This window comes from Mastigoproctus giganteus, chromosome 5 (assembly GCF_048544385.1).
Source record: "Mastigoproctus giganteus isolate SK-2022 chromosome 5, ASM4854438v1, whole genome shotgun sequence".
In the NCBI taxonomy this organism is placed as follows: domain Eukaryota; kingdom Metazoa; phylum Arthropoda; class Arachnida; order Uropygi; family Thelyphonidae; genus Mastigoproctus; species Mastigoproctus giganteus.
Genome location: NC_143579.1, coordinates 16,449,536 through 16,510,483, shown reverse-complemented (window position 1 = coordinate 16,510,483; position 60,948 = coordinate 16,449,536). Strand labels below are relative to the sequence as shown.

Below are 60,948 nucleotides of genomic sequence, written 5' to 3'. Positions count from 1 at the left end.
CTTCCGCACATCTATTCTACAACCGTCTTTCAATTTGAAAAGAATCCCATCCACATTGAGCATACTCAAGCCATTCAAGGCTTTATACACCTCAATCAGATCACCTCGCAGGTGCCTAGTCTCCAGACACAGTAATTTGCAAAACTTAAGCCTTTCATCTGTAAGTACATCTTGAAACAATTTTCATCTTCTAAGTCCTGCAGTAAATGACGGAATTCACCCTTTTCTGTTCTCTTCCAGTTTATGTCATGTATCCATTGCTTACTCTTTTGTTTTCTTGGCTATAGGAAAAGCACATGCATTTTCAAAATCTGAAGAGGATGAACTGTGGCAATTCATTTCGCTTCTGCTTTCCTCAAAGAGAATGTTACAGGCTTCCAGACGTACCCCTTTTGGAATTATAATAAAATTTCCAAGATACTCGTTAACATTTGAAATGTATTTGAAAAAAGCAGAAATCATTAAAACAACCTGTTGAGATGATTATTTAGGAAGAAAGAATTAACTGATGATAAAGTTGTTGAAATGCACCCTTAATTAAAGACTCGAAAAACGACATTCTATCCTATTTAGAGGGTTACAGAATATTTATATTATGCTTACTTTGTAACCTTTTACATTCTACTTGACTTTTTTTATTTCTTTGTAATGGTTTAAGGCTCAGGCAACAAACTCTTTTTTTATTTAAAATTTCGAATATCAATAACGATTTGCTGTACGAAGAATGTTCTGTTGAAATCATTCCATGAAAATATTGCAACAAAAGACCTCAAAAAACCAGATATTTGGATAAAAATTTTAAATGCGTACAAAGTACGTAATACAGAAAAATATATTTTGTTTTTGCTTTGATTCACTCAAATACAGTGAGTGAGGGAGTATTTTGCTCAATGTTTAATGCGTGGAAAAAAGGATAGAAATAAGAATGTTGGAGAACTGTTGCCGAAAACGAATCATATCTTGCAAGGAATTTTACGCAAATGCACTAAAAAAAAATTAAAAACTGTTAAAGAAAATTCGCTCAAAAGAAATGTATTGCAAGGTAAATATTTTCTTTTCAATAAAATAAATCAGGTGTATTGAATATGTATTATAAACAATTATGTAAAACATTTGAGGTTAATATTTATAAAACGTTTCCTTTAGTGTTTATAACTCTTGCAATAAAATTTTCCGAATTAGAGCACAGGCTATGTATGCATCGGTTAGTTTTATTAAAATCTGACTAATTTTGCATTCCATGAACTTGTAAAAATCAACAAAATATAGAAATAAAATTGTTTGGTTTTCTTTTAAGATATAATGCGAGTACCCCTAAATGAGGAATGAATACCCCAAACGTAAGCATGAGTACCCGGAGATCAAATTTTTAATCTGGTCACCCCAAGTTACAGTGACGACGCTTCTCTGATCGACTTCGCAGTTTACACTAAGCAGTGTTGTTGTTATTTGGTTTTTAGGAGCATTAGCAACTAAGGCCATATTGCTCCAGGGATGTGCAGTGGCTATTCCCTGACCTTTCTGCATCCTCTGTATTTGGTGGTCACGGGCTCGAACCCCGGTCTAATCAAGAAGTGTGCTGCACACTGCTGCCCCTGCCCACCTGGCTACGGAGGCGCCCTAAGCAGTGACATGATGAGAGTCCCGTGACGTGATTAGTGTGTTTCCGCCTTAAGTGCCAGCGGTACTTGTAAGTCTATCAAGAAAAGGAAAGCAATCGATTTGGATCAGAAAATTAAAATAATGATGTATGAAAATGGCCAAACATTAACAAGTTTCGTGCCGACTCGGATTTGTCAGTGGCAACAGTGAACACAATAAAGGAGAAAGGCAGAATATGAGAAGCGGTCGGCACCAATGAAGGTCAATTATAATAATAACCAAGGCTACGAAATACATACATTTTTACAGTACTGTAAAATAACATGCGCTTTTACTTCCTTTTGTGTTTTCTTTTCTTATGTGCCACACAGGCTATTTCACCGCTGTCCCCAGATAAAATTTTTAATTGAACTTACTTAACTATTTTTCTTCATCCTTCTGAGGATATTATGGTTTTGTAATTTTGGCATATCAGGGATATAGCAGCAATATTTTATTAGTCATTCCCGAGTTATGCAAATCTCAACTTACGTAAGAAGTCCTGGACCGTATCTCTTATGTACATCGGGGACTTACTGTATTTTTGGATTAACCAGGAAATCAATTATCTGGGAATATTTTTTACCATCTATTCCAGAAAATCAAGAGTCTACTGTACTTCTTAATTACATAATGGGATAATAATAACCAATAAATGTAAACTAACTCAGCAAAATTTTCAAAAATACACTAACTTGAAAGCTTCATATATAGTCATTTGTTTCAAATTTTTATTCACTCTACAGAATATTAATGATTACTTTATCCTTACAGCAAATATATTGCAGAGGGAGGGGAGAGAAAGAGAGGTTCTACATAGCACAACTTCTGCATTCAAAATAACTTTCATCGGTGTGATAAAAGAAAATCAATTTTACAATTGTATCAATTTTAATGTATATGTTCTCAGGCTTTTATTAACATGGGTGCAATAAGACCTTGAGCTTTATCTTTTCCTAATAGATACTCTACGATGGATAAGGCAAACTCAAAAGCTGTTCCTGGTCCTCGGCTTGTAATTAACTTACCATCACCAATTACACGATCTTCACAGTATGTATAATGACCTAATTATGAATATACAAGTCATTATTAATAAAATATTAATCATATTATTCATAAGTAATTAGTACGGTTGTCCCCTGCTATAACACGGTTAACTCAGTGCGCTGCTATAGTGCTCTGTATATTTTGAAATTTTTTTAATGTTCTTTGATTCATTTTTTCAATCAATATTTTGATTAAAAAATGTTTAACGTTCTTCGATTTAAATTGACTTAACTGATAGTGTAATTAATAATGAACATACAGCTGAATACTGGCCAATCAATTACTTCACCTACGGCATTCCCCTTCCTGAATAACTCCTCTTGTGTTAAAGTAAGCTTTCTTGCAAAATTACAGAGGGAGGGGAGAGAAAGAGAGGTTCTACATAGCACAACTTCTGCTATGTCAGATTTGTTTGTCAAAATTAAAGACAGGATAGGGTTGAAATTTTTTTTTTTTTTTTTTTTACTTATATGAGAGAAATGGTGCCTTAAAATAACCAGAAATGCTGGTCATGCCAATTGATTAAAATTATTTGCATTAGTCTACGGATAAATCTCTCCACTTAATGCAGATTCACTTAGTGTTTTGTTTTCATGGCCCCAATTAAGAGAGCTAAGCAGGGAACACCTGTACTAGCAAAATGATATATAGAAGTGCTAACCATAGAAAAATGCAAAATGTAATATCAAATTATTTTCATTCATGTATCAAAACCCTCTTTAAATTTAGAGAAGCTTTACAGTTTTATAAGCCTGGATGAGAGTTTATTTTATTAGCTTTTCTCACTTTCTCAGCTAAAGGACAAGTTTCCTGATATCTGAAATTGTCCTTTCTTAATTTAAATTATATTCAAAAAAAGTGCAGAATAATGGCATAAGATTTTAAACCACTATTGCGTATTCACAAGCTGTGTCTCAGAGTGGATAAGCGTTTTTTTTTTTTTTTTCCCCGGCAACTTTCAATATAAAACTAAAGTTGAATTAACTCCATAAGACCGTAATAGAATATGATTATGAAATGAATTAAAAATGATATCCCAAAAAAGCCAAAGTACATCTCAACAGTCAGATTTGTTTGTCAAAATTAAAGACAGGATAGGGTTGAATTTTTTTTTTTTTTTTTTACTTAAATGATTGTTACAAGATTCACTTTCAATACATCATCCAAGGACACCATAACTTGGACCTAAATGCATGCAGGCATTTCCAGTGAGCATTGTGAGTTCATCACTGGTATAGCCTGTGGCATGTATTCTAAGGCCAGTCTGGTACATAAACCAAATTCAACTAAGAATTCTTTAATTTGCACCCAATGTAAGGAGTGTGCCAACCTCAAATTAAATTTGGTGCATCACGAGAAGAATCTGAATCACTGAAGAAACAGATGGATGCTTGCCCTAGAAACAAATGTAACTGGGAGCTCATCAACGACTCAAGCATGACCTGCCAAGTGAGGCACCTCCGATTTAGGTCCCTGAACAGAATAGTCAAGGGCATACTGCTCTGGTTGAAGGAGATTCAGTTTTATTGAGAGACTATTGCCATGAAAATGGGTAACATTTTTTGTAATAAAAATAAGTGGACCAAACTAGGGTATGTTTGCTGGGAGCAACAACTGATGTTGTTACATACTGATTGTCAGATTTCAAAGGGTGGTAAAAAGAGCATTATTACTCATGAGGGGACTAACGATATTAAATGAACATGATCCGACAATCTGCTGGTAAGATTAAGATCATGCTGAAAAAAATGCCACTAGTTAAGTCAGAATGTGTACATATATGGCATTCTTCCTGCATTAACTCAAGACTTGAGAATCTGCAAGACCATTTGGGAATTTTTTTTTTATATCAGCTTTCTACCTACACTTATAGGTAGAAAGAATCTACTTTGTAGAGATGGTATTCATTTTAGCAAGGCATCTGACTCAGTCTCCCATGACAGGTTACTGTATAAGCTGGACTGCAGGGCAGAAGGTTATGATTAATGAATATTATTCAGATTGATGTAACATCAGAAGTGAGATCTCTCAAGGAGCAGTTCTTGGCCCACTGTTGTTTCTGATTTTCATAAACAATATCGACAAAGGGATAAAGGGCATGATGTCAAAATTAGCAGAAAACAAAGATTGGAACATCATTAATGATTTTTTTTTTTTTTTTTTTTTTTTGTAGTTGTTGGCGCATCGGCTTTTGTGGCCATAGTGCACCTCCCAAGGTTTTGGAAGTACTTTGATCATTAATGATCGGTGGCAAGCAGCGGTCCTTCAGGATGACTTGAACAGGCTTCAAGAATGGTCAGAAAAGTGGCAGCTATGTTTCAATGCAGCAAAATGCAGTGTCTTACATTTGGGGAATAGTACCCCAAAATAACTTATATGCTTGGTAGGGATGAATTAAAAACAGTTGAAAACAAAAGGGACGTGGGACTTATAATAAGGACAAATATGAAGTTTCTAAATGGCATATATGGATGGCCAGAAAAACCCATGGTTTCCTATCGAAGATTTATTGAACAATATCCTGTAGAAAAAAACAGTATGTGTACCCTGTATGCAAGAAAGATGTTTTATTTTATGTGAAAACATCTGTGGCAGCACTAGAGTAAAGCTGTTTAAATTTTTGAACGGTTTGATTGAAACTTATTTACTTACATTACTTAGAAGGTTGATATTGATCAAAATCTTGAGAAGCAGATTTTATTAAAGTTTGCATTTTTTCCCCGTTCTCTATGTTTTCGAATTCATTCCTTTTTGACACGAGGCTTCTTCGGTGGCTTTGAAGCTTTTATTCTTGTATAATATTACTATCTGCTGTTTACTCTACCGAATCAACGTTAGTGACTGAGTTGGCATCATTTAGGAAGTGACATCATTTCAATATCTTAGTATCCACTTACTTTACTGAATTAACTTAATTACTCTACCGAATCAATGTTAGTGACTGAGTTAGCATTGTTAGCATCATTTAGGAAGTGACATCATTTGCATCATTTAAAATCTAACAGCTACCTAATAGGAAGTGATGCCAATTGGGTCATTTCTATAAAAAATTTCGTTACTAATCATTGCATCATTTCATTAAAAAATTTCATTAACAATCAATCGCGTCATTTTCATAAGAAAATTATTACCAAATCAGTTTTACTCCAGTGCCACCATAGATGTTTTCACGTCAAAAAGGAGGTCATATTCTCACTATATAAGGCAATTGTAAGACCACATTTGGAATATTGTGTACAAGTATGGAAACTTTATCAAAAGAGCCACTGAGATTCACAAAAGGGTCCAAAAACAGATAAGCTACTGCAACAAGATCTAGAAAAATTAGGCAGACGGGCTGAGAAATGGCAGTTAAAGTTTAACATTGACAATGCAAGGTACTGCATATGGGCAGCAGTAATCCCAGATTAGCATCAACTGTGTGGTACTACACTCGGCATAGTTCAAAATGAAAAAGACCTGGAGGTAATTGTGCATTTAGATATGAAGTCTCTCAGCAGTGCAGACAGACTAACAGGCCAGCTCATGGGGTTTTGTTCAATTGTACAAGGCCATGGTTAGGATGCATCTTTACTGTATAGTGGTGTGCAGGACTGATTTTAGGAAGGATTTAGACCTGCTGGAATGGGTGCAGAGAAGAGCAACAAGATTGATGAAGAAAACAAAATGGTGCTTTTACAAAGAAAGGCCTCAGTTCTGAAAATTGCAGCATCTGGAGACAAGGCATCTGTCATCAACTGAATGGAAATGAGTAAGCTCAATTCATTCAATTGATGACATTTTTTCCCTCTTGTTGAGAATAGCACGAGCTTCCTTGGACTCAGGGGAGATACCCATGGACTGGAGATGTGCAAATGTGACCCCAATACACAAAGGAGGATCAAAGGGTGACACAAGTAATTACAGACCTGTTAGTTTAACTGATGTTGAGGGAAATTAATGGAAGCACTGGTGAAAGCACTTCAGGATCATCTAGACAACACTTCGGTTCTAGTTCGGACACAGCATGGGTTTGTTAAGGGGAAGTCGTGTTTGACCAATTTGATTGGATACTGTGTGGTCACAAAGGAACTGGATGCAAAAAATAATTTTGATATCACATACTTGGATCTTAGGAAAGCTTTTGATACTGTTGCACATGGAAGACTACTGTACAAATTGGAGCAGTATGACATTAAGGGCAAAATACTGCTATGGATAAAGAGATGGTTGAGTTGAAGAAAACAGAGAGTGGTAATCAATGGACACTGCTTAGTGGACAAATGTTATTAGTGGAGTCCCCAGGGTTCAGTGTCGGGTCCATTGTTGTTTTCTGTATTTATTAATGATATTGATGAAGGCACTATATCAGGCATAATGTCTAAGTTTGCAGATGATACGAAGTTGGCAGGGTTGTTAATGACACTAATGACAGTACGCTAATGCAACAGGTTCTAGAAACGTTGAGCAGAAGGGCTGAGAGGTGACAACTGAAGTTTAACATTGACAAATGTAAGGTACTACATATGGGTAGCAGCAGTGCTTTTTTGGGACAGTACACAATGGTACGGCATACTGGCACCTTTATTAACAGTGACATGTGACATTTGGGTATGTGCACTTTGAAATTTGTAATATTCCATAAATTTTTTTTCACATGTTTATCTACTATTCCAATAAGTTTAAAATGATTTAACTAAATTTACACTTTTTACTGTCTATTGTTAAGATATTTTCTATATAAAACTGTTTCTATATTTTGTTTACTATTATAACTGTTTTTTGTTATAACTGTTTCTATAAACTTTTTCTATATAAAAGGGTATGAGGTTTTTACCTATAATTTAAGATTAAAATATAAAACCGTATAACCATTTTTATAATTCTAAATTACTCAGTCAGACCTCTGTTTAATTATTTTGAATTCCCCTTGGAAGTTACATTTAAAGTAGTTTCGGTTGAGAGAAGAAAATTTTCATGAATAACGAACAGATTAGGAAAGAATTAACTCGGTATGCACTGTTCAACATGAACAACTATGTCACAGAAATGGAAATAATGATTGAAGGAGCAGTAATTGAAAATGTGGAGTTATATACTTATCTGGGACAAGTTATTAGCTGTAATAATGATAAATGGCTGGACGCCAAGAGAAGAATAAATTTTGGATGGATAGTATTCTGGAAATATAGTCACATACTGAAGAGTAATATCCCAGTTTGTCTGAAACGTAAAATAATGAACCAAAGTAATGAACGTAAAGTAATGTATACTTCTCACCATGACTTATTGAAGTGAAACTTGGGCACTCACCAAAAGAATGGAAGAGAAGCTGAGAACTACACAGCGAAGAATGGAACAATTTATATTGGGAATCAGACTGTTAGATAAGAAGAGAAACACATGGATTAGGCAGCAAACTCAAGTAAAGGACATTCTTATCAAAACTAAAGAACTAAAATGGTCTTGGGCAGGACACATAGCTCGAAGACATGATGACAGATGGACTAAGAAAATAACAGAATGGTACCCAAGAGGAGCTAGAAAAAAACCTGGAAGACAGGCGGAGATGGATAGATGAAATTCATGAGTTTGTGGGTAGTAAATGGATGGCCAGTGCTCAAAACAGAAGGAACTGGAAAGTTGCTGGAGAGGCCTTCATCCTGCAGTGGATTGAAAATGGCTGATGATGATGATTATGATGATGCACTGTTCGCATTTCTGGCCTTCGGACAATTAGTGGTGCTGTGCGAATTAAGAGAGCTAAAGGGATTACCATTCTACAACTCAGTGATACCTGGTAAAACCTATCCAACCACCTGTCCCACATACGGAGAAGTCGCGCTGGTCAAGAGTGAGCAGATCAAGGTGTATTCCCAATGGGCTCTGACCCACCTTCTACTGCAGTGGTGTCCAACCTTTTCCTGTACAGGGGCCATATTCAAAACAATTCAAAGTTAGATTTCTTTAGTGTGTTACATTTTACATATCTTGTTGCATGTAAAAGTTAAATTGAAAATATTCGAAAATTTTATAAAGTACAATACACAATTACATTTACTGAGAAAATTAACAAAATTTAAAATGGCGATTTAGTTCACTTTCCTCGCGGGCCGTAGGTTGGACACCTCTGTGAATCAACTGTAAGCACCCCGTTCGAGAAGTAGAAAAGTGATTTTCTTTTACTCCAACAAATAAACATCTGTTGTTTCGGAGAAGTGGGTTATCCACATTTCTCCGTAAATTTTCCCTATCTCTGTTTACGTGGTCACAGTACCTGAATATCCGAATGACACCGATATTTTGGACAGTTTCAAAAAAAAAAAAAGAAAAGAAAAAAATTCAAATTTAAGAACTAGTGACAATACCGATGACGAGAGAAGAACAACAAAGGTATTAATTCTTCTAAACATTAATTGTTGGAATTTGGTGAAAATGAAGTTAGAAAATTGTCAATTAGGTTACAGTTAAATGCAATTCGCAGATACCTAATTGATAAAAAGGTTTCGGAAGAATTGAAGAATTTGATGGATGCTCTGAGTAGGATACCAATTTCATCAAGTGAATGTGAACGAGGATTTTCACAAATGAATCTGATCGCCAGCCCAACCAGCACTTCGTTGATGACAAAAACAGTTTCTTCACTACTGTTTCTTAAAACTGTAGGCCCACCGCTGATCCGCTTCCATCTAGCAAAATATGTCGATTCATGGCTGCTTCGGAAATGTAATTCAGCAACAGTCACACAAAGAGGAGGAAAAGAAGTCGACATAGGGTGTTGGATGAGAACTTAATAAAAATTTGGAATATTCTACAAAAACTTTATTATGAAATAATTTTTACTTTTTTCTTATTTTTTTATATACTTAAATAATAAATTTATGCTTAATAAACAATGTTAATATACTTAATTTGTTGTTCTTATTCTAAAAACATTAGTACTAAAGTAACAATATCGGGGGAAAAAAAATTTAAGAGTACTTTTCATATCCTTTTAATTTTCAATTTTTCCTGACAGCAAAGAATGAGTACCGGAACCTATTTTTTTTACAAAAAAAGCACTGGGTAGAAGTAACCAAGAGTAACATATCAACTATGTGTTACGACACTCAAGGGAAAAGGACAGGGGTAATTGTGCAGTCAGATATGAAGTTTTCTGAGCAGTGTAGACAGTCTGCAAGAGTAACTCATGGTGTCTTGTCAGTGATATACAGAAATTTTTCTAGAAGGAATAAGGAGGTGATTATCCCCTTGTATACGGCAATGGTCAGGCCACACCTTGAGTACTGTATACAGCTCTGGAGGCCTCATTTTGGGAAGAATGTAGAGCTGCCGGAACAGAGAAGGGCAACAAGGTTAGTGAATGGAACAAAGGGATGCTCTTACGAAGAAAGGCTTAAGATTTGCAAATTACAGTGTCTGGTGACTAGACATCTGCAAGGAGATCTGATTGAAGGGTATAAGGCTTTGAATGGTTTGAGCAAGCTAATGCTGATGGGATTCTGCCTCTTGCCCAGATTAATCACGAGGGGACAAATTCAAATTGAGGAAAGATGGTTGTAGAATAGATGTGTGGAAGTTTGCCTTTAGCCAACATGTGGTTGATTGCTGGAACAAACTTCCATCTGTTGTAGAAGTTGACAGCTTAAATAAATTCAAGGCAGAACTAGAGAAACATTTGGAGCGAATGGATGGGTGAAATGGGAAGTTTTGTTTTTGGCTAATGCTGTATAAGCTTGTTTTCTTGCATCATATGCCTCTACTAATGCTAATAAGGGGGCATATATTCAAGTTGAGGAAAGATGGTTGCAGGATAGATGTGTGGATGTTTTCCCCCTAGTCAGCAGTTGATTGATTGTTAGAACAAACTTTCATCTTTTGTTGTGGAAGTGAGTAGTTTGAATAAATTCAAGGAAGAACTAGGCAAATCCTTGGATTGAATACACAGTGAGGGTTTTTCTTTTGCCAATGCTCTATAAGCTTGCTTTGGTTAGCAGTAATCTCAGATGTTCCACATCATTTGCCATTACTTAAACTAACTCACATAAAACAGCAAAAGGGCGGCCATATGAGGAGTCTTCGAATATGTGGGTTACAGAGCTTTGCAGCCAAGCACCTTATGCGGGTACGTAATTGAGGTTTATAAGGCTTTCAGTGGTTAGTAAAATGAATGAAAACAGAATTTTCACTGTTATAAAGAATTACAGAACTAACTAGGGGCCATAAATTCTAATTACAGGAGAAGGGGTTTAGACTAGATTGTATGAAGTTTCTTTTAGTCAGTGAATCATCGATTAGTGGAATAAGCTCTCTGCAATTAGCTGAAGCTAACAGTTTGAAGAAACTGAAAGGTCATCTGGATAGTTGCCCAAGTGAGGAGGGAAAGGGAAGCACATAATTTGTTTTGTATTTTCTTATCTACTTTCTCTTTGTTTTTTTTTTTTGGCCGATGCAGAAAAAGCCTGTAGCTTCCTTGTACTATGACTAATACTAACTTTCTTGTTTATTTTATTGTTTGTTTGAACAACGTCAAATTTTTACCTTTGTCACAATAGAGAGAAATATCAAAAACGAAATGGCTGTAGGTTTACAAACCTCATTTTAGAAAGGATATAGATCTACCTGGATGAGTGCGGAGAAGAGCAATGAGTTTGGTGAAGGGAACAAAATGGTGCTCTTACCAAGAGCTTCAGTCCTGCAAATTGCTGTATCAGACTAGGCACCTACAAGGAGATCTGACTGAGGTGTTTAAGGCACTGAATGGATTGAGTATGGTATTCTTCCTCTTGCTCAGACTGTACATATGAGGGGGGCATTAGTTCAAACCGAAGGATGGTTGCAGAACAGCTATGTGCAATTTTTGCCTTCAATCAGTGGGCGGTTGATTAGCATTAGTAGAGGCATACGATGCAAGAAAGCAAGCTTATGCAGCATCTGCCAAAAAAAAAAAAAAAAAACCCTCCCATTTCATCCCTCCATTCGTTCCAAATGCCTGTCCAGTTCAGCCTTAAATTTATTTAGGCTATTAGCTTCCACAACAAAAGATGAAAGCCTGTTCCACCAATCAACTACCCGCTGGCTAAAGGCAAATTTCTACACATCTATTTTACAACTATCTTTCCTCAATTTGAAACTGTGGCCCCTCAGGTTCTTAGTCTGAGCAAGGCAAAGAAGCTCATCAGCATTCAGCTTGCTCAAACCATTCAAGGCTTTATACACCTCAATCAGATCACCTCGCAGGTGCTTACTCTCCAGGCACTGCAATTTGCAGAACTTAAGCCTTTCTTGGTAAGAGCACCCCTTTGTTCCCCTTCTTTGTACTCATTCTAGCAACTCTACATCCTTCCTAAAAGGAGGCTTCCAGACCTGTACACAGTACTCTAGGTGTGGCCTGACCATTGCCTTGTATAACAGGATTATCACCTCCCTGTCCCTGCTAGCAAAATTCCTACATATCATTGACAAGACTCCATGATCTGCCCTGGCAGCCGTCTGCACTGCTCAGCGAATTTCATATTTGGCTGCACAATTATCCCCAGGTCTTTTTCACTTTCCACATCCCTGAGTGTAGTGTCACCCAGTTGGTATGTTTCTCTTTGGTTATTACTACCCATATGCAGTACTTTGCAATTGTCAATGTTAAACTTCAGTAGCCATTTCTCAGCCCAATTTCCCAACTTATCTAGATCCAGTTGGAGTAGCATACTGTCATTACTGTCGTTAACAACCCTGCCAACCTTTGTATCATCTGAAAACTTGGACATTAAACCTGATATATCTTCATCAATATCATTGATAAATATACAAAACAACAATGGGTGCAACACCGAACCCTGGAAAACTCCAATAATAAAATTTGTCTACAAAGAGCAGTGTCCATTGATTACCACTCTGTTGTCTCCCACTCAACCATCCCTTGTAGCAGCTTACCCTTGATGCCATACCTTTCCAATTTGTACAACAGTCTTCCATGTGCAACAGTATCAAAAGCTTTCCTGAAATCCAAGTGCAGTCAGTCCTCGTATATAACACGTGTTTACACTAAACGAATTCGATCATACACGATTTATAAATAGGGGAATGATATCGTATATAACACGAACCGAATTCGCTTATGCACGATTCGCCTTTGTGTTTACAAGAAATGGCAGCTGAATGCAGAATCACTCCAACTGAATGCAACACGATAGGAATGAAGTGAAGATTCTGAAAATGTGTTTATGTTTTTTATATCAGTGAAGGGGAAATGCTTTTCGCCATAATAATGTAAAAACCCACACAATTCCAGCTATCGGTATTATCGCAAATGCAATTAGATCGAGTTTACTACCAGTTTATAACAGATTCCACTAGCAGAAACGCAGCTGGAAATTGTTTTTATTGTTTTATGGTAGTAACCCCCAGAAATGTGCTTTAGTAAAATGTGAGCTAGTGAGGCATTAATAGCGAGTCTCTGCCTTTATGGTGTTGTTTATTCAGTTGCTACATGTGCGCAGCTTTGTTTATGTGTATCAAGCGTGCCTCCTCATTTTGTAATTGTGCTTTATTTTCCCTAAAAATGAGTAAAATACTTAAAAGGGGTGAAAGGAAGCGTCCTGGTGAAGACACTACAGATTCAAAGAGAAAAATAAAAGCAATATCGATAAACAGAGGCGGACTGGATCAAAAATTTTTACACGGGAAAATTTGTAGTGGCCTCATACTATGGTTTATGGTGAAAATCACACCGGCCTCCTGCCCACCGGGGTTTCCCCGGTAAGGCTTATGGCTAGTCCACCTCTGTTGATAGAGAAAAAATATGAAATTGTGAAACGCTTTGAGCGAAATGAAAGACCATGTGATATTGCACATGCTACTGGCCTAAACGAGGCAACACCGAGAATTAGAAAAAATGCAGAGAAAATAAAAACAACTTTCATAGCAGGAACAACTCAGTGTAATTAAAATCCATTAGATCAAGACACAAAGAATTGGAAGAGATGGACGGCTGTCATCTGTTTGGATAGAAAATCAAACAAAAAAACAAGTTTGCTTATGATAGAAGCAAAAGCATTAGCAATATTTTATTACGTAATAGTCGTAATAATACTTAAGTATTTTATTATGATAATTTATTGTGTTTGGTAATATTTTGGTTACAAATGTGAGTTCAATCTTGTGTGGTCGGCACCTAACCCTATTTTTCCCATAGGGCCTGTTATTTATATTGCACGAGAATTTCTAGGAACACAACTATCGTGCTATACGAGGACTGAGTGTGTATGATATCAAAATTATTTTTGGTATTCAGTTCCTTTGAGCCACATCATAGTAAGCAATCAAATTGGTCAGAAAAGCTTTGACAAACCCACGCTGTCTTCACTATTACTGCAGTCTTGTCTAGATGATCCTGCAATGCTTCTTTAACCAGTGATTCCATTATTTTCCCCGGAACACCAAGTTAAACTAACAGGTCTGTAGTTACTTGTGTCACCTTTTGAACCTCCTTTGTGAATTGGTGATACATTTGCACACCTCCAGTCCATGGGGACCTCCCCTGGGTCCAAGGAAGCTCTCATAATTATGGCTAAGGGTTTGCTTATTTCCTTTGCTGCCTCCTTCAATACAAAGGGTACTAGGAAAGTTTTGCAATATGACGCAACAATGAATCACAGGAAGCTGCTTGTTGCTGCATGTTGAGACATGTTCATACGTGCATAGTAGCCGCCGCGCCAAGTCGATGGGCTCAGTTATTCATTAGTAGTGAGAGTGTAAAGTGCTTGCGATGGCATCGTGGTCACGAAATGAGATAAGGACAGTTTTGCGGTATAATTTCGTGCGTGGTTTAACCATAGACCAGTGCTCAGAAGAAATGACTCTTGCACTAGATGATGATTGTCCACATCGTACAATGATATTCAGGTGGTATAGAGAATTCCAAAGGGGAAATTTCACTCTGGAGGATTCTGAGAGGCCGGGAAGGCCACGAACGTCAGTTACGGAGGAAAACGTTACTGCTGTGAGGAAAATGCTTGACGAAAACAGGCGAGTGACCTACCAACAGATAGAGGATACTTTGGGCCTAAATGCACCAGCAATTCGTTCGATTCTGCAAGATCATTTGCATGTGAAGAAACTTTGTTCTCTCTGGGTGCCGCATCAACTGACTGAAGAGCAGATGACACGACGTGTGACTTGGTGCCGGGAGATGTTAAAAAAGTTTGATAAGGGACAATCTCGGTATGTGAACAACATCGTGACAGGTGACGAGACTTGGCTGTACTATTACGATCTGCGACCAAGGCTCAAAACAAAGTTTGGGTCTTTGATGATGACGACACACCCGTAATTGTCAGAAAATCCCGATCTGTAAAGAAGAAAATGAATAGCTGTATTTTTCAAATCGAGTGGAATTGTGGAACGTATCGTTTTGGACACGAAGAAGGCAGTCACAGCTAAGTGGTATACTGAACAATGCCTGCCTAAAGTCATTGGATCTATGAAGAACCTGCGGCCAAAGTCAAGAATGGACACCTGGTACCTCCATCACGATAATGCTGCAGCTCACCGCGCCAAAGCCTGCACCGAATATTTGACCACGACAGGACTGAAACTTCTCGAGCACCCTCCCTACAGTCCAGAACTTGCTCCCTGCGACTTTGCACTGTTCCCGCATGTGAAAATGAAGCTAAAAGGGAGGCGGTTTTCCAGTGATGAGGACCTTCTACGGGCTTGGGACAACGAGTGTGCTTTACTCCCTAGTGAAACTTGGCAGAACTGGTTTAAAGATTGGTTTCGGAGGATGGAGAGGCGTATTGAATGTAGAGGAAATTACTTTGAAAAAATTAAATAAACAAAGCTGTATTGCAAAACTTTCCTAGTACCCTTTGTATAACTGGATAGATCCCATCACCTCAGGTGCCTTCCTTATGTTTAACTTCAACAATTTCTCCTCCACTTTGCTCTCAGTTATTACAAAATCACTTAGCTCCCTGTTAGCCTTTGATAAACTTCTGGCACTCCCCTCATTGAATAACTCATGTTAATAGCACCTCATGTGTGAATGTAGATGCAAAATACTCATTCAGTTTATCACCTACCTGAGCATGATCATCAATAGTCAACCCATCTATGTTAAGTGGTCCAATCTGATTCATCCGTTTCCTTCTAGTTTACATAAGTAAAGAACTCCTTGCTGTTTTTCTTTGCATCCTTTGCCAAAGATTTCTCATAATCTGCCTTTGCCTGCCTAACCTCCTTTGTGACTTGATTACAGACTAGAAGTATTGCCTGATACTTTATATGCATCCCATAAATTCTTCTTCTCTGCCTCTAGCCTCATTAATTCATCTGACATCCATTTAGGCCTAACCTTGAATAGTATTTCTTAGTTGGAATGAAAAGCCTAGTAGCCTCCAAAATTAAGTCCCTGAAGGTTTCCCATTTAGAATTCACTGTTTGTAACATCATCAGCTGATCACACTGTACAGAATTTAAAAACTGTCTGAGACCTCTGTAGTCACCTTTATGAAAGCAAAAGCCCTTCCCTTTAGCCTTGATGGTAGTTACATCTTTAAATAATTCCCACATCAATACATTGTGATCACTGTCGCCCAGTGGTTCCTTTATCTGCAGATTCTTAATGCATGAAGAATCACTACTGATAATCAGATCAAGAGTATTACTCCCTCTGGTTGCCTCTCGAACATGTTGCTGTAGAAAACAATCATACAATAAATCCACAAAAGTCTTGCTAGTGTGTGAGTGACCAACCCACAATGTCTGGAAAGTTAAAATCTCCCATTATAAGACATTCTGATTTACTGGCCCACTATTTCTCTGCACAATTGCTCGTTATACTCATCAGATTCAGTAGGCCTATAACACACACCTACTCTCATTTTTCCTTTCCCAGTGCTTAGGTCACACCAAACAGACTCAACATTGCATTGTCTACCAACATCAGTTGGATGCACTTCCTTAGATTTTATGTATTTCTTAACTAACAGCATAACCCCTCCTCCATTCCTATCCTGTCTATCCTTTCTATACACATTGTACCCCCAAATTCCAACTATGCACTGCTTATATCTGTGTGACACCACGTCTCTGATATCCCGACAATATCTGCCTTTGATGTCTTCACTAGCACTTCAAGCTCATCAAATTTATTAACTATACTCCTAGCATTGGTGTACATGCAAGTATACATGCACCTGTTCCTGCTCCTGGCCACCCTAACACAGCCCATGTATTTACTTGTTCCGCTATGACTCCCAGCAGTCCTGGAAATCTCCCATTACCTTGCTTTCCAGTCTGCTGCCCATTCTAATAGAAGCTTGTTAGATTGTTAAAACAATCTGCCATCTGTTCTGGAAATGGGTAGTTTGAATAAATTCAAGGAAGAACTACACAACAAATGTATGACAAATTACTGGAGGGGACGGACAAGTGATGTTTTTTTTGCTGATACTTTATAAGCTTGCTTTTTTTGCATAATTTGCTCACTACTAAGTTTGGTGATGCCATTATTTCCCATTCATATTGTTATGATATGAGCAACACCAAAAACATTAATAAACACATGTCAAAAAGCAGCTTTGTTATTTGGTTGCAGGCAGTGAGCAGGCATCATGTGTAGAAGCACAGTAGCATTTTTTTCAGTTATGTACAGTATACATGTAACGATGAGAAGCAAATGGTTACTCAAAATTGATGTGCCACAATGCAGTGCAAATGATTGCTGTCAACAAGCAAATGATTGCTGTTGATTTGCACCCCAACCAGGAATTAAATGATTTTATATATATATATATATATATATATATAAAAAAAAAAGTCTACATTATACCAAAGTTGCACTTAATGATAGTGATATGAGAACCTGAAGTTTAATTTTGTTCACTAACTAATTAATTAGCTTGTTAATTTTGTAATTTAATTTTTGCTGATAGAAAAGCAACAAGATCAAGCTGGGAAAACAAAAGGGTACTCAAAAACCAGGAAAGACTTAGATTCTGTAAATTAGAAAACTGCAGAAGCTTTGGATTATTAGTTATGGGAATGCACAAGCATTTTGAAAGAACATTTAGGAATGATATGTGTTTGTTCGTGTTGAGTCCTCAATCCTTACTCCTGAACAAAAGCTGATTACAGAAGCCACCTGCATTTGCCCCAAAAACACCTATCAACATCAGAAAAATGATTGAGTAAATCAATCACTTGAAGATGAGTCCTGGATCAACAACCACAATCCTGAATCAAAACAAAGTTTGTGGAATCATAGCACATCTCCACCTTTAAAGAAGGCATGGTCTGCCAAGTCTGCTAACATATAATTATATGTTAGTAAATTTCACAGATTATTATATGCTCTATGATATGAAAGGTATTATTTACACATACTGTGTAAAAATTTTGCCCTTTCTCTGGACAACATTATGGTGATGCAATAGCACCCATAGACTCAACTGTTGGGGACACATTACATGGAGCTGCATTCAAACAGTACCCTGCCCTTTCTGTAATTAGGATCTTGCCTCTTCTTTGTTCTATTTCCAAAACTCAAGCATGAGCTAAAAGGTCAAAACCATTTTCCAGATACTAAGATAATAAATATTGCTCAATATCTTAATTTGCCTCTCAAACAACAGATTTCTGAAGTATTTAGCAAATGGGTGGAGAGATGGGAAAGTACAGGGTGGCCACTGAAAGACTGAATGATATAAAACAAAAAACTTTTACAAACACATATTTTTTTAATATTTTATTATTTTATTTGGAAATATAATTAATGGATTTTTTTTAGTATTATGTGTGAAAAACAACATCCTTCAAATGACCACCATTTTCCTGCTCACAAATACAGGCTCTTTCCACAGCATTTTCCATGACTGTACGCAAGGTTTCAGGTCATAAACATCGGATTTCAGCTCGAATGTTCTCCTTAAGTTCTTGAATTGTTTGAGGTTTATTTACGTAAACCCGTTCTTTCAAGTAGCCCCACAAAATGAAGTCTGGAGCCGTCAAATCAGGTGAACATGGAGGCCAAACAAATTCAGCATTTTTTGAAATTATTCGTTCACCAAAAATTTCTCGCAGGAGGTCCATCGTCGCCCTGGCAGTGTGCGCAGTAGCTCCATCCTGTTGGAACCATACCTCCTGATTATCTTCGACCGCTGGGCATAAAACATTTTCAAGCATTGTCCTATACAGGGCCCTGTTGATCTTTCTGGCTGACCTTCCTCATTTTCAAAGAAATAGGGGCCAATAACTCTTTCAGCCATAACACCACACCAAACAGTGCATTTTTGGGGATGCAATTGATGCTGATGTAATTCCCTGGGATTCTCAGTACCCCGAAATCTGCAGTTTTGTTTGTTGATGTACCTGTTTAAATGAAAATGGGTCTCATCGCTCATTATCAAGTTGTTCAAAAAGTTGTTGTTATCTCTGGCTAGGTGTTGAAATCGAATGGCGTACTGCAGGCGCTACTGAGTATCTTGGGGTAGTAAAGCTTGGACCATTTGGATCTTGTATAGAAACATTTTTAAATCCAGTTTCAGAATCTTCTGAAGCGACGTTCTGGCGATGCCTAGTTGAGCAGAGCGACAACGGGTAGAGGCAGATGGATCCTCAAGGACACTCTGCCATACAGCTTCCACCGCTGCGTCAGTGCGCTTAGGACCTCTTCCCGGAAGATCGCCGACTGATCCAGTTCTTTCAAACCGGGCGATTAGGTTCCAAATCATGTTATCGCTAGGAGATACTCTTACTTTAAAATGTTGCCGGTATTTTTTCTGAGTTTCAATAATTGATCTTTCACTGGAATAGAAAAACCCAATGAGTTTTACTCGTTGCTGGACATCATACAAAGTCATTTTAATCTCCAAGGGATCCTCTATAACCTGTAAAAAAATAAAATAAAAAAGATTAAAAATGAACAAGTTATGACTTTTTCAAACCCTTCAGTCTTTCAGTGGCCACCCTGTAGAATGAACCAGAGAAGTTATCAAAATGGAATCACCATCTGAAGTTGAATAAAACATTTTAAAATTTTAATTTAATTTGCTTTAATTAAGTTAAAATTAAATTAATTTTTTTTAATCATCCCCCATAAAATTCAGAAATGTCATGCATATTTTTATGTTTCTTAGTAACATTTCTTAAAATAAAGTGTGATTACCAGCTAGTCTACACTGAAATAACTAAATACAACTAGCATGTTAGTTCACTTTTTCATTCATAGACATTTAAATAATTTATTTTTAATTTTTACCTCCATCTTCCAATTCTTCCTTTTTGCTGGGATGAGAGGTTAGTTTTTTACCATAACTGATTTTATGACTCTTCAAGGCAATAGGTGCTGCAAAATAATTAACAACAAGATAAACTATTTGTAAGTGATAAAGAGCAACATTTTTTCCCTCCCTACAGTTTGTCTTTAATTTTACTGCTGGCACATACATGTATCTCATCTGATTTTTTCAATGGCCACATTTTAATTCTAACAAAAGCAGTGAAGACTAAAATCCAAAATCTTTTTCAAACTGAAACTTCAAATTGACATCACTGTTAACAGATATTTTAGTTTTAATTTTTTTTTTTATTCAGTTTTTGCAACAGTGACCCCACTGGAGAAATTGATATACTGTAATACTACTTTCCTCACAAAATCAGATAAGTTCTGAGTGTATGCAATTGTTCTTTTTTTTTTTTTTTTTGGATAATATTCAGGTTTAGAAGACAGTATACACAAGGTAAGATAACAAAAATAAAAATTCTAGGACCAAATTTGTCAAAAACTTCTGAACACTAAATAAAAACCTTTTAATTGTCAAAGCATATGGTAAAAAAGCTTCATAAAGAGGCAGAATATACACCAGTGTGCAAAATTTAAGGACCAGTCAGGTTTTCCCCTGTAGCTTCTCATAGGAGTGGCCTGGATATGGGAAAAGCATACTAAAGGAACTTCGTGAGGTACAGAAATGAAGGAAACAACAGCGGAAACAAAACGGTACAGAGGGACTTTATTAAAAAATGTCAACATAGCACTGGCTGCCATGATACAGATGCATCACTGCACTCATAATGTCGATGCAGGCTTTGCACCACCTGTCCCATACTTAGAACAATGTTGTTGATAAGTTCTTGCAGTAACATCGTCCATTCATCTGTCAGCACCATCTTCAGCTGGTGAACATTTTCTGGTGGGTGTGGATGTGCCGCTGGGCATCTCCCCAGAGCGTCCCATATGTGTTCGATGGGATTTAGATCGGAGGGAACGGGCAGGCCAATCCATACAAACAATGTCCTCACTTTCCAAAAGCATATCAACAGCTGCAGTGCAATGGGGTGTGGCGTTATCATCCATAAACACAAACTCAGTGTTAATAGCACCTCAGTACAGTAGGTGCACCGGTTACAGTACTGCCTTCCAGTATCTGAAGTTGTGTACATCCATTCAAGATAACACCTCCCCAGACGAGAATACCTTGACTGCCATATCGATCCCTTTCAGTGATGTTTGCAGGGTGATACCATCTGCCAACCTCTCACCAGATTAGCTGACGTCCTTAAGTTTTGCACACCAGTGTATGAATGGCACAAATATTTCAAAAATGCTATTTCTTGCTATATTAGCTCTAGCCAGAGTAAGCCATGTAATTTTGGCTTGACCCCAGGCAAGAATTACAATGCTTACCTGATAAGTTTGTAAGGCAAAATAGGTACCTTTGGTTGGATATATGTTACCAAGATAATTTTTTTATTATATTATTTGTAACATGGTCTTACCATTGTTTCCATCTGTTAGTTACAGTTAGTTTTCTTAACTCTCATATCCCTTTATTACCAATCCCTTTATTTTTTATCTAGTACTTGAGAGTTGCATAAGTTAAAACAGCCTTAAATGTTGTTATAAACAGCCAATTTGGTCTTTTGTCTAATTTCTCCTTTGCTCCAAATGAATTTGTTTAAATATATTCTTACATTTACTGCTTTACTTAACTATTATTTATTTCCAGGTCTAACCTTCCATCTTATTTAATCTCAAATCTAACTTTTTCTTGTCTCTCAAGATTTTCACAACTAACTAACTTTACTACAACCTTTATCTATTTTATTCAGAGATTGTTTAAATCTTGCAGGCTATTGTATAACAGCACAATATGATCTGTATATAATAATGATCCAATTTTTACATCTTCAACATAAGCTTTGACAGTAGCATACATTCTTTTATTAAACAATCTATGGAAAAAAAAACAAACTTAAATCAAAAAATCCTACATACAGGTTCTTATTAATTTCCCTAATTTTTCTGAAGTTTACCTCTGTGTGAATATCTCATGCTGACATTCCATGTTTCATCTAAAATCAAACTGTTGTTCCTCAAGGCTACTTTCAACAATATTTCTAACCCTCTTCTCAAAGATACTTGCACAGACTACCTGGTACATTAAAAAGTACAATTCCTCTGTATCTTCCAAAACGATAATGTGCTGTGTCATCGGGCCTACACTGTGCCTAAGTGGTTCAAGGAACACAGTAAAGATATCATCCAACTTGACTGGCCTCCAAATCTGTCTGACTTCAATCCAATTGAACACCTGTGGGATGTTTTGGAATGGAAAGTGAGGTGTATGGACACACAACCATCATCTATTCTAGCACTATGGAATGCTTTGCAGGCAGTTTTGGAATGGCTGCAGATCCAAACACATATTTTCAGACAATTAGTGGAGTCAATGCCTAGGCGAATAGCAACTGTTATCTGTGCAAATGGTGGCCCAATGTGGTATTAATTCTTCTTCTTCTTCTTCTTGGTCCTTAGCTGGCAGCTGGGGGAGGCGGCTGGCCACGCAACCAGTATGCTGCTGTAGGTGCCGCAGGGTTTCGGACTTGCTCTGTGATGTTCTTCCATACTTTATTATACATGGCGTCAGTCCTGGCCTGGTTAAAGTCGAGACGTCGGCTCTTCAAGTCATTTTCCACTTGCTTGGCCCACATTTTCCTAGGCGCGGTCCATTGGATGCTCCATTGGGTGGGTCGTTGTCTCCAAAGGAGTGTGGATGGTATTCTGTTTGTGCCCATTCTACATACGTGGCCAAACCATCTAAGCCTTCGCTTCTGGATTTGGTCGGCAATGGTTGGTTGCTGTTGGCATCTGGTGCGGATGGTATCATTAGTGATGCGGTCATGAAGTGAGATGCCCAAAATCTGCCGCAGGCATCGCATTTGGAATACCTCAAGTATTAATTAGGTGGTCAAAATTCAGTGTTCACCGAGTGTGTATATAATTAGAATGTTTTTGTGGAATAGTTTTAACCACCTGTTAGTATTTCTACCATTGTATGACAGAAATATTATCAGTATTTCTATCATGCCTGTTAACTTTGTGAAATGTTAATCTAAAATTTTTTGCATACAAAAAAACTGTTTTCTTTGGCAGTGAATTTATTATTAATCTGTTCCAAATTAATAATAAATTCACATAGGCCATACAATGGTGTGGATGAATTAGGAATGTAATTAATAAAACGACAATCATAATTCACAATAAACTGTAAAAAAGTTATTTGCTTTATGTTCAAACAAATTAATTTTTTTTTCTTTTTTAGCTACATAATCTGTGCTTGTTAACAGGAGAGACTGCTTCTACAGGGATGGGATACACTTAAATAGAAAGGGTGCAAGAATGTTTGCTGATGCTATCGAGGCAGTGTTAGGTGGGTCGGAAAACTGCTAGATTGGGGGGATACAAAGACTAATAGATTAACAGTAGCCACTGGCAGAGGTGAAAGTGATTCTTGCACTGCTTCTATTGGAATTAGCAGCAGCCTGGAAAATAACATGCAGGATATTTCAGAGACTGCTGGGAGTCATTGGGGTACAAGTAAATACATGGGTTGTGTTAGGGTAGCTAAGAAAAAGAACAGGTGCATGTATACTTGCAAGTACACCAATGCTAGGAGTTTGGTAAATAAATTTGATGAATTTGAGGTATTGCTCAAAGCATCAAAGGCAGATATTGTTGGGATATCAGAGACGTGGTGTCACACAGATATAAGTAATGCAGAGCTGGAATTTGGGGAGTACAATGTCTACAGAAAGGATAGACAGGATAGAAAGGGAGGAGGGGTTAACTAAAAGAATTAGAAGAAACACATAAAATTCAAGGAAGTGAAGCCAGTTGACATCGCTGGACAGTGCAGTGTCGAGTCAGTTTGGTGTGACATAAGCGCATTGGGAGATCAAAATTGAGAGTAGGAGTGTGCTATAGGCCTAATGACTCTGATGAGTATAATAAGATACTGTACAGGGAAATAGAATGGGCCAGTAAATCAGAGAGTCTTATAATGGGAGATTTTAATTTCCCAGATATTGACTGGAATTTGTGGGTTGGTCACTCACACACTAGCAAGGCTTTTGTGGATTTATTGGATGATTGTTTTCTAAATCAGCATGTTCGGGAGGCAACTAGAGGGAGAAATACTCTTGATTTGATTATCGGTAATGATTCTTCATGCATTAAGAATCTGCAGATACAGGAACAACTAGGTGGCAGTGATCACAGTGTGCTGAAGTTGGATTTACTCATGGAGGTAACTACTATCAGGGGTAAAGGGAAGGGTTACTGCTTTCGTAAAGGCGACTACGATGGTCTGAGACAGTATTTAAATTCTATACAGTGGGACCAACTGATGAAGTTACCAACAGCAAACTCAAAATGGGAAGCATTCAAAGAGCTTATCTTGGAAGCTACTAGGCTTTACATACCAACTAAGAAATATTGTTCAAGGTTCAGGCCTAAATGGATGTCAGATGAACTCATGAGACATATGGCAGAGAAGAAAAATGCATGGGATACATATAAATTAACATGTGACACAGAAGCCTATGATAGATATAAGTTGATCTGTAACCAAGTTACAAAGGAGGTTAGGCAGGCGAAGGCAGATTACGAGAAATCTTTGGCAAGGGATGCAAAGAAAAACAGCACGGAGTTCTTTACTTATGTAAACTCTAGAAGGAAGGGAATGAATCAGATTGGTCCACTTGATATTGATGGTTCAACTGTTCATGATCCTGCTCAGGTAGCTAACAAACTAAATCAATATTTTGCATCTACATTCACACATGAGAAGTTATTCAGGAAGGGGAATGCCATAGACGAAGTAAACACTGGCAGTGAGCTAGATGATCTTGTAATAATTGAGAGTAAAGTGGAGGAGAAATTGTTGAAGATAAATACAAGAAAGGCACCTGGGGTGGATGGGATCTATCCAGTTATATTAAAGGAGGCAGCAAAGGAAGTAAGCATTCCGTTAGCCATAATTATGAGAGCTTCCTTGGACTCAGGGGAGGTACCCACAGACTGGAGATGTGCAAATGTAACCCCAATTCACAAAGGAGGATCAAAGGCTGACACAAGTAATTATAGACCTGTGAGTTTAACTTCTGTTCCAGGAAAATTAATGGAAGCACTGGTTAAAGAAGCACTGCAGGATCATCTTGACAAGAATTCAGTTATAGCTAAGACACAGCATGGTTTTGTTAAGGGAAGGTCTTGCCTGACCAATTTGACTGGATACTATGATGTAGTCACAAAAGAATTGGATGCAGGGAATAACTTTGATATTATATATTTGTATCTTAGAAAGGCTTTTGATACTGTTGCACATGGAAGACTGTTCCAATTTGTGCAGCAGTATCAAAAGCCTTTCTAAGATCCAAATATATGATATCGAAATTATTCTTTTTGAATCCCATCGACGAAGAAAGGAACTTTTATGGGTTTTTTTCACGATGTAGCTGAGTTAGTCGGTCTCAGGCATAGATAGCAAGGTTTTTTCCTCCCAGAAACCGTGGTTTTTCGTCCAGCAAAACAGGCAAATTGACCAGAGAACACACAATTTACAGACACAATACACAAGGGTATTTGAATTAACTTTCCAGGTGACCTAAATGTAATAGTTTGGATTATATCAAGTTTGTCAGTAAGCTTTAATGTTATTCTTCTTTTCTTCTCTGTTTGAGGTTTATTAACTTTAGGAGCTATAGTGTGGGGTTTTTATTTTTAATTTAAAATAAATGTAAAACAGTGGCATGATCTGTGATATCAGTACAGAATTCTCTCAAAATGGCGAAATAAAACAAATACAGTAATCACACGAATTGCAGTTTTCCTTTTTTGGCACTGCAAGATATCTACGCTGTATGTAAACATTGAATCTCAATGTGCTTTTAGCTCGAATGTTCCATTATTTGGGGTGCCATTATTTCGACAGCCTAGTGTATTGGGTATTTAAAATTGTGTTCTGCGACCCTTTTATTATAAAGCATTCAATTATTTGTCTTCACCTCGGCACTTTGCAAAGATACATCATAATTGCTATGATTCGAAATGACATTTCTCTTATCATGCACCATATTAAAATGTCATATCAGCACAAATAAATTGAATAGAGACCCTTCCTTTTGTGAAACTTTAAAAAATGCAGTAATCTTAATTATTTGATACATTTTAGTCTTCCATTATGCACTGCATAACGAATAAAGCCCATTTATATCAAAATATAAATACAAAGATAAAACCCGTTTATCCAGAGGTCAAAAATATTGTTATAAGGTTGGGTATGCCAATTACCTGGATTATTTTCACCTATGAAACTCAGGTGAAACTATTAAACTAATTAGTATATCTGTCAATCCAAACACAGAAACCTTATATATAAACCAATTTTTGTATCTGTGGTTATTACAAATAATAAAACTTTAGAAAACAGAAATCATCCGTACAAAATATAAATTTGTTTATTTTCTAGATGGCTGAGGCTAGAAGAGTTTACGAAATTATTATGACTCCATACATAATGAATTATTAATGGCAGCCAGATTTTCAGTGCCACAGTCATAATGGGCTGTGTGTTTTTTTGTGGCAGACTTGAACTCACAACCTCCTTAATTGTTGCCATGCATAATAACTACTTAACTACAGCCAGCCCAAATACACTGAAATCATGGCAAATAAAACTGCACTGAAATCGCATCAAATTAATGCACTGTAAAGTATGGTCCCCTAACTGTACTATACAAATAAAATTCAAAAATGATCACTGATTTTCCCATACCATGTCTTCTTTCATGCATTTTAATAATGCTTAAAATTACTGAGGAAAGGAAGGTGAACAGAGACCTTCAAAATTTAGAATACTAATTGAAACTGTCTAAAGAGGACAGAAAGATGAGCTCTTTTACTTGAAGGTTACTCTGTAACAAGTGGCAAGGTCGAATGTCCTTCAACAACTGCGGGCAGCACTTAACATTAGGATGTTTATCCTAAAATGTCATGGCAGCTTATATATGTTGGAAAGTCTTACTCAACACTTTTCTGTCAATGCTTTTAATGGAGGAGACTCTTTGCAGTGCAGTGGTACACTTTCAGGGGAGACACAACACCACCTTAACAATTTGTAATTAAAATTGTCCAAAAACACGACACACATAAAGAGAGCATAAATTTAAATTGGAAAAAAAAAAGAAAGAAAAAAGATGGTTGCAAAAAAGGTGTGCAGAAATTTGCACAAAGCCAGAGAATGATTGCTGGAATAAACTTCTATCTACTGTTTCACTGTTACTCAATTACTGCATTAATGCAAACTTACTATTCATAAGCATAAAAGCATGTGCTGGAAATATTATTCTAGCCATTAAATATGTACTCAACAAAAGATAAGCAGGGACACAATTTTGGTCACAATTTTGTTCAACAGGTCTGTATCAAGGTATGCACACACCACAATGCATATCTAAATTACAGAAATATGAACAAAATTCATAAAAACAGTGTCAAGCAACATGACCAGCATAGATTCTATTCTTGTAAAAATTTTCAGGAATGATTTCATTGTGTAAATTAAATCATAATTGATGGATCTAACCCAGAAAGAATATCAGTCATTTAACCTGACTGATATTTTTTTTTTTTTTTTATGAAAACCCCAAACACGAAAGGTATCAAAACCTATAGTACTTAGTACCGTGCATGGGTTGAAGGAGAAATGGGGAGGGGGATGCCGGAAACTTTGCTCTAGAGACTAAACATACCACTTCAAGCCTCCAATAAGCAAAGTGGTGGTATTTCACCGGTTGATGAAAGTCATCTACCACCTCTAATATTTACATTTAACCTACAGTCATTTAACCTACAGTTAGAGGTGGCACCTCTAACTGTAGTAAACACACAATGGTGAGCCACATGACAAGTGACCAACTTTCTTTTATATTAAAAAAAAAAAAAAAAAGTTTTATGCATGAAATATAAACATGAATCTATTAGATGCTTCCATTTTCCAGTTTAAAAGACCATTAAGCTCTCAAAATTTTAAACGTATGCAGGCACATATTGTACAAATACTTTCAAAACATTAAAATTCACACACACACAGTTATTCACAATTATTTTTTATTATTATTCACTACTATTAGTAACTATTATTCACTTCCATTTTAAAATTTTGAAAAAAAATTATTTCAAATTTGGTGTGCTGCATAGCACAGAATTTTAACTTAGATATGTTACTTCCTGCAGAGTAGCAACCATCTTGAGAGAATACTGATTTTGTGTTCTCCTCTTTACCATGTGAGAACAAATCTTTCAAAAACAACTCTGTTTATTGAGACAAACAACAAAAACAACAATGTTTATTGAGCTAGTAGGAGAGTAAAAACTAGTAACCTGAAATTATAAACAAACATGCAATTTGAAACTTCATGGCAGATCACCAGTCGGCCACATTCAATTACTCTGAAAAAACTTTAAAAATCATTTGAAAGATGATCGCAGTAAAGTATGTTTACAATTAGGAAGGTAGAAAAAATTTCAGATTTTTAAATAATGCAGGATCATTATTTTCAATAGCCACCTACCAAGTGACCTGCCACTGCTGTCGGATTAAGGGCAAAACTAAGATTAATAATGATAGTCATATAGTAAATAATAACCTGCACAAATTGCAGCCACTAATCTTCCAGCTTTCTCTTGCTCTTGAAGCAAAGAACCTACCTTATCACTCTGCAATAAAGAAAACATGTTTAAAAACCTTTACTGAAATTACTTCAAAAGTTGTACATATACATTTAATGAATGTTCACATTATTCTATTAAAGAAGTTGTTAATAATATTTCAATACATATTGAAATAATTTGAAAATCATATGCATTTCTGTGTTGTCTTGTTATTTTTTTTTTTTTTTTTTTTTTTTGGTAGTTGTTGGCGCATCGGCTTCTGTGGCCATAGTGCACCTCCCAAGGTTTTTGCAGTACTTTGATCCAAGCCCGAGGCGGGAATCGAACCCGCGACCTTTTGGGTTGCCAGGCAGGCACTTTACCCACCTGGCTAGCCCGGTCGGCGTCTTGTTATTGGAGACACTTATCCCACTAGTAACAAGAGACCAACTTTCAGCCTTCAAAGTTTGAACTTAAAGAATCATAAAGATTTTTAACCTAACAGTTTAACCTGATACCATTGCCCACAAGTCAAACTAAACTGCTAATAGTAAAGTAAAGTGCAGCCATTATCAACCCACTGCAGGGTGGAAGCCTCCTCAACAATTCATGCTGAGGGAAATGGACCATAATCTGCCACGCTGGTCCAGTGCGGGTTGGCAGATCGACCGTATTCAGCAGTCAGGGGCTTGAACCCCGGTCTACTCGAAGAGCGTGTGCTACTGCACTCCCGCTCCTGCCCACTCGGCTACTAATAGTGTTTTAATATAAATAGCATCACCTAAAAGGCAACCTTGCCATTTAAAACTCAAGGGCATTGCAGCAGCTGTTTTTAAACATGCTCATCTCTCATCACACAATGAGTGGCCTCTATCACCAAACTTATGTAACCCTCTATACAATATATCAAGTCTAAGTGAGTAGCCAAAAGGTAACAGAAGAAAAACTTCTAATTAAACACATGAGCTTAGGCTAATTCATGGATAATGGTATCATCTCTAATATGAAGAAGCCCAAGCTTCAAAGGCTTAAAGTGTCTCTGTCACTGCAAAGAGAAAAGTGTCCCCAAGATACAAATTGAATCTAGAAATGCATACAATTTTCAAAGAAAATTAACTTTAAACTTTCATAATTCAACTCTGCCCAGACACGATAGGAGGCAGTATATGACGAGAGCCTTATCAATCAATTCGGCCCTGGAGAGATTGTGCAAGACTCAAGGGGTAGAATTTTTTCAGGCTGGTCTGTGCTTGTTGACAGGAGAGACTGATCATACAGGCATGGCATGGGGTACACTTAAATAGAAAGGGTGCAAGAATATTTGCTGATGATATTGAGGCAGTGTTAGGTGGGTCGGAAAACTGCTAGCTTAGGGGGGGATACACAGACTAAAAGGTTAACAGTAGTGCAAACAGTGATGTTAACATCTGCCGCAGGCAGATGTAAAAGTGATTCTTGCACTGCTTCTATTAGAATGAGTGGCGGCAGCCTGGAAAGCAAGGCAATGGAGATTTCCAGGACTGCTGGGAGTCATAGTGGAACAAATAAATACATGGGCTGTGTTAGGGTATCTAAGAGTAGAAACAGGTGCATGTATACCAATGCTAGGAGTATAGTTAATAAATTTGATGAGCTTGAAGTGCTAGTCAAGACATCAAAGGCAGATATTGTTTGTTGGGATATCTGAGACGTGGTGTCACACAGACATAAGCAGTACAGAATTGGAATTTGGGAAGTACAATGTGTACAGAAAAGACAGGAAGGGAGGAGGAGTTATGCTGTTAATTAAGAAACACACAAAATCTAAGGAAGTGCATCCAATTGATGTTGGTGGACAATGCAATGTTGAGTCTGTTTGGTGTGACATAAAAACTGGGAAAGGAAAAATGAGAGTAGGTGTGTGTTATAGGCCTACTGAATCTGATGAGTATAATGAGCAATTGTGCAGAGAAATAGAGTGAGCCAATAAATCAGAATGTCTTATAATGGGGATTTTAACTTTCCAGATATCAACTGGAACTTGTGAGTTGGTCACTCGCACACTAGCAAGACTTTTGTGGATTTATTGGATGACTGTTTTCTACAGCAACATGTTCGAGAGGCAACCATACTCTTGATCTGATTATCAGCAGTGATTATTCATGTATTAAGAATTTGCATAGAAAGGAACCACTGGGTGACAGTGATCACAACATACTGATGTAGTAGTAGTGGCATGTGATGCAAGAAAGCAAATATATGAGCTTATGCAGCATCGGCCAAAAAAAAAAAAAAAAAAATCGCACCATTCCCTCCAAATGCCTGTCCAGTTCCTCCTTAAATTTATTCAACCTATCAACTTCCACAACGACAGATGGAAGTTTGTTCCAGCAATTAACCACCCACTGGCTAAAGGCAAATTTCCGCACATCTATTCTACATCTGTCTTTTCTTAATTTGAATTTATGCCCCCTTAGGTTCGTAATCTAAACAAGTGGAAGGATCCCATCAGAATTCAGCGTGCTCAACCCATTCAAGGCCTTATATACCTCAATCAGATCACAGCGCAGGTGCCTAGTCTCCAGCCACTGCAATTTGCAGAACTTAAGCCTCTCTTGGTAAGAGGATCCCTTCATTCCCCTCACCAATCTTGTTGCCCTTCTCTGTACACGCTCAAGTAAATCTACATAATTCCTAAAATGAGGCCTCCAGACCTGTACGCAGTACTCAAGGCGTGGCCTGACCATTGCCTTATACATAGGGATAATCACCTCCTTTTCCCTGCTAGCAAAATTCCTATATATCATTGACAAAACCCCATGACCTGCCCTGGCAGCCTGTCTACATTGCTCAGAGAACTTCATATCTGACTGCACAATTACTCCCAGGTCTTTTTCATTTTCTACCATCTTAAGTGTAGTACCACACAGTTGGTAGGTTTCTCTGGGGTTACTTCTACCCATATGCAGTACTTTGCATTTGTCAAGGTTAAACTTCAGTTGCCACTTCTTAGCCCATCTGCCCAAATTATCTAGATCCTGTTGCAGTAGCATACTGCCATTACTGTCATTAACAACCCTTCCAACCTTTGTATCATCTGCAAACTTCGACATTAAGCCTGATATACCTTCATCAATATCATTGATAAATATACAAAACAACAGTGGACCTAACACCGAACCCTGTGGGACTCCACTAACAACATTAGTCCAAGAAGAGCAGCACCCATTGATTACCACCCTCTGTCTTCTCCCACTTAACCATCCTTTTATCCGTTGTAGCAACTTACCCTTAATACCATTCTGCTCCAATTTGTACAATAGTCTTCCATGCGCAACAGTGTCAAAAGCTTTCCTGAAATCCAAATATATGATATCAAAATTATTTTTTGCATCCAGTTCCTTTGTAACCACATCATAATATCCTATCAAATTTGTCAGACAAGACTGTCCCTTAACAAACCCATGCTGTGTCTGAATTATTGCTGCAGTCCTGTCTAGATGATCCTGCAATGCATCTTTAACCAGCGACTCCATTATTTTACCCGGAACAGAAGTTAAACTAACTGGTCTGTAATTACTCGTGTCACCCTTCGATCCCCCTTTGTGAATTGGGGATACATTTGCACATCTCCAGTCCGTGGGAACCTCCCCTGAGTCCAAGGATGCTCTCATAATTATGGCTAAGGGTTTGCTTAGTTGCTTTGCCGCCTCCTTTAATATAACTGGATAGATCCCATCCACCCCAGGTGCTTTTCTTACGTTTAACTTCAACAATTTCTCTTCCACTTTGCTCTCAAGATCTTTAGGCACCCTGCTACAATTTGATAACCTTCTGCCATTTTCAAACCTTAATAACTCCTCATGTGTGAATGTTGATGCAAAATACTCATTCAGTTTGTTTGCTATCTGAGCAGGATCATCAACAGTCGAACCAGCGATGTCAAGTGGACCAATCAGATTCATGCCCTTCCTTTTAGAGTTTATATAAGTAAAGAAATCCTTGCTGTTTTTCTTAGCATCTTTTGCCAAGGATTTCTCGTAATCTGCCTTCGCCTGCCAAACCTCCTTTGTTACCTGATTACAGACTAACTTATATCTGCCATAGGCTTCTGAGTCGCTTGATAATTTATATGCATCCCATGCATTTTTCTTCTCTGTTACGAGTCTCATTAGTTCATTTGATGTGGGAATTACTTAAAGATGTAACTACTATCAAAGCTAAAGTGAAGGGAAGGGAAGGGAAGGGAAGGGCTATTGCTGTCATAAAGGTGACTACTGGGGTCTCTGACAGTTTTTAAATTCTGTACAGTGGGATCAACTGATGATGTTACCAATGTTGAATTCTAAATGGGAAACCTTCACGGACTTAATCTTGGAGGCTACTAGGCTTTTCATTCCAACTAAGAAATACTGTTCAAGGTTCAGGCCTAAATGGATGTCAGATGAACTAATGAAGCTCATGGCAGAGAAGAAAAATGTATGGGATGCATATAAAGTATCAGGTGACACAGAAGCCTATGGCAGATATAAACTAGTCTGTAATCAAGTCACAAAGGAGGTTAGGCAGGCAAAGGCAGATTACAAGAAATCCTTGGCAAAGGATGCAAAAAAAAACAGCAAAGAGTTCTTTACTTATGTAAACTCTAGAAGGAAAAGGATGAATCAGATTGGACCACTTAACATAGATGGATTGACTACTGATGATCATGCTCAGGTAGGTGATAAACTGAATGAGTATTTTGCATCTACATTCACACATGAGGAGTTATTCAATGAGGGGAGTGCCAGAAGTTTATCAAACTCTAACAGGGAGATAAATGATTTTGTAATAACTGAGAGCAAAGTAAAGGAGAAATTGTTGAAGTTAAACATAAAAAAGACACCTGAGGTGGATGGGATCTATCCAGTTATATTAAAGGAGGCAGCAAAGGAAGTAAGCAAACCTTTAGCCATAATTATGAGAGCTTCCTTGGACTCAGGGGAGGTTCCCATAGACTGGAGGTGTGCAAATGTATCACCAATTCACAAAGGGGGTCAAAAGTTGACACAAGTAACTATAGACCTGTTAGTTTAACTTGTTCCGGGGAAAATAATGGAATCACTCGTTAAAGAAGCATTGCAGGATCATCTAGAGAAGACTGCAGTAATAGTTAAGACACAGCATGGGTTTGTTAAAGGGAGGTCTTGTCTGACCAATTTGATTGGATACTATGATATGGCCAAAAAATGAACAGAATGCCAAAAATAATTTTGATACCATATACTTGGATTTCAGGAAAGCTTTTGATACTGTTGACATGGAAGACTGCTGTACAAATTGGAGAGATATGGCATTAAGGGTAAGTTGCTACAATAGATAAAGGTTGAGTGGGAGAAGACAGAGTGGTAATCAGTGGACACTGCTCTTCATGGACAAATGCCATTAGTGGAGTTCCCCAGGGTTCGGTGTTGGGCCCATTGTTGTTTTGTATATTTATCAATGATATTGATGAAGGTAAGGTATATCAGGTTTAATGTCCAAGTTTGCAGTTGATACAAAGGTTAGCATACTGTCTTTATGACAGTAAAGACAGTATGCTACTCCAACAGGATCTAGATAAGTTGGGCAAATGGGCTGAGAAGTGGCAACTGAAGTTTAACATTGACAAATGCAAAGTAATGCATATGGGTAGCAACAACCGAAGAGAAACTTACCAACTGTGTGGTACTATGCTCAGGGAAGCGGAAAGTGAAAAATACCCAGGGGTAATTGTGTAGTCGAATATGAAGTTTGCTGAGCAGTGCAGATGGGCTGCCAGGGTAGGTTATGGAGTCTTGTCAATGATATATAAGAATTTTGCTAGCAGGGACAGGGAGGTAATTATCCTGTTATACAAGCCAATGATCAGGCCACACCTAGAGTACTGTGTACAGGTCTGGAGGCCTCATTTTAGGAAGGATGTAGAGTTGCTAGAACGAGTACAAAGAAGGGCAACAACACTAGTGAGGGAAACAAAGGGATGCTCTTACCAATAAAGGCTTAAATTCTGTAAATTGCAGCACCTGGAGAGTAGGCACCTACGAAGTGATCTGATTGAGGTGTATAAGGCCTCAAATGGGTTAAGCAAGCTGAATGCTGATGGGATTCTTCCTATTGCTCAGATTAAGAACCCGAGGAGGCACAGTTTCAAATCGAATAAAGACAGTTGTAGAATAAATGTGATGAAATTTGCCTTTAGCCAGCAGGGTAGTTGATTGGTGGAACAGACTTCCATCTTTTGTTTTTTTGTTATTTGGTTTTTAGGAGCATTAGCAACTAAGGCCATATTGCTCCGGGGATATGCGGTGGTCATTCCCTGACCTTTCCGCATCCTCCGTATTTGGTGGCCACGGGCTCGAACCCCAGTCTAATCAAGAAGCGTGTTCTACACACTGCTGCTCCTGCTCACCTGGCTACGGAGGCGTCCCATCTTTTGTTGTGGAAGTTGATAGCCTAAATAAATTTAAGGCTGAGCTGAACGGGTATTTGGAATGAATGGAGGGGTGAAATGGGAGAGTTTTTTTTTTTTTTTTTTTTTTTTTTTGGCTGATGCTGCATAAGCTGGCGTTCTTGCATCGTATGCTTCTAATGCCAATAAATTCCAGCCAAGTTTGTTTTTCTAATACGCAATTCTGTTAAAGTCTCAGTACAGACTTAACAAATACTAAAGTTATGGCCTATATAATTATGTTTATAGATAACGTTTGCACTAAAATAAATCCATAAGTTAGCTGCATTTTCTGAAGGCAAGGAGCTTTGAAGGAAATTTATTCCATGAAAACCAGATCAAGAATACTTTGTAGACAAACTTCTGGCCAAAGAAAACTAAAGCTGAAAAAGCATATGTGTGTGCTTCATTGGTCTTGCCTTGATTTATCTAGTTTTGATTTATTTTTTTCTGATCTGTGAATAAACAGTTCCTCTACAAACATGGAGAAAGCATATATTCAAATTCTTCCATTTCACATATCAATTCAGGGGCAATTTGCAACTCATTTGACTGGATTATATATCTGTAAGAAAATGTTTTGAAGGGAACTACAAGTCATAAAAAGAGGTAATTTATTGTGAAAAAAATGTTTTATAATACAGTTGATGCAAAATGGGTCACGTTAGACCATGTCTGTGGGGTATATGGAAATTTAAAGTATGATATAATATTTGTTTTGTCCACTCTCGCTGTTCTTCTCAACAAATAGGTTTGTGTTTCCATGTTAAATATAACCAAATAGAACTCAGGTCATTCATATCAGATAAAACAATCTATTTCAGTTTTAAAATGCAGGAAAAATCAGTATCAGCAGTAACACACAGTTCAGATTTCCTGAAGAAAAAGGATATCACTGCTTCTTTAAGGTGTTTCCCCACAGGAATTTCTCTTAGACAATCAATGTAAAGTACTTTATACTCCTTGATTTTGATGTTTTCTTTCTGTCCGCTTTCAGCTTTTTATATACACATTTCTGCTCTGCATTAAAAAATATTACAATTTGAAGTATAGGTGAAGACATCAAATACAGACGTTGGGATATCAGAAACATGGTGTTACTTATATATAAGGGATGCAAAATTTGAATATAGGAAGTACAATGTATATAGAAAAAACAGACAGGATAGGAGGAGGAGGAGAGGGGTTATGCTCTTAGTTAAGAAGCACATAAAATCTAAGGCAGTTTGTAATATTGGTGTACATGCAAGTATAGATATATGCACCTGTTCTTACTTTTAGTTACCCTAACAAACCCATGTATTTACTTGGTCCATGATGACCCCCACCAATCCTTGAAATCCTCAGCACCTTACTTTCCAGGCTGCTGCTCATTCCAATAGAAGCAGTGCAAGAATCACTTTCATCTCTGCCTGTGGCTACTGTTAATCTATTAAGTTGTGTATCCCTTTCCAAGCTAACAGTCATCCAACCTAACAATGCCTCAAATAGCATCAGCAAATATTCTTGCACAATTTCTATTTAAGTGTATCCCATCCCTATAGAAGCAGTCTCTCCTGTTAATAAGCACAGACCATGTAGAGAAATTCTACCACAAGGACATTAAGCCATGGGCCTTGAACACTCTCCCCAGACCCAAACTGATTGACGTGGCTCTCATTATATACTTCCTCCTATTGTGTCTAAGCAGAGTTCCAAAGTGATCACATCACAATAAGCAATATCCATTTTATATATAATGCGGCATGTGTATATCTCCTTAAGAGATATACACATGCCACACTGGACAAGCACTTTAAAGCAGATCCCTAGAATAAGTCTCCACAAGGCTTGCATGTAATTCTACACAAAGGCTTGCTTTGCTTTGTGCATGAAAGGCTCATGCACAAAGAAATATGGGGAAAGTTCTAGGATATATTTTCCTGTAATAGCCTCAGGTAAAATAAGAAAATATAAAATTGGTAAGCAATGTAACTTGCAATTCTATTAGATGACTGTGATGGTAAAAAGTCAGTCTTCTTTGTACTCCAAATAAGTAATAAGCTCCTGTTTGTATCTAAATTTGGGAAAATTTAGACAAAAATAGCCCCAACTCTTATTTCCTTGTGCACAATTGCATGCAATTATGCACAAGGAATTATGCCTCATTTTAGGAAGGATGTAGATTTACTTGAGCATGTACAGAGAAGGGCAACAAGATTGGTGAGGAGAATGAAGGGATCCTCTTACCAAGAGAGGCTTAAGTTCTGCAAATTGCAGTGGCTGGAGACTAGGCACCTGCGCGGTGATCTGATTGAGGTGTATAAGGCCTTGAATGGGTTGAGCATGCTGAATTCTGATGGGATCCTTCCACTTGTTCAGATTACGAACTTAAGGGGGCATAAATTCAAATTAAGAAAGGACAGATGTAGAATAGATGAGCAGAAATTTGCCTTTAGCCAGCGAGTGGTTAATTGCTGGAACAAACTTCCATCTGTCGTTGTGGAAGTTGATAGGTTGAATAAATTTAAGGAGGAACTGGACAGGCATTTGGAGGGAATGGTGTGATTTTTTTTTTTTTTTTTGGCTGATTCTGCATAAGCTCATACACTTGCTTTCTTGCATCATATGCCACTACTACTACAAGCAAATAATAAAGTGATTAGTAAACACATTTTAGAAAGCTTGGTACACTTTCTTTAGTCTGCCCATAACACCAGTAGTGGAGTAAGGTCGGTTGAGGCCCTGGGCGCAGAAGAAAATATTGGGCCCCTTAAAAAAAAGAGAGACAGGGAAAATAAAAATACATGTTAACCATTTTTTTAAATAAATAAAAAATATTATGTACTATTAATGTTTTTTTTCCAATAAAATTTGAATATAATATATGTACAGTGAAACTTCTCTTTAACGGACAGCCATGGGGAACGAAAATGTGTCCGTTAGAGAGAAGTGTCCGCTAACAAGAAGTCTGAGGGAGAAAAAAAAAAAAAGAAAGAAAGAAAAATCGTTAAACGTTTAATGTAAAATTAAATTAAAATATATACAGATTTCGAACAATATTTTTGTAAATAATATACAATTACATACACGAGAGATAAAGAAAAATCGTTAAACGTTTAATGTAAAATTAAATTAAATTATATACAGATTTCGCACAATATTTTTGTAAATAATATACATACAATTGTGCTATGCATATTATGACTTTATCTTAAGAAAAATACATACAGTAATCACTTATTTTCTTCTGCACCTTCTTCCGGCTGATAATTTTGTTTTCAACATTTGTTTGGAGTGAAGAAACCATCGAAAGTCCTTCAGTATCTTCTTCAGCGGCAAAAAACATTTTTAAACGATTGATTTGTATGAGCGCTTCTTCTATTTTTATCGGTGGTTCGTCGTTAATATGTTCTTCGACAGAATGACCTCCTTCCATTTCTTCATCCTCATGAGGAACTTCTTGAAAAATATCGATGATAATGTCATTGATATCTAGAGCACCATCTTCTGTAGTGAGGTTTGAGTCTATATCAGGGGTGGGCACGCATGAGGTCAATGAGAGCCGCATTCCAGTTTTTCATATATTATAAAGAGCCACACCATAGATACATAGTATTAAACACACAAATTCAAATTTAATTTAATTTATTTAATAATATGATTACATATTCTACACAAGTCTTAAGTACTATGTAAAGTATACATATATAAGAAAATATAGTTAAGAGAAAGAAAATACAAAATAATTATTTCAAAATTTTAATAATAAAAATAAAATATAATAAAAATCCATTAATAAAAAGTATAACATTTAACGAAGACCTTTGGTCAAATCTTTGAAATTTGGTGTAAAATATGTTAAAGCCGTTCACAGCAATTCAGTGAGATTATGATTGGTCAACTGTGAACAATGTTTCAACTTCACGAACTTCATTGTGGAGTACAAAGATTCACAGCAATATGTTATACCAAAAATTGAAATTAGACGGCAAGCAGCTTTCTTTAAATGTGGATATTTTGATTCTGGCACGAGTTTCCAAAATTCAGTTATAGAAGTAGATTTGTGTTGCATTTGCAATGCCTGATCCTCTTTCATCTCTAATAACTCTAATTCCCCAACCGCTTTTTCAACAAGTATTATTTCAGAAATTGGAAATGCATCTTCAATAATATCACAAATAAATGGTTTCACAAAATACGTAGATTTCAAACTTTTCAAATCTTCAAACCTATGTTTGAAATCTGCTTGCAATTCTTCCAATTTTTCTTTGTATTCGTCTAGCTTTTCTTCTTTGATATTAATTATATTTCCTTTTACTCGTGGAAAATGATTAAATATTTTGTTCTTAAGATCGTACACAAAAAGCCGAAGTTTAGCTTCAAAACTAAATACAGTTTGTGACAAATCAATAATTTTTTCCTTTCCTTGTAAAGCCGAATTAAGTGTTTGCAAATGTTCTATAATGTCTGTAAAGAACATTAAGTCAGAAAGCCAAGTTTCATTTTCTAATTCTGGGTATTTTTTTCTTTTGTAAATGTTATGATAGGATTTAGGAGTTCCACAAAACGGCTCAAAACATTGTACGTTGACAGCCATATTATAACAACACACCATAGGGATAAATCACTGGGCAATTCATCTGTTTCGTCATTCACTCGCAACTCTTCTAAAAAGTTCTTAAATTGACGATGTGTTTTGGCATTTGTTCTAATTAAATTCACAATCTGCAAAACAATCTTCCACACATTTTCGTATTTGAAGTACTTCGCTATGAGATGCTCGTGGTGAATTATGCAGTGAAGAGGTAAGAAACGTGGAATTTTAGGATCGTTGTTTAAAAGCCCAATGAGACCTTGGTTTTTCCATATCATTGCAGGCGCTCCGTCAGCCGCAACACTTACAAGTTTATCAGGAGGCAATTCAAACCTGTTCATTACTTCATCAAGCGCATTTCTAACATTGATACCGCGAGTTGTTTCGATAAGAGCTACTAGGTCTAACATTTCTTCCTTCACATTTACATTTGCAGATATCATAGCAGACAAAAACGGCCAATTGTGGAACATCCTGAATGTCTGTAGACTCGTTGAGAGCTAAACTAAATGCTGTACAAGTTTTCAAATCACACATCAAACTATTTTCAACATTTTTACTAATTGCACCAATTGGTGCAATTAGTAAAATAGCTCAGTTGTACGGTGTGACATAGGAACCTGTGCGATCAATTTATGCAGTTTTGTATTATCTGGATCCAAAACTTTAACCACTTCTTCCAAGTTTCTTTTAATAAATTCTCCTTCTCCATATGGACATTTGGCACAAGCAATATTCCAAGCTATCAAAAAACTAGCTTCGTTTGCTCTGTCATCTTCGCGACTAAAAGAAGACAAGGGTCCTTGTTGCTTATGAAGACCAGATTGCAAGGACTTAAGTTTCTCTGTTCGCAATTTTGAATTGAGTGGATATTGAGTTGAAAAGTGGGGATGACTTACTTCGTAATGTCGACGTAAATTGCTTACTTTGTAGTTTGCAATTGTAACTTTACAAATAAGACACAACGACTTTCCATTATTTTCAATAAAAGCAAAATTTTCTACCCATTCTTCTTGAAAGATTCTATTTTCTTGTTTGTATTTTCGTTTTTTGATATTTTCTGAGGTTATGTTATCAAAAAATTTAAATAAATTTAATTCTAAAGTCTGAAATTGAAACAAAATAATTAAATTAATTTACGGCGCAGAAAAATTACACTAGTAATTTTTATGCACAAGTCCGCTGATGGCGTCAGCAGTGTAACTGCGCGCGGATTTATTTATAATCAAAATAAAAATAGCAAAATATCTAGACATAAAAAAAAAAATAAACACAACATAAAATCCGTATAACAAAATATTAGTTACTTAGTTAATTTAACAAGATTCAGTGAAAAAAGTTCTGAAATAATAATAAAAAAAAAAAAAAACGGATTTAAATTCTCAATGGGAGCCACACTTAACTCAACGAAGAGCCGCATGCGGCTCTGAGAGCCACATTTGCCCACTGTTGGTCTATATCTTTGTAGCCAGGGTCACTTGTAGCTGAAGTGTCGTACATTATCAATAGATGTTGAAGTTCTTGTTCTTCTTGGTGCTCCACATTGCTGTTCACAACTTCAATTTTTGCGTTTGAGAAGCCAGACTTTACAAAACAGTTCACGACAGTTTGTTTTCTAATTGCGTTTACTGAAGAGGAAATCCATTGAATCGCATCTAGGATGCTGATTTTCTTTGCAAGGTCACTCGCACATGTTACATCGTTCATGTTTGCAATGAGGTCTTAAAACACGTTTTCTGTAGTGAAGTTTAATTTTTTTTATTATCCCTTGATACAAGGGCTGACGCTCTGCAGATGTGTTTGGTGGCAGAAAAACGATTTGAATGTTGGACAATTCAATGTGCGGGTGAGATGCAGCATTATCCACGAAAAGAATAATTTTTCTGTTTTGACGAATCATGTTTTGGTTTAAGTGACTTATCCGTTCGCTCATGATATCTAGTGTCATCCACGCTTTTTTATTAGACTTCCAGTCAACATTCAAAAGATTCAACTTTATGCCCTTGAAACAACGAGGATTTTGTGGTTTTCCTATAACAAGAGGTTGTTCAAAGTCTCCCAGCATATTTGTACACAATAGTACAGTCAAGCGTTCCTTAGAAATTTTTCCGCCCTGGCACTTTTCGTTTTTTAGACTCATTGTTTTTTCAGGAAGAGCTTTAAAAAACAACCCTGTTTCGTCACAGTTGTAAATATCCTTAGCTTCAAAATCACGACATAAATCTTCCAATTTGACGGTCTACTCTGTTACAACCCCAGTATTAACAGATCGACCTTCACCACTTATGGTTTTCCACGAAATTTTATGCCGAGTTTTGAACTTGTCTAGCCATCCCACAGAAGCTTTGAACTCATTTACTCCCATAGATTTCGCAATCTCCAAAGCCTTTTCCCTAATAATAGGCCCATTAATGGGAATTTTTTTAGCACGTTCGCGAAAAAACGACTCATACGTAACATTGTCAATTTGAAGTCCAACAGTTTTCGGGAATGATTTTTGAACCTGATCATTTCCATGTTGCCAAAATTGTTTGAGCAGTTCATTTTTTTTCTTTAGGATGTCGCTTACCTGCGTCTTCCCGATTTTGAATTTTGCAGCGAGATTGCGAACACAATTTTTTTGCCGATCATACGCATTAATGAGTTCGACTTTATCTTTTAAAGTTAAATGTTTACGAGAAGACATTGTGCACTTCACACGACACTGAACAAAACTGAAAACTGAAACTGAAAAGACGAAAGGCCGACCAAATTCCACCCCCCCCCCCATGCACACACCGAATTCATCAGAAGTTTTACACGTGCCTTAAAATTCTTGAAAAAGGGTTTAGAACCGCGACGTAAACCTTGATAAAATTCAGAGAATCGGAAATAGAAAATAAACACACGATTGAGGCAATACGTGGAAGAAAAGTTCCTAGAAAAAGGGCCGTGAGCTCTCCCGCAGTCCGTTATGGGGAGATCAAATTAAGTGCTAATCTAAACGAAACAGTGCAGATTGCCTGTCCGCGTCCGTTACAGAGAATGTCCGCTAGACAGAAGCTGCAAACACGTTAAAACCAATGGAGGTGAGTTGGGGAATTTGAAAATGTCCATTGTAGAGAGATGTCCGTTAACGAGAGGTGTCCGTTAGGAGAAGTTTCACTGTATAATATAATTAATAATAGCATAATAATAAGCACAAAGTTTTGAACTAATAGTTGAACATATTAGTTCAACTAATTTGTTGGGGTTTTGCGTGGGCCCTTCAGAAGTCGGGGCCCAGAGCGCGCCCGCCGTTAAATCCGCCTCTGCATAACACCATTACTATTTCCACAATCCAGTGCAATAGTGCTGGATGATCCATTCCATCGTTTACCCAATATATGTTTGTTGTTCCTTTTGGAAATAAAAAGCAACGTATAATAGGAAGAGCAACTATATAGATACAAAATCACAAATTTTAAAAAGTCAGACACAATTACATGAAGTGGCTTTAATTTAATAAAGTCTCTTAATGCATATGTATACATCAAGAAAACCTCATGAAATACCTGTGCCAAGCTTTCAGCCCCCTTTAAGCCTCCAGGAAGAATAACTACATCATATGGTCCTTTTGATAAAGCTTCATCTAAACTGAGATCAGGAACAATAACTATATCACGACTACAATGAACAGCTTGGGAACCTCTAAGTCCTGCAACTGTGACAGCAATCTAGCAAAGTCAAGAAAACAAAAATTAATAATAATAAAACATGTTCACATTTTCTTTAACAACTGATGAAAATTCTAAAGATAAATTATGGCTGAATAAACATTTCTATCACTTTGTTCCCAATTATTCTTATGTGGAACTGCCAACTGGCAAATTTCCATATAATTATAATTCTTTCCATAATTATTTTCTAGGTTCCAGATCTTGTTACCTTCCTCTTTCCATTAATCTGTTTTTGTTTAAGGTGATGAATACAAGTTTGTACAGCATTAAACTATGGCTGTGGTTGATACACATTAACATAAGCTCACAAGAGGGTCAAAACAGGCAAAGTTATGCAACATGGATGAAAATAATTCTGAAGTCCTGCCAGTCTATGCCAGGATTTCAGAATTATTATTCAAAATATCAAGACTCCAAAAGTCTTGGCATACAGACTCCATCAAAATAAGCATCCTACATTTGAAACACACACAGTTTTCAATGGGAAATAATTAACAGATTGAGATCTCAAGATCTCTAATCAGAAATAATTAAATCTCATTCGGGAGATGTGGTTTCAACAAGATGGCACTCCTGACTACTATGCCAGGGTAGAATTTTTCTCGGTGTGGTCTGTGCTTGTTAATGAAAAGGGTGTAAGAATATTTGCTGATGCTATCGAGGCAGTGTTAGGTAGGTCAAAAAACTGATAGCTTGGGGGATACACAGACTAATAGATCAACAACAGCTGCAGGCAGAGGTGAAAGTGATTCTTGCACTGCTTCTATTGGAACAAGCAGCAGCCTCTAAAGCAAGGTGCTAAGGATTTCAAGGACTGCTGGGAGTCACCATGGAACAAGTAAATACATGAGCTGTGTTAGGAAAACTAAGAGTAAGAACAGGTGCATGTACACCAATGCCAGGAGCATAGTAAATAAATTTGATGAATTGGAAGTGCTGGTCAAGACATCAAATTAGAACACTGTTGGGATATCGAAGATGTGGTGTCACACAGATATAAGGAAAGCAGAATGTGAATTTTGGTTATACAATGTATACAGAAAGGACAGACATAATAAGAAGGCAGGAAGGGTTTAACCGTGGAGAAGACTACTGTTACTTATTTTCAGTCGATACCACCACTCAGACGGTTGTTTGGCCTCTCATCGGTGGGTGGGTGTGTACCCTGGCATTGCAATAGTGACAACCAAATTATGTTATGAAAGAGAATGAGAGAACTATGAAAGAGTTTTTAAAAGTATTATGTTTATACATATGAATCATATAACAAAGAAGAATATGTAAAATAATATAGTGAAAAAACTAAATGTTTATTCTTCTTGAATTTCTTATTGAAAAATCGTTGACAATATCAGAATTACTGAAACTGAAAACAATATTTTCTTCAATATTAATGAGACTCAAATTTGTTAACCTTTCTTGCATCGCTGTTAATCTTAAATAGTTCTTTACCATTTTTAATATGGAAAAAGCACACTCGCCACGTGATATGGTGACATGAAGGGCGAGAAATATTCATATTGCAATAGAAACATAGCAAGATCATTTGAAAAAATATACTGTAGCACATCATATGCCTCCATGTTTGGCTGTATAAAAATTGACAAATTTTCTATTTCTTCACACAAGTCAATAGCATTGATGTCAATTTCTTTTAAAGAGGGATCCGACAAATTAATTTGTAAGTCCATACAATGTTTAATTTTAGCTTCTTTATTTAGAGATGAAAACAAATAAAGGTCCGATAAAAAAATTAAGGCATTTATTTTATTACCCAAGAGTGAAGCAAGTGTAAGAGGATCTTCTGTTGTGACTGGAGTGAAAAGAGTGGCATTCTCTTGCATGGGAAACAGCAACCCCAGAGCAACGTATCAACTCTGTGGTACTACACTGACAGTGATAGAGAATGAAAGGACCTGGGGGTAATTGTGCAGACAGATATGAAGTTCTCTGAGCAGTGTAGATGGGCTGCAAGAGTAGCTCATGGTGTCTTGTCAATGATATACAGGAATTTTTCTAGCAGGGATAAGGAGGTGATTATTCCCTTGTATAAGGCAATGGTCAGGCCACACCATTAGTACTGTATACAGGTCTGGAGGCCTCATTTCAAGAAGGATGTAGAGCTGCTGGAACGAGTACAGAGAAGGGCAACAAGATTAGTGAATGGAACAAAGGGGTACTCTTACAAAGAAAGGCTTAAGTTTTGCAAATTACAGTGTCTGGAGACTAGGCACCAACGAGGTGATCTGATAGAGGTGTATAAAGCCTTGATTGGTTTGAGCATGCTTAATGCTGATGGGATTCTTCCTCTTGTTCAGAATAATCACCTGAGGGGGCATAAATTCAAATTGAGGAAAGACAGATATAGGATAGACTTAGTGATGGGTGGCCATCACTAATAACACCTAATGTGGTGACAGCTATGTCACCACAATTGTAGATGAGGCTCAGTCACCCACCACTGGCTGGCTGACTGTTCTGTCCATTATCTGTTCCTTCTTGGAAACTTTAACTACAGCATTCCACAAACAGCCCACAAATTTGCAGTTTACATAACACTGTTGCCCTTCAACTGGTATCGACAGTCATCCTTTTTTTGAAAAGTGTCAGATCACATCCCTTGCCCACGTCGGTCAAGTACTCCTTATGGATTGCATTCCACAAACCTCCAGTATTGCATTTACTCATTCTTAGCCCAACATATGCCACACCACGGGTGGGATCATAATGTTTTGACTGTACAATGTATTTCTCATAACTAAATATTGCTCATACTTTATATCGTAAAGTATTTTCGGACAATGTACTTAGAGATTTATAATTTTTTCTTGTTATATTTTATTAATATATTGAATGTAATATACAGGGTGTTTCAGTTAAATGTTTCAGAACTTCTAAGAGGGGTAGGGTATATCCTGACAACTCGAAATCATATAGCAATGTGGGGTCGGAAATGCTTTCCTGAAGCGGTGTTGTACACAGAAGCACCATAAAGAAAAGAGACCGTAAGTGAGAAATCGTTTTAGCATTAGCATTAGTAGAGGCATTTGATGCAAGAAAGCAAGCTTATGCAGCATCAGCCAAAAAAAAAAAAAAAAAAACCCACTTCCACTTCACCCCTCTGTTCGTTCAAAATACCTGTCCAGCTGAGCCTTAAACTTATTTAGGCTATCAACCTCCACCACAAGGAATGGAAGTCTGTTCCACCAACCAACCACCCGCTGGCTAAAGGCAAATTTCCCCATGTCTATCCTACATCTGTCTTTCCTCAATTTGAATTTATGCCCTCTCAGGTGATTTTTCTGAGCTAGAGGAAGAATCCCATCAACATTGAGCATGCTTAAACCATTCAAGGCTTTATACACCTCTATCAGATCACCTCGCTGGTGCCTAGTCTCCAGACACTGTAATTTGCAAAACTTAAGCCTTTCTTCGTAAGACCACCCCTTTGTTCCATTCACTAATCTTGTTGCCCTTCTCTGTACTCATTCCAGCAGCTCTACATCCTTCTTGAAATGAGGCCTCCAGACCTGTATACAGTACTCTAGGTGTGGCCTGACCATCGCCTTATACAATGGAATAATCACCTCCTTATCCCTGCTGGAAAAATTCCTGTATATCATTGACAATACTCCATGAGCTACTCTTGCAGCCCGTCTGCACTGCTCAGAGAACTTCATATCTGCCTGCACAACCACCCCCAAGTCCCTTTCATTCTCTACCACTGTCAGTGTAGTACCACAGAGTTGATACGTTGCTCTGGGGTTGCTGTTTCCCATGTGTAGTACTTTACATTTGTCAATGTTAAACTTCATTTGCCACCTCTCAGCCCATCTGCTCAACCTTTCCAGATCCTGTTGCAGCAGCATAGTGTCAGTAGTATCCTTGACAACCCTGCCAACCTTTGTATCGTCTGCAAACTTGGACATTAAGCCCGATATACCATCATCAATATCATTTATAAATACAAAAAACAATAATGGACCCAACACTGAGCCCTGAGGGACTCCACTAATAACATCAGTCCACGATGAGCAGTGTCCATTGATTACCACTCTCTGTCTTCTCCCCCTCAACCACCCCTTTATCCATAGCAGCAATTTGCCTCCAATGTCACACTGCTCCAATTTGTGTAGCAGTCTTCCATGTGCAACAGTATCAAAAGCCTTTCTAAGATCCAAGTATATAATATCAAAGTTATTCCCTGCATCCAGTTCTTTTGTGACTGCATCATAGTATCCAATCAAGTTGGTCAGGCAAGACCTCCCCTTAACAAAACCATGCTGTGTCTGAGCTATAACTGAAGTCTTGTCTAAATGATCCTGCAGTGCTTCTTTAACCAGTGCCTCCATTAATTTTCCTGGAACAGAAGTTAAGCTCACAGGTCTATAATTACTTGTGTCAGCCTTTGATCCTCCTTTGTGAATTGGGGTCACATTTGCACATTTCCAGTCTATGGGTACCTCCCCTGAGTCCAAGGAAGCTCTCATAATTATGGCTAAGGGTTTGCTTACTTCCTTTGCTGCCTCCTTTAATATAACTGGATAGATCCCATCCACCCCGGGTGCCTTTCTTGTGTTTATCTTCAACAGTTTCTCCTCCACTTTACTCCCAGTTATTTCAAGATTCTGTAGCTTACTGCTAGAGTTGAATACACCTCTGGCATTCCCCTCGCTGAATAACTCCTCATGTGTGAATGTCGATGCAAAATATTCATTTAGTTTGTTAGCTACCTGAGCAGGATCATCAACACTTGACCCATCAATATCAAGTGGACCAATCTGATTCATCCCCTTCCTTCTAGAGTTTACATAAGTAAAGAACTCTTTGCTGTTTTTCTTTGCATCCCTTGCCAAGGATTTCTCGTAATCTGCCTTCGCCTGCCTAACCTCCTTTGTAACTTGGTTGCATATCAACTTGTATCTATCATAGGCTTCTGTGTCATGTGTTAATTTGTATGTATCCCATGCATTTTTCTTCTCTGCCATATGCCTCATTAGTTCATCTGACATCCATTTTGGCCTAAACCTTGAACAATATTTCTTAGTTGGTATGTAAAGCCTAGTAGCTTCCAAGATAAGTTCTTTGAATGCTTCCCATTTTGAATTTGCTGTTGGTAACATCATCAGTTGGTCCCACTGTATAGAATTTAAATACTGTCTCAGTCCATCGTAGTCGCCTTTACGGAAGCAATAACCCTTCCCTTTACCCCTAATGGTAGTTACCGCTTTGAGTAAATCCCACTTCAGCACACTGTGATCACTGCCACCTATTGGTTCATTTATCTGCAGATTCTTAATGCATGAAGAATCACTGCTGATAATCAAATCAAGAGTATTACTCCCTCTAGTTGCCTCCCGAACATGCTGATGTAGAAAACAATCATCCAATAAATCCACAAAAGTCCTGCTAGTGTGTGAGTAACCAGCCCCCAAATTCCAGTCAATATCTGGGAAATTAAAATCTCCCATTATAAGACACTCTGATTTACTGGCCCACTCTATTTCCCTGTACAGTTCCTTATTATACTCATCAGAGTCATTAGGCCTATAGCACACTCCTACTCTCAATTTTGATCTCCCAATGTTTATGTCACACCAAACTGACTCCACACTGCACTGTCCAGCGATGTCGACTGGCTTCACTTCCTTGGTTTTTATGTGTTTCTTAACTAATAGCATAACCCCTCCTCCCTTCCTATCCTGTCTATCCTTTCTGTAGACGTTGTACTCCCCAAATTGCAGTTCTGCATCCCTTATATCTGTGTGACACCACGTCTCTGATATCCCAACAATATCTGCCTTTGATGCTTTGAGCAATACCTCAAATTCATAGGCGCCTCAGTAGCCAGGTGGGAAGGAGCAGCAGTGCGTAGCACACGCTTCTTGATTAGACCGGGGTTCAAACCCGTCACCACCAAATACAGAGGATGCGGAAAGGTCATGGAATAACCACCGCATATCCCGGAGCAATATGGCCTTAGTTGCTAATGCTCCTAAAAACCAAATAACAAACAAACAAAACTCAAATTCATCAAATTTATTTACCAAACTCCTAGCACTGGTGTACACGCAAGTATACCTGCACCTGTTTCTATTCTTAGCTACCCTAACACAACCCATGTGTTTACTTGTACCGCAATGGCTCCCAGCAGTCTCTGAAATACCATGCATCTTGTTTTTCAGGCTTCTGCTCATTCTAATAGAAGCAGTGCAAGAATCTCTTTCACCTCTGCCAGTGGCTACTGTCAATCTATTGGTCTTTGTCTCCCCCCAAGCTAGCAGTTTTCCGACCCACCTAACACTGCCTCGATAGCATCAGCAAATATTCTTACACCCTTTCTATTTAAGTGTATCCCATCCCTGTAGAAGCAATCTCTCCTGTTAACAAGTACAGACCAGGCTGAAAAAAATTCTGCCCCTTGAGCCTTGCACAATCTTTCCAGGGCCGAATTGATCGACAAGGCTCTCATCATATACTCCCTCCTATCGTGAAATAATACGTTTTAATAATACATGAAAAGAAGCAAAAGGTACATGGATTAAAGTAAGTGTTCGAAGTTTCTTCCACGGGCTACAATGCACGCCTCACATCTCCGATGCATGGACATCCGAACATTCTGGAATACACCAGGCGAATTTCGAATTTCTTCGGCAGCTACTGCAATTCTTGCAACCAGCTAAGCAGCATTGTCAACAGGGGTGTCATAAACTAGCGATTTCATATGACCCCAGAAATAAAAATCAAGACATGATAGGTCGGGTGACCGAGCAGGCCAACGCACGGGATCACCACGTCCGATCCACTGTTGACCAAATGTGACATCCAGGTAGTTACGAACATCTCCGCTATAATGGGGAGGGGCTCCATCGTGTTGGAACCACATTGTCTGTTGCGTCGATGCAGAAATCTGTTCATCTCTCAAAAGTTGTGGCAATACTTGCTGCAGAAAGATCAAGTAGATAGGTCCGGTTAGACGACACGGTAACAGGTAAGGTCCGATGAGGTGATCTCCCATAATACCGGCCCATACATTGACCGAAAATCGAATCTGTGCTGCACGACGTCGTATTGCATGCGGGTTCTCGACCGCCCAGATATGGTCGTTATGCATGTTGAAAATTCCTTCCCTTGTGAAGGATGCCTCATCGGAAAACAACACTTCAGCAGGAAAAAGGGGATTTGTAGCACATTTTCCAAGGTACCACTGTGCGAAAGCAATACGAGGTTGAAGAAACTTCGAACACTTACTTTAATCCATGTACCTTTTGCTTCTTTTCATGTATTATTAAAACGATTTCTCACTTACGGTCTCTTTTCTTTATGGTGCTTCTGTGTACAACACCGCTTCAGGAAAGCATTTCCGACCCCACATTGCTATATGATTTCGAGTTGTCAGGATGTACCCTACCCCTCTTCGAAGTTCTGAAACGTTTAACTGAAACACCCTGTATAATGCATTAAATAAATAATATTAATTTAAAACTAATGTTTTTCATTTCAGTATAATTCAGTTTATAGACTATTCATTAAAGTACTTTAATTCTATTTTCTGCTTTATTTTAATTTGATAATTTCATATTTTTGGTCTTTAATTAATGTGCAGTTTCGGTAAATTGAAAAAAATGCAGTTGTTTTTAATATAACTTCATTTTTTCAATTTATACAATTCACATTTATGTTTATACAACTAAAAAAATTCCACAAATACTAGACATGTTATTGCTTCCCCCCCCACCATTTCTTAAAAATGTTATTGTGTATTGTCTGTTGTGTTACTTTTCAGGTGGTAGATGACTTTCATCAACCGGTGAAATACCACCACTTTGCTTATTGGAGGCCTGAAGTGGTGAAAACCATGTTTAGTCTCTAGAGCAAAGTTTCCGGCATCCCCCTCCCCCCATACTTCTGTTTCAACCCATGCACGGTACTAAGTACTATAGGTTTTGATACCTTTCGTGTTTGGGATTTTCATAAAAAAAAAAAAAAAAAAAAAAGACGTGCGGAAATTTGCCTTTAGCCAATGAGTAGTTGGTTGGTGGAACAGACTTCCATCCCTTGTCGTGGAAGTTGATAGCCTAAATAAATTTAAGGCTCAGCTGGACAGGTATTTCGAATAAACAGAGGGGTGAAGTGGAAGTGGTTTTTTTTTTTTTTGGCTGATGCTGCATAAGCTTGCTTTCTTGCATCATATGCCTCTACTAATGCTAATGCTAAATATTTTGTGCATTCGACAACCTTCAGTAGTTTGAATCTCTCTTCTATTTTTTAATTTTGTTATACTGTATCTGGTATGACATAACAAAAATGTATTTTGTATGAAGCCTCAGGCAAATTTATAGTTTCATAATTACTTTCATAAAGAAACATTCTTTTCTTTTTTTTGTCGTCGTATAATTGAAACTTCTGTAAATCTTCATGTAAGATTTTTATGACTTTTGGTACTGGCATGTTTAAATTTTACATCGATTTGCTAACACTGATTTTTGATAATACATAATAACATATTACATTAGAACAAATAAATGTATAAGATTTGATTTTTGTTATTAATGATTTAGCTACATTTCTAAAATCATTATCATGGGAAATATCTGTATAGATAATGTATAGAGCAGGGGTGGCCAACAAGTCAATCGCGATCTACCAGTCGATCGCGGCTTTAATTTTGGTCGATCCCGACAATTTTTAAATACTGTATATATAAAAAAAGATCCCCAGAGGCTCACATCTTATGAGTATGGGCTTGGCAAACCCAGGATCCTGAGCTGGATATCATCATTCTTCTCTTTCTTGGCGATTCCCTTCTACTTCTGACTCTTGTTTTCTCTCTCAGGGTAATTCAGAAAGTTTTTTTTCTGTTTTGCCTGGTGCAGCAGAAGCCTCAGGCTTCCTTGCACCGTATGGATAATAATAATAATAATAATAATAAATAGATTAGTCAATCTAAATGTTTTATTATTATTAAGGGCCCCACTGCATACGATTATCACCAATGTATTGAACCACATGACTACTCTTGTCGCAGCACAGCCGCTAGGCTTGTCTAGCGAAAATTCACGCAGTTTGTTGTGGAATTCTTATTTAACTTACTTAATATTAATAACTGAACAGTACTTATACATTAATTTAATTTGATTTAAAATGAATACTACAAAAAAGAGTAAAATGTATAATTTTCATCAAGAGTGGGAACTAGAATACTTTTTTTGTAATTATAAAAGAAAAATGTTGTTTGATTTGCAATGCTTCCGCGGCTATACCCAAAAAAGGGAAATTTAGAAAGGTACTTCAATGCACTCCATGGTAAATGCCAATCGGATTTTCTGCCTAATAATGACCTTAGAAAAAATAAATTAAGAACTTAAATCCAGATTATTCGCACAACAAAATTTCTTTGTGACACCTAATTTACAATCTGAAGCAGTAACTGTAGCATCATTTAAAGTGAGTGATCTTGCAAATAATACAGACCATTTTCTGATGGTCAATTCATCAAAGATGCATTTTTGGAAATAACAGATTCTCTTTTTGAAAATTTTAAGAACAAAATTGAAATTAAAAGTGCTCTTCAAGATCTGCAATTATCTCGAAATACTGTGGCACGACGCACTGAAAAAAATGAGTAAAAATGTGAGCGAACAATTGCATGCTCATATTACTAATGGTGTGTCCTTTTCTTTACAACTGGATGAATCTACAGATGTCAGTGATACAGCTGAATTGCTCGATTTTATTCGTATGGATTTCGTTAAAAGAAAGAACTAGAGGTCTTGATATATTTAACGCATTCAAAAATTTTATTGAAAAAAATTAAATTATCACTATTTAAGCTTGTATCAATAACAACAGATGGACCTAAAACAATGACGGGGCATCTTAACGGATTCATTGCATTGTGCCAAAAGGATGATGAATTCCCAGATATTTTGAGTTACCACTGTATCATCCACCAAAAAGTGTTAGCCAGCAAAAGATTAAATATTAAAAGTGGTATGGACATGGCTTCCAAAATCGCAAATTCCATCAGAGGACAATCGCTTCAAAGGAGACTTTTCAAAATGCAATTCAACGAAAATGAACCAGATCTGATATTACACACAGATGTGAGGTGGCTGAGTCGGATAAGTTTTTACAGAGATTTCGAAATTTGCTAAATGAAATTAAAAAATTTGTTTAACAAAGGGGAGATGATTACCAGCAGCTGCAAGATAGGAGTGGTTGTGTAATCTGGTTTTTTTTCTTTTTTTTTTTTTTTTTTTGGCAGATTTTACAAGTAAATTAAGTAATCTGAATTTGGAATTACAAGGAAAAAATAAAAATGTGGGTGACATGATTAGTAGTATTTATGCATATAAATATCAATTTTTGGCAGGGGCTAAGGATCTCAAAGAAAAAATTCGATCATTTTGCAAATATGGAAGATCATTTGCAAAAATATCCTGTTTTTGAAAGTAATAGTGAGAAATGTTTCTGAAATTGAAAACTGTGGATGATTTTAAAACCAAATTCGGTGATTTTAAAACAATTGAAGACATCGTTCAATATAGTTCTTATCCATTTAATGTCGACTTAGATACGAAACAAATTGCAGAAAAAATTGCTGAGATTTTTCACACGGAGAAAATATTACTTGTAAAATGAAATTATTACATTGCGAAACGATATCTTCCTAAAAGCCAGCTCATCAGAAAAAGACTTTTGGAAATACGTTTGCCAAGAAAAGGTGCTCAAATATGAAAAAAAATGCAGTGAACTTTTAATTTCTTGTTTTGGTTCCACATATCTATGTGAATCAGCTTTTTCGTATTTGAAACAAAGACGAAGAATCACTCTACTCTTACAGACTCGCATACAGAAGACTCTTTACGGTCGGCCTTATCACAATATATACCCAATTTTGAAAGCTTGGCAGATGACATAACACACAAACTTCACATAAATTTAAAAACGTATGAATTTAAAATAAGAATTCTGAATTGTATTAAATTTTAAAATTTATAAACAACATTTTTCAATATGTGTTGATTAACTTTTTTAACCATGTGCAATGAAATTCTTGAGATGGTAGATCGCGGCACATTTTGAAGAAAAAAAGTAGATCGCATCACTAATTAAGTTGGCTACCCCTGGTATAGACATCATATATTTTATATATATGGCACCTCCGTAGCCAGGTGGGAAGGAGCAGCAGTGCGTAGCACACGCTTCTTGATTAGACCAGGGTTCGAGCCCGTCACCACCAAATGCGGAAAGGTCAGGGAATGACCACTGCATATCCCAGAGCAATATGGCCTTAGTTGCTAATGCTCCTAAAAAAAAAAAAAAAAAAAAAAAAAAACACAATATATTTTATAAAGATTGAATTTAAAGACTTTTATGGTATCAATTCTACAGTCTCATTGCATTTTACAAATAGTTCTGATTTTAAGACACTCCAACAATATGTTGACGATAAAAATAAAACTTAAATTTCACGGCCAAGGCTAAAAAAATTGGCGAAGATCTAATGAGCCTTTTGCAGTATTGTTAATCATTAAATTTAGACTGTGTGCAGCGCAAGGTACAAACCTTGTAACATGTTCATATTCAGAAAAATATGACATTTAAAATTTCCTTAATATGTGTGTAAATTTCAGGTTTTCAAGGCAACCCTTGAATGTTGATGCCCGGGCAGTGCACCCCTGGCTCCATTGGGATGACCTGCCCCGTGCAACTGAGGCCATACAGTGCTGGATACTGCTTTTAATATAACCCCACAGACAATTATTATGTATTGTGAAATCCACACTCCACAGGGCCTGGATTTCATGCATGCAGTGTCAGTGAAGACTGCCTGACCAGTGGTTGGGGAGGATGTCATTATATAATTCTGGTCAGCAGATGCATAATGAATTAGTGTCCCATCCTCTTGAAAATAAGCAATGGTATTGCATCTCTCTAATTCTGCAATTAACTATTTTCCATCGTCTGCAAATAGCTGTATTAATTCATCAGTCTATCACCCATACTTCTTTGGGGAGTTCACACCATTACATGCAGAGGATGTTAAAAGAATTTCCTTCACATAAAGTGGGTAACTAGTTTGCATTAAAGTACTGCAGCACCTTAACAAAGACTTTGTTTCATAACCTGTGTCTGATAGCTGGCTTATATAGAATCAGATTCAAGTTTTCCCCACAGAAACATATAACATCACATTGTTCATTTCTAATGCAAATGCCTAAATTTTTCTTTACGTATTTACATAGCATGCATAAGATTTTCTTCGGGTATTTACATAGTTTGCATAAAATTTTCTTTACATATTTTTCTATTAGGTCTGCCATTCCATTCTGCATCTGTCAAAAGCCAAGTAGAAAATGCTTTCTTCTCCTACACATACAAATTCAACTGATGGCACTGCTTCCCAAAACTGTTTTCTAAAATAACTCTAAAACTCTCTCACTGATTTGCAAGTGTATCATTTCTCATAAAACTATTCTTCAATTAAAAATGGACTGCTATCTGTCATATTATCACTTCACCTGAAATACATGCAAACATTGGGGTTTCACAAAATGTCCTGGGACTGATGAGAAAATAAAATAAATACAATAAATTAGTTATGTTTGTGCCAGATTTTTTTTTTCTTCAACAAGCAAAGCCCCAAATGACTGATTCTAATGTTAAAACACATTAGAATGTGCGATTCGAAAATTTAGAAAGTACTGTCAACATTTTGTAATGGCAATCCATCATTTTCATCATGAATCTGTATTCAAAATGCACATTTTCATATTCCTCCTTCATAAATGTGACTTTTGACCAACACTTTCACACAATGAAATAACAGCAGAGTAGTTAAAATCAAAAAGTATGTTAGAAATAATAGTTCTACAATAGTGTTTAAATTGATAACGTTGCCAAATGAAACTATCATTTATCAACAACTTGTTGCTTCGCATGACTTCTGGATTAGTATTGGTAGTGGAGAATGATGCAAGAAAGCAAGTTTATGAAGCATTAGCCAAACAAACAAAAAAAAAAAAAAAAACTTCCACATCACCTGACCATCTCTTCCCAATAATTTGTCTAGTTCTTCCTTGAATTTATTCAAACCATTCACATGGAACTGCTGAATTAAGGGATATCTAGCCCTAAAATGTACATGAATTTATGCACGTACAGAGCTATAGTGCAGGCATACACTACATTATTAGCTGTATGGTGCAAGGAAGCCTGAGGCTTATGCTGCACCGACCAAAAAAAAAATTTCCGAGTTACCCCGAGAGAGAGAAGTAGAAAGGAATCACCAAGAAAGAGAAGAATGATGTTATCCAGCTCAGGACCCTGGGCGTGCCAAGCCCATACTCACCAGATGTGAGCCTCTGAGGTTGTGTTTTTTTTTTTTTTTTTTTTGGTAGTTGTTGGCGCATTGGCTTCTGTGACCATAATGCACCTCCCAAGGTTTTTGCAGTACTTTGATCCAAGCCCGAGGCAGGATTCGAAACCGCGACCTTTGGGTTGCCAGGCAGGCACTTTGCCCACCTGGCTAGCCCGGTCGGCCTCTGAGGTTGTAAGGCAAAGGATAAATGATATACACCACATATCCTCTACTTTTTTACCCAAACAAAACTGGCATATCCTCATATTTTGATTAACTGCCATCAGTGTGAATGTTTTATATACCAAAAAATGTGCCTTTGCTTTTCTTTATTTTTTTAAATAAAACATTAAACATTCCCAGGGGCTCACATCTGGTGAGTATGGGTTTGGCACACCTAGGATCCTGAGCTGGATGTCATCATTCTTCTCTTGGTGATTCCTTTCTACTTCTCACTCTTGCTCTCTCTCTCTCTCTCTCTCTCTCAGGGTAATTCGGGGAATTTTTTTTTTGGCTGGTGCAGCATAAGCCTCAGGCTTCCTCGCACCATGTGGCTAATAATGTGTTTGAAATTAGTCTTAACTCGATTCAACATAACCATTTATGCCAATGTGCAATTACACCCATTCTTTATTACTTCGTTCAAATGTTAATTTCTATCAAACGACCGAACAGAACGGATGATCTGGGTAACTGATGATCCCACCCATAACGCAACCGATGGCAAAGGTCTTAAACATGACATAAACGTACCATTTCTTACGATCGCGTGATGATTACGGCATTTTCGGCACAATCTAATTCTGTTATTATTATTAGCCTTATAATGCAAAGAAGCCTGAAGCCTATTTTTTTTAATTTTTTATTTTGGCTGGTGCAGCTTATGCTTATGCTGCACCAGCCAAAATTCAAAAAAATTCTGAGTTACTCTGAGAGAGAGAGTTAGAAATATGAAAGAATCACCAAGAAAGAGAAGAATGATGATATCCAGCTCAGGAACCTGAGTGCGCCAAGTCCATACTCACCAGATGTAAGGCCCTGGGGTTAAACCTTGATTACCAAAATACCTGCATAATGGAATCAGCCTGTTCAACTTTAAAGCTAATCATAGCCTAAAATCAATAACGTCGAACCATAACCCCGGGGGCTCACATCTGGTGAGTATGGGCTTGGCACACCCAGGGTCCTGAGCTGGATATCATCATTCTTCTCTTTCTTGGTGATTCCCTTCTACTTCTCTCTCTCTCTCTCTCTCTCTCTCTCTCTCTCTCAGGGTAACTTGAATTTTTTTTTTTCTGGTGCAGCATAAGCCTCAGGCTTCCTTGCACCATATGCTTATTAATAATAATAATCTGTGATATATTTTTGTTTACCCATTTATAATATCAACTTTACTTACTCCAGCCCGCCTTAATACATCAACAGAAATCACAGCTTCCATTTCTTCTGCGCCATCAGCTAATACAAGAAGGGCTGTTTTTGACATACTGCTCACACCTATCGATTCAAAATTAAATGCAAAATGATACGGCACTTATTTTAATACTAGTATCTAAATATAGAGAAAAGTAACACCCAATTAATTATAATCTCTTGTAAAGCGTACCACCATAAATTACGGATACAAAATACCCAACTACAGCACTCTATGAAAATTATCGCTGTAGCAATACCCACAGTATATCACGTGGTTAGACAAAACGCACCCTTATAAATCACAGAGAAGTAAGATATTACTACTCAGTGCTTATAAATAGCAGTGCAGCACACAAACAGATAAAATAAATAAATTTTTAAAATAAAAAATTATTACTTTGTTAAATACATGTATACAGAAAACTAATGTAAATAAAAAGTGCAGAATAAAATAATTAAATTGAGCAGATGGGCTGAGAGGTGGCAAATGAAGTTTAACATTGACAAATGTAAAGTACTACATATGAGAAGCAGCAACCCAAGAGTGACGTATCAACTGTGTGGTACTACACTGACAGTGGTAGAGAACGAAAAGTACCCGGGGGTCATTGTGCAGGCAGATATGAAGTTTTCTGAGCAGTGCAGACGGTCCGCAAGAGTAGCTCATAGTGTCTTGTCAATGATATACAGAAATTTTTCTAGCAGGGATAAGGAGGTGATTATCCCCTTATATAAGGAAATGGTCAGGCCACACCTTGAGTACTGTATACAGGTCTGGAGGCTATAAAGCGTTTAGGGCGTAAGCCTCAAGCTATGGAAAAGTCTAGACTATGTATAAGTATAGTGCGGAAGCATCAATAATACATAGCAAATCTGAATGAACAAAATATTAGCAAAGCGGCATCGTTTTAAGTTATATCTCATATTGTGAATACCTTCACAACGAGTGGCCATGATATTGCACTACTTCGAATAAGTAACGCTTCACCTGAGGAGAAGACTAATGTTGCTTATTAGTCTTCTCCTCAGGTGGGTGGTGGCATACATCTGAGAATAAGTAACATTAGTCTTCTCCTCAGGTGAAGCGTTACTTATTCGAAGTAGTGCAATATCATGGCAACTCGTTGTGAAGGTATTCACATTATGAGATATAACTTAAAACGATGCCGTTTTGCTAATACAGTATTCTGTTCATTCAGATTTGGCTCTGTATTATTGATGCTTTCGCACAGGTCTGGAGGCCTCATTTTAAGAAGGATGTAGAGCTGTTGGAGCGAGTACAGAGAAGGGCAAGATTAGTGAATGGAACAAAGGGTTGCTCTTACGAAGAAAGGCTTAAATTTTGCAAATTACAGTGTTTGGGGACTAGGCACCTACGAGGTGATCTGATTGAGGTGTATAAAGCCTTGAATGGTTTGAGCATGCTCAATGCTGATGGAATTCTTCCTCTTGCTCAGAATAATCATTTGAGAGGGCATAAATTCAAATTGAGAAAAGACATGTAGGATAGATGTGCAGGTGGAAGTTGAGAGCCTAAATAAATTTAAGGCTGAGCTGGATAGGTACTTGGAACGAACGGAGGGGTGAAATGGGAGCTTTTTTTTTTTTTTTTTTGCTGATGCTGCATAAGCTTGTTTTCTTGCATCATGTGCCTCTACTAATGCTAATGCTACATAGTGTGCATAGTATTAGGGTCAGGCGCCACCTGTGGTTTCCCACATCTGCGCCATATGTTCGCTGTGAAGGAATACAGTACTACTGTAAATGCCAGAAAAGTGTTGTGTGCTGTATATGACATATTGCGTTAGGTTCTGTTGTGTGTCCTGGCATTTGGCCACAGGGCCCCTGGTGGGACTCCACGTTGCCTGCACACACCACTAGGAGGTAGCCAGTCTGCCCATTATTCTCTGGCTTGTCTCCGTCAGGGTCACCAGAGCTTCCTGGACGGAGACAAAAAAAAAAAAAAGGTAGAGTCGGGGAAGTACAGAGTGTACGCAAGAAAGGAGGGTATAGCTAGAAATATGGAGGATGTAGGTGAAGGCATCCTCCAGGTTATCAATGGAGCAATAAACGCCATTAATTGAAAGGGGAACCCGGGAAGGACGATAAATAAGACAGCAAGAGAGCCGTGTGCAAGTTGCCACTGAGGAATGAGGTGGCCCATGCGCCAGTTGATCCTATCCAGGTTAAGATCGGTTGGCCAGTTAGGTTAGGATCAGATGTTTGGGTTGTTCCTATTTTGTGTTGGCAATAGGGTGCTCAGACTTGTGAAGAGGGCCTGTGCAAACTTGGTAAACTCATAGTAGTAGTTTTCTTCTGTGATGAATAAGTGTTCATTTCCTTGAGGGTTATCTTGCATACGAGTAAACAGGATGCCGAGGAGGTCCTCATAGTGTTGACAAGTATATACTAGATGGTTCCAGTCTTCTATTTCACCACATGCACAGTAGGGGTTGTCAATGATTCCCATGGATGTTAATTTATGGTTTATTGATCCGTGTCCAGTAATGAGGTAGGTGGTATAAAGACCAGGAGAAAACCAATTTGGAGATTTAGGAAATACGGCATTCACATAAGGTATAAATTTCTTGGTGATTGGGCCCTTGTCGGTAGCAGTCCATCTGTCCTGCCAGGTCTGAAGTAGTAGGATGGCAATTTTTTCTTTTCCTGCCTGATTTCATTCAGGTTATACCCCTGGATAGACAGTAGTGGAGGCCCCTTCGAATAACCTCCAGATCAAGCGGAAGGACGCCCGCAAGAAGCTGAAGGGCTGGATTGCTAACT

At 37.4% G+C, this 60,948-nt stretch overlaps 1 protein-coding gene across 1 annotated transcript; it reads right to left on the bottom strand.

The window, feature by feature from the left end:
- Positions 1-2,412: 2,412 nt before the first annotated feature.
- On the bottom strand, positions 2,413-58,426 carry LOC150085203 (Parkinson disease protein 7 homolog). Its single transcript, XM_090373092.1, has 6 exons — positions 58,355-58,426; positions 58,148-58,245; positions 43,218-43,379; positions 28,657-28,726; positions 19,928-20,014; positions 2,413-2,708 (listed from the first exon to the last, which is right to left on the bottom strand). The coding sequence occupies exons 2-6, from the start codon at positions 58,232-58,234 to the stop codon at positions 2,548-2,550; spliced, it is 567 nt and encodes a 188-aa protein (XP_090229218.1). The 5' UTR covers positions 58,235-58,245; positions 58,355-58,426; the 3' UTR covers positions 2,413-2,547.
- Between the last annotated feature and the right edge of the window lie 2,522 nt (positions 58,427-60,948).

Excerpts from the sequence above, each read along its gene's own strand:
- LOC150085203 (XM_090373092.1), bottom strand. The coding sequence starts at position 58,234 with ATGTCAAAAACAGCCCTTCTTGTATTAGCTGATGGCGCAGAAGAAATG. Across the intron at positions 28,727-43,217 it reads GGGCTGAAAGCTTGGCACAG|AGTGATAAGGTAGGTTCTTT; the intron begins GTATTTCATGAG and ends TCTTTATTGCAG. Across the intron at positions 2,709-19,927 it reads GGAAGAATTGGAAGATGGAG|GTCATTATACATACTGTGAA; the intron begins GTAAAAATTAAA and ends ATTCATAATTAG.